The sequence below is a fragment of the Neovison vison genome, chromosome 1 (genome assembly GCF_020171115.1).
Source record: "Neovison vison isolate M4711 chromosome 1, ASM_NN_V1, whole genome shotgun sequence".
NCBI classification, from domain to species: domain Eukaryota; kingdom Metazoa; phylum Chordata; class Mammalia; order Carnivora; family Mustelidae; genus Neogale; species Neogale vison.
The window spans coordinates 50723463-50795551 of NC_058091.1; the positions used below are offsets into that span (position 1 = coordinate 50723463).

A 72089-nucleotide genomic window follows, 5' to 3' on the forward strand; every position below is an offset into this window, starting at 1 on the left:
AAGTGTAAAAAGATAAAAGAAAAAATGAATTTATTTTACGTATTATGGAAATAATGGCTGAGGATGGAGGGATTATGACTTTTCTAGAACATGCATTCACATAGATTATTTGAAATTAGATTAATAAAATTATACAGCTAAATCTATACACTAAAACCATTGAGTACATTTTACCTTCATATTTCTAAAGAAGTAGCTTATTTGATTCAGTCATTGAATTAAGGAACTTTGAGTTTTGGATCTAAATGATTCTTCAATCATCTCTTTGTCAGACAATTTGAATTTTATAGTTGAATATAAAATAGCATTCCTGACAGAGAATCTCTTGTGCAAAGCCTTGCAGCAAGAAGTTCTGAGGTACTTTGGGGAAAAACTTTTAAAGTCCTAATGACAAGAGTCTTTAAGTGCTGTGGAAATGTGATCATAATATACTGTTACATGACAGGTTAAAGTTATGAAACATATGTATAATATTTTTTTTAACACCCATATCTAAGTGACTTAGTATAACAGTGGAAAGTGTAGACTCTAAAGTCATACTGCTTGGGCTTACATCCCTGCTCTGCCACGTATTGGCTCTGTTACCTTGCACAAGTTGCTAAACTAGTATGTACCTGCATTTTCTTTCAAATGGTTATATTAATCATATACCTTTCATAATGCATTTAGGACAATTATATAGGATTATATGATTAAAGTATTCAGAACTGTGCCGCTATAGCACTGAGTGTTCAATAAGTGTTAACTATTATTATATTATTTGTAGGACCTTCTAATAGTAAAGACTATATGTTAATGTTATTTTTATGCATTGCAAAATTAAGAAGTAGATCCTAATTTTATACCCTTACATGTACTTTATAAAATGTCCACCATAAATTGTGTGCTGTAGAGTTCTACTATGAATTCCACCTATGTTTAGAGAATAGATTACTAAAGTAGGTTCTATGTGTTTAAGTAAATTAGTAGACATTAACATTTTATAATTTCAATCTGGGAGAAACATTTGAACTATTCTTTTGTGAGTAACAATATTGCTCTTAGCTGATTAAAATGCAAGTATGAAAATGGTACATTTATTGAATAAAATATGGTCAAAATATTTATGGGTAGATATAATTGATTTTATAATTATAGAGAAGAAATGTTTGTTAAAGAACCCATATGAGAAGTGTTTGTCACTATTTTTTTTTCTAGCAATTTGTTGTTTAATTCTCAGTGAGTCTTTTCTGTGTGTTCATGGGTGAGTGGGCAGTGTAGAGCAAGACTTCAGGTGGGGGTTATAAAACTGAATATTCTATGTGGTACTTCAAAATTTTGTTAAGCTGTGTGACCTTGAGCAAGTCACTTAATATCCCTGTATCACCAGTCCCTCTTGTAAAAACTGAAGAAATATCTGATCTGCTGTTGTGAGGATCACAGCAGTGCTACGTATAAGAAGGACCTTGAAAGTTTTAAGTCACTAGACAGATGGGAACACTGCTCAGCCTTACAAGTTTTTAAAATATAAAACTTTGCTTCTATTGTAAATATAATTGGATATTTCCCAAGGACTTTAATATTAAGATAAAAGAATACAGACTTGAATTCTCCGATAAAAAGTATGCATTCCTTAACTTCAGTGTCCAGCAAAGGCAGATCAGATTTTTCAGGCCCATTGTCCTAATTGGAACAAAGAGAAACTCTGAAAAAAAAATTATATTTAAAACATTCTGCTTGAAAGCATTGGAGAACCGATAATGCAGTGAAGAATTATATGGCTAAGATGATTTAGAAGAAAGAAAGAGAGGGAAGGAAACTTGGCATTTGGGTCTGCTTTCACCCTAGATTGTCTGTTAATTTCAGGGGAGCAGAAAACCACCTTTTTTTCCCCCATGGAAGCTAAGAAGCTAAACAGAGCTTTTGATTATTTTGCAGGTCTAATGGAACAACAACAACAAAAAAGTAAATGAATATCCATAAAGACAAAAATGTAAAGTTTTCATGCTTTGTTCTGAAATCATAATGGGAATAGGAAAAAAGAGTAAAGAGGAAATGAGATGACTCTTAGAAGTGAAAACTTACATTCTCACAAAACCCCTCACACAACTGTTTATAGCTGCTTTACTCATAATTGTTACAGCGTGAAGCAACCAAGATGCCCTTCAATAGGTGAACAGATAAATGAAGTGTGGAGCATCCAGCATCCAGACCTTGGAATATCATTCAGCATTAAAAAGAAATGAGCTATCAAGCCATGAAAATATAGAAGAAAATTGAATGTGCATGACTAAATAAAATATGCCCAATCTGAAGGGCCACTTACTGTATGATTCCAACTATATGATGTTCTGGAAAAGGCAACACTGTGAAGATGGTAAAAAAGTCAGTGATTGCTAGGAATCAGAGGAAGAGAGAAATGAATAAGAGAAGCACAGACAGTTTTTAGAGCAATGGAAATATTCTATGTGATATTATAATGATAGATACACATCATTTTACATTTGTCCAAACCCGTAGAATGTACTACACCAAGAGGAAATGGTTTCTCAGAGTCCATAGTCTCTCATGGCTCATTTCCCCCTCCAATTCCACCCCCCTTCATTTTTCCCTTCCTTCTCCTATGGACTCTGAGAAACAAACAGAGGGTTTTAGAGGGGAGAGCAGTAGGGGGATGTGTTAGCCCAGTGATAGGTACTAAGGAGGGCATGATCATGGAACGCTACATCAAAAACTAATGATGGGGGGTGCCTGGGTGGCTCAGTGGTTTAAGCCTCTGTCTTCAGCTCAGGTCATGATCTCAGGGTCCTGGGATCGAGCCCCACATCGGGCTCTCTGCTCAGCAGGAAGCCTGCTTCCTCCTCTCTCTCTGCCTGCCTCTCTGCCTACTTGTGATCTCTCTCTATCAAATAAATAAATAAAAATCTTAAAAAAAAACTATAACAAATAGCATGGAGGACAAGGGGCGTTAGAGAGGAGTAGGGAATTTGGGTAAATTGGAAGAGGAGGTGAACCATGAGAGACTATGGACTCTGAAAAACAATCTGAGGGGCTTGAAGTGGCGGGGGGGTGGGAGGTTGGGGTACCAGGTGGTGGGTATTATAGAGAGCATGGCTTGCATGGAGCACTGGGTGTGGTGAAAAAATAATGAATAATGTTTTTCTGAAAATAAATAAATTGAAAAAAAAAACTAATGATGTACTACATAGTGACTAACATAACATAATAAAAAAAAGAGGGAATGGTAATGTTAAAATAGGGACCTTGGGTGATGATGATGTGTCAGTGTAGATTCATCAGTGGTAACAAATGAATCACTCTAGTGGGGGATCTTGATAATGGAGAAGTCTATGCACACTTCGGCACAGGGACTATTTGGGTAATCTCTGTACTTTCCTCTCATTTTTGTGGCAAACCCAAAACTGATCCAAAAAAATAGTCTTTTTAAAGAAATGGGTAGCTGCAGGGCACCTCAGTGGGTCAGTCTGTTAAGGTTAAGCAGTTAAGCGTCTGCCTTGGGCTCAGGTCATGATGCCAGGTTCCTGGAATTGAATCCTTCATAGAGCTTCTTGCTCAGCAGGAAGCCTGCTTCTCCCTCTGCTTCTGTCCCTTCCTCTTTTTCTCCTTCTGCTTGTGCCCTTCCTCTGCTTGTGCTCTCTCTAATGCTCTCTCTTCAATGAATAAATTAAAAAAAAGAAAAATTTCTATCCAAGATTATCAAATCGGGAAAAGTTGTAGTAACTGATATTGATGCAAAAAATCATAGAATTTAAGGGTTGAAAGGACCTTAGAGGGAGCCTTGGTGGCTCAATAGGTTAAGCCTCTGCCTTAGGCTCAGAGCATGATCTCAGGGTCCTGGGATCGAAGCCTGTGTCAGGCTCTCTGCTCAGCAGGGAGCCTGCTTCCCCCCCCCCCCGCCTGCCTCTCTGCCTACTTGTAACCCCTCTCTCTCTGTCAAGTAAATAAATAAAATCTTAAAAAAAAAAAAAAAAAAAGGACCTTAGATACCATCCTTCTATCTGAATATTTTCCATCAAATGGTAATTTTTCTTCCTTTTGAGCCCACGGCTTCAGCAATTTTATGGTGACAAGAACCAGGAATTAAAATTTGATGTGTTTTATTCTTGACCACAGAGATTATATACTTTGTTTTTATGAATCTTAAGCTCTTTTTCAAAATTGCTCTACAAAGTGTTCATTTATTGAGTCTTCAAAATGTTAGTAAACACAATAATCTGTAATGTAAACAAATAAAAAATTTCAACTACACAAAATGGTTAATAAGATCAACATCAACAGGTCTGGGAAATAATTGACTCAGTAAGCCAACATCTCATTTATAGAAACAGAAGGGTGTGGGTGTATTACAAATTTGGGGGCTGGTCACAAGCATTCACCGCGTCATGGGCTTTAGTGACTATCATCCACATGCAGTATAGGGAGCAGAACTTATCTTGTAGGTTGCTAAAGAAGTCATTTAACATAATTTCTTTTGTATCACTTTCTCTGTGGCACTTGCTGTTTTGCTCTGAATGCCATCTCACCAAATATCCACTCAAAGTTATAATCTAGTAATATTACAGTGATAAAATCATTCACATTTCTTCATGGATGCTAGTATTTTTTTCAAATGAATATTGCTTGCATTGGCGAGTCACTTGCTACTTTTTCACTGTTGTATCAAAGATAGTGTTTGCATATACAAGATAAGATGATTAAGTGGAACCCAAAACTTGCATATGTTTAGTTATTTTTGAGGACATCAAAATAGATTATACCACACCATTAATAAAGTAACCAGATGAGATTGGGCATGTTCAAGGTGGTATGGCCGTATATATTAATACAGTAACCAAAACATCATTCTGCATCCCTTCAGTTCCAATCATAGGCTACAGAACCTTGGGCTACTCGTTTCTGACACACTGGCATCTAGTCTCTTTCAACTTATTTTCTGTTCATATTCATCTTTGAAAGTTTTGCTTCAGGATCATCTCGTTGAACTGCACAAATTCTGACAGAAGAAGGCAACACACACAGAATTTCAAATGCATCTCCATTCTTTAGCTTGAGATGGCTAGTCCACAGCCATTTACTAGAATCTCCTCTTGGAGAGTTGTGTACTGGATACAGGCAGTGGGAAGGAAAGAGTCTCTGACCTCCAGGAGATCTTACACGTTCGTTTGTGAGGATAAAATACGCTCTAAGAAGCAACCATTTACCAAGACTAAATTTTAAACTAAGCCTTGACTTATTGCTTTTCCTCACTTAACATCCAATTAATCGTAAATTCTCATATTTTAATTTCTCATGCCCACAGATACAAGTTTAGCATCATTCCAATAGTGTTCTCACTTGTTCTGCTGGCTGGGGTTTGTATATCTCCCTCCAATCCACTCTCACTGAGAGAAGTTCCCTCCACTCTTCACCTTACTTTGAACACTTAAAGCAAAATGTGTTGGTGAGCGAATTGTCACATATGGGTAAAATTAAACACAGGTAAAGTGATGACTCTGTCCACATGCACATAACCCATCTGTGGATCAGTCAGTACACTATCCTGCCTCCTTTCTCCATGTTCTTATGGAACATACTTATTCTGCCCTCCATAAGAGACTGAATGCCCAGGGTTGAAATCTGATGATGTCATCTGCATTCTCAGCTTAAAAGCTTTCAGTATGCCCTCAATATTCTTAAAGTCGACACCATCTAATACTGACTCATGATATTTGTGATGTGGTGTTGCCTTGCTCTCTGGGTTTATCTCTAATCATTACTCTCCTCATGTGCTGAAGGCTGCCTTTTTAAACTATTTGTCGTTACCCACACTTTACACCTTCTCTTGCCTCTAGACTTTTGTACCTGCTGCTTCTTTCCTGGAAATAATATCCCTTTCACTTTTCTTATAAATTTCTCTTTTTCTTCCACGGCCCCAGTCTAAGAACTAAGGTTATCTCTCTTAAATGCTCCCATAAAAAACTGTACCTCTTTTATCCTAACCCTAATAGAATTGGATTGTTATTTCCAATTTATCTGTTCAGACTCCCATGGAAACTCAAAGTCCTTGAACACAGATACTATCTGTTTTTGTCCTTTTCTGCCAGCTGGCTAGTACAGTATTTAACATATAACAAATATACAATAATTATTTGTTGAATAGAAATTCATAAAGAAACAATGTATAGTATAGATTAAATGTATTTGTGTCAGATTAAGAAAAAAAAAGTTTTACTCTTTGTTAAATATTTACTCTATGCCAGACATTGGTGATAACATGGTGAACATGATAAAATGCCTTTCACTCTAGAACTCTAGTTTAGTTCCTTTTTCTTCTTTTCTCCATAAATCTTATTTAACTACCCCATTTGTTATTATCACCTTTTAAGAAAATACTTGGGAGAACCCCAAATTTCAATACAATCCTACTCTACAAATAACAGAGTTACAGAAGACTGGAATTTATTATTGAAATGAAATTTCCATGAATCTAGTAGAAGGAAATTGATTGACCTTTCAAAAGAGATACATAGCGTAGGAGGGAATGCAGAAAGACTTATTTCAGAAAAAAAATGATCGAGTAGCTTGGCTGGAGTAAAGGTAATCTGAGGGGTAAGTACAAAATAGGAGGTCTAAGGATTGTAAATGAAATTTGAGTCATGGAAAGGGGTTTGAGGAAATGAAGACCTGAATGATTAAGCTTTTCCTAAGTAGGAGTTACATTATCCTAGTAGATTGACGTACAGCATGGGTGTGGGAGAAGCTAAATGGGTGAAGGGTATTAAGGAAGGCACTTGTGATGAGCACTGGGTGTTATATACAAGTGATGAATCATTAAATTCTACTCCTGAAACCAATATTACACTATATGTTTACTAACTAGAATTTAAATAAAAACTTCTAAAAAAAGATTGACATACAGCAATAATATAATAGGTGATTTACAAGTAAGATAGGTAATGAACATTTTTTAAACATCTGAGTTATATAGAAATATAAAATAAGAAGCTTTAAATTATAGTGAAAATTTGGAAGTACATTAAAACATCTTTGACAATCTCTAATGAAGACAGAACCTTTCAGAGCCTAGAAATTTTAGTCCTTAAAATATTAGATAAATGCCCATGCCAGCATGAATAACTTTGGCCTTTAATAGTTTTTTTTTTAAAAGCTTCAAAAGTTATCACAGTCTAGAACTTTGTGAGATTGTTATATTTTGAACATGAGAAAATTTGAAGATATACATCAGAAGAGATCTCTTTAGAGGCACCTGGGTGGCTCAGTCAGGTTAAGCATCCAACTCTTGATCTCAGCTCAGGTCTTAATCTCAAGGTCCTGAGTTCAAGCCCTGCATGGGGCTCCATGCTGGGTGTGGAGCATACTTTAAAAAAAGTGTGTTGTCTTTATATATTTGAAAGCTATCTGAAGAGGATGATAACCTCCTAATCTATATCTTCAGTGAAAAGAGAATGAAAAGAAATGTGCTTCCCCTGTGTGAAAATGAATAAAAGAAACCTCACTTAAAATGCAGTTAGCATGCCCTAATAGAGGAGCTGTCACACACTTGTTACAGCTTGCATAGTTCAGCACAAAGAAGGAAGATTTCCTCCCAGCCCAGCAACAGCAAGGTGTCCTTGCCTGTAGCCAGTGAGAAGCTGCCCCACTCGGAACTCTCATTTTTCCTCCATTGGACTTCTGAGAAACCTGTCCCAACTCCCCTTTTTCTTTTTTTTTTTTTTCCTTTGTTTTCTAAACTTGCTTATAGTTCACCATAGTTTGCTCATGTTGTTAAGAGTGAGAGACAGTCTGCTTTGTGTGAATGGAGGTCTAGAACCTTGGATTCCCCACCAAAAGATTTATATGAGGATCTGGCCTCAGAATAAAGACAGCCAGAGGGAAAGTAGTAAGCACAAAGCAGTTTATTACAGCGAAAGTACACTCTTCAGGTGGGAGAGAGGGTAGGTGCCCCTTGGTTGTTTTGGGATTGGATATTACTGGGTCTTTGTGGGCTGGAAGGATCTGTGATGTACAGCGGGGTAATCTGTAATGGAGGCTGTTTCCAATCACTTGTGGGACTCCTCCCACAGGTGGGTTGGGGAATTTTGACCTTGCAAGGTTTCTGTCAGAACCCTTATGGCAGCCTTTCTCCATCAGGTATCAGGTGGCTGTTCCTGCAGTACAAATGCACTACAATGAATGTAGGGATTACCTTGGGGGCTGAGGTGGAAAAGGAGAATGCCTGCTCTGCACCTGTGGCTCTTGGTCTGTGAGGACCAAGATCTTAGAGGCCCCAAGGTAAAGATGCTGAGCTCCTGGGTTTCCAAAATGTAGTTCTGTTTTCTTTTGTTTTGTTTTTATCACTGTCCTTGCCTCCAGCTCATGTCTTTCCCATTCCCCTTCAAGGACTTGGAACTCTGCCTTTGGGCGTTCCTCCTGCTGCTCCTGTCTAGCCTCTACATAACATCCTGAACTGCAGTTACTCTGCCATTTTTGAATAAACTCATTTTGCTAACATAATAACTGGTTATTTTATTTTTTAAGGTTGATATCTGAAACAAGAGCTTTGGGATGGATACAAGAAAAGCTCTTACACATGTTAGAGATTGATAAATACTTTTACTTGGACTCTCAAAGAGGAAGTTTTTAAAAAATCAATATAAATGTTCCAACATATAGTTAAAAATGCTACTCCTATTGATACTGGGTCATCGAGCCCAACAGTCAAGAAAGAATTCTTGAGATGCTTTAAGGTGCAAAATGGTGATTTTATTATAGCAGGGGGACAGGACCTGTGGGCAGAAAGAGCTGCACTGGGATTGTGAGAAGTGACAGGTCATATATTTTTTAGTTAGTGGTGGTTAGGGAAGAGCCCAAGTCTCTAAGGAACTTGGAAGCAAGGCTTTCAGGACCTTGAGAGGTTAGCTGCTTATGTTAAGGCTCCTTTCAGTCTTTGAATATTTATTCATTTATTTTATTGAGAGAGCTCGTGTGTGCACCGGAGGAAGCAGGATGGGCAGAGGGAGAGGGAGAGTAAAACTCAAGCAGAGTCTGCACTGAGCATGGAGCCAGATGTGGGTCTCAATCTCACCAGCCTGAGATCATGACTTGAACCAAAAGTCGGACACCCAACCAACTATAATGTCCAGCTGCCCCAGGTTACTTTTAATCTTTAATAAAACATAAACACTGGGGCACCTGGGTGACTCAGTCAGTTAAGCATCTGCCTTTGGCTCAGGTCATGATCTTGGGGTCCTGGGACTGAGCCCTGCATAGAGCTCCCCACTCAGGGGAGAGCCTGCTTCTCCCTCTCCTTGCCACTCCCCTTCTCCTCGCTGCTTGTGCTTTCCCTGTCAAATAAATGAATAAATCTTTAAAAAATAAAACATAAACATTAAGGCACTAAGGCAGCCATGAGTTCCCTAAGGAACGTAACACTCTGAATGTTTCAGGTATCTGTCAGTGGGCTGCAAGCTGTAAGATTTAATTTAAGCTACATTTCTCTTGCCGTTGTTTTCCTCCTCACTATCATTTTCAAGAGAGAATAGTACAAGCAACTATCATTTTGCAGGAAAAATCATTTAATGTTTATTTCATTTGTGAGTTCATGCTAGCTCCCTCCAAGAAAACTGAAAGTTCTTGGAGTTTGATTAGTAAAGAAATAGGTGATTCATTAAAGAGTCATCTTTGAACGTTAGCTGTATCCAGAACAGCACTTTGTTTTTTATTATTTTTTTAAAATTTAAATTCCAGTTAGTTAAAATACAGTGCGATAGTGGTTTCTGGAGTAGAATTGACTACTCCATATGAGGTGACTCATCACTCACATATAACACCCAGTGCTCATCACAAGTGCCCTTGTTAGTACCCATCTATCCCATCCCCCACCCGCCTCCCTCCATCAACCCTGTTTATTCTCAATCATTAAGAGTCTCATGGATTCTTTCCCTCTCTCCTTTTTTCTTTTTCTCTTCCCATATGTTTATCTGTTTTCTTTCTTAAATTTCACATATGAATGAGGTCATATGGTATTTGTCTTTCTCTGACTGACTTGTTTAATGTAGCATAATATACTCTAGCTCTCTCCACGTTGCTTGTTGCAAATGGGAAGATTTCCTTTCTTGATGACTGAGTGATATTGCACTGTGTGTGTACATATACCACGTCTTCTTTATCCATTCTTCAGTTGCTGGATACTTGGGTTCTCTCCATACTTTGGATATTGTTGATAATGCTGCTGTAACCATTGGGGTGCATGGATACCTTTGAATCTGTATTTTTGTATCTTTTGGGTAAATACCTAGTAATGCAATTACTGGGTCATAGGGTAGTTCTATTTTTAACTTTTTTTTTTTAAGATTTTATTTATTTATTTGACAGACAGAAATCACAAGTAGGCAGAGAGGCAGACAGAGAGAGAGGAAGGGAAACAGGCTCTCTGCGCAGCATGTGGGGCTCGATCCCAGGACCCTGGGATCATGACCTGAGCCGAAGGCAGAGGCTTAACCCACTGAGCCACCCAGGCGCCCCTATTTTTAACTTTTTGAGGAACCCCTGTACTGTTCTCCAGAGTGACTGTTCCAGTTTGCATTCCCACCAACAGGGCAAAACCATTCCCCTTTCTCTGCATCCTCGCCAACACATATTGTTTCTTGTGTTGTTAATTTTAGCCATTCTGACAGGTATGAGGTGGTATCTCATCCTGGTTTTGATTTGCATTTCCCTGATGATGAGTGATGTTGAGCATCTTTTCATATGCCTGTTGGCCATCTGTATATCTTCTTTGGATGTCTTCTGCCCATTTCTTAACTGGATTATTTGGGGGTTTTTTGGGTGTTGAGTTTGATAAATTCATGACAGATTTTGGATACTAACCTTTTATCAGATATGTCGTTTGCTCCGTAAGCTGCCTTAGTTTCATTGGTTGTTTCCTTCACTGTGCAGAAGCTTTTTCTCTTAATGAAGTACTGCTAGTTCATTTTTGCTTTTAGTTTTCTTGCATCTGGCGACATATCTAGTAGGAAATAGAGCACCAAAAAGAGTACATACCAGCTTTAAGTAGCTGGTGATAATTTTCTTTTAAGAAGGGTATTTAAAATAAACTGCCAGATTCTTGGAAATTTTTACTTTGAGACATACATTTTAATTATTCAACTGAGAATCTTTCTAAGGAGGATAGGTCAAAGGAAAAAAGAGTAGAAATTGTTGGGTCCCCAATGTTGGGTCCCCCAGTAATGGGTCCATGATTAAAGGAGCGAGACTGATACACAGCGAAGGTCAAGCAAAGCTTTATTTCACACCAGGCATCGAGAATCAAACCGACCCGCCGGGGCCATGCCTCTTACAGAGAGCGTGACCCCTCCCTGCCTTACAGACTAACTTTTATAGAGCCAAGGCCATGTGGTTGAGCCTGGCCACACACACAGGTGGCCAATGAGATTGCAACACACAGAGAAAGCTGCACAGTCATGCTAGGTCTCACATGGGTGGCCAATTGAACTACAATTCACCCCATAGTAGCTATTTGAACTAGCCTATCACCTTAGTCAGAATGGGCACCCAAAAGGCACCCAAAGACAGGGCCCATACTCCTTGGTAGCTAGGAGACAGTATGCACCCCCACTGATTGAATGTGTCCACCTGACCTAACCCACCCTTGTATTTGGGCTTTGTTACCTGGGACTGGTTTCCGGACTTTCTTTTAAGTAAGTTCCCCTGGGGGGTGGGGTGGGGCAGGGTCAATTTAAGTTTTACTGCATAAACAACAAAATGGCAGTTCAGCCGGGGTGGGGCCGCTCTGGCTGAATAGGCCCTTACAAAATGAGAAAGTCAGAGAATGGAGAAGGAAAGAAGAGCATCAGGGAGGGGGTCAAAGTAATAGAGGCAAAAATAAGGTAATACAAATGTGAAGAGACAGAGGATTTGAAGGAAGACAAAATGTATGCTGTGTACCCGTTACCCTGAGACTGGCTAGTGTGACCGACAAGCTATTGTGACTGACAAGAAATCTCAGATTTCTTGGAGAAACCCATGTCTGCATGAGTAGTTTCCAAAAAGATCTCCATAGGAGAAGCATCAGTAGCACCTGGGAGCTTGTTAGACTTGCAGATTCTTGGGTCCCCGCTTAGAATGCCTAAATTAGAATTGGGGGGTGGGGAGTGTGCAGCACAGCAGGCTGTATTTTAACAAGCCCGGGGCGGGGGGGGGGGGCGACACACCCTCAAATTGAATAGTGCTTCTATTTCTTGCTCATGTAACTGTTTCTTGAAGATATGCAGCAGGTGACCCTCAAGAGTTCAAGACTCAGACTTAATAGGATCCTTTGGTTCTACCTGCCTGCACATCTGCACAGTCCTTCCTAATCAGCTCTGATTAGACCCTGATTCTGCTTTTCTGGGAGGCACTCCCTTATCTGGTGCTCTGAGAGCAACTTTCATGTTCTTTCTCCTCCTTGGCCAAATCTCACGTAAGTAATGAGAATTATGCTTTGTCTGTTTCATGGTTTTATAGCTTTAACAGCACAATCTGTTCCTGCCATGTGCGGGGTCCTGAATGTTATTTAAATATCCACATAGCCAAATTTTGTTTGATTGTTTTTATCCAGGCTTATGGTTTCATGGGCAATATAATTCCCTTAAAAATTCCTTACATAGTCGGATTAGATATTTGTAGACTTCTAAACTCTTCTGTGTGCTGTTCTCCCAGGAACTATAAACTATACTCAACATTCATTATTAAGCATAATTCTTAAGACTGGTTACTTTTTTTTTTTTTAACCTTTAACATATGTTTCTCTCTCTCTAGTTAATGGTGGTTACTTCAGGGCTCTATCTGATTCAGTGTGTTTAGGTAGAAAAGCATTTGTCTGAATTTTGCTACATGGCTGATTCTTTATGTGGTTTTGTTGCTAAAACCTTTCTTAGTCTTATTTTATGCTGTCTGAGGTATAAAAACTGTGTGTTTGTTTGTTTAACTCTGTGAGAACTCAGATTTCTGGATTCTTTCTTTTTTTTTAACTTGTAGATTGTTCCCTGTTTGTCCAGGGTTATCTCTTCCTTCTGTATTGCTAACACTAGCTAGTAGAAAAGCATAGTGTGGCTCTCCTGGTTTCCCGCTTCCACAGCCACATGATCACTAAGCTGGTACAACCATAGCGTCTCGGTTCAAGGTACCGATTTGTGCACAAATTAAAGTAATGCGAGTTTATGTAAAAGTAATTCCTATTCTCAGCGGCTTGATATAAAAGATCTCTATTTTGATTATAGTTCAATGCTGGTATCACAGAGTGTTGGAGGACTCAGTCACCTCTCTATGGTTCTGAGTTTGCCCTCCGGCTTGTCCTCTGGGTCCTGTAGTTCAGCCAGTGAGTTTTAAGAGAGCGGACGATGCATGGAGGACAAGGGGCGTTAGAGAGGAGTAGGGAATTTGGGTAGATTGGAAGGGGAGGTGAACCATGAGAGACTATGGACTCTGAAAAACAGTCTGAGGGGTTTGAAGTGGCGGGGGGTGGGAGGTTGGGGTACCAGGTGGTGGGTATTATAGAGGGCACAGCTTGCATGGAGCACTGGGTGTGGTGAAAAAATAATGAATAATGTTTTTCTGAAAATAAATAAATTGGGAAAAAAAAAAAAAGAAGAGCGGACAATGTCATCAGGGCATCTGGGGGTCGGACCTGGAAGGAGTGCCTTTTACCTCTGCATACCTTCCATGTCTGCACCTAACTCCCAGCGGGGCTGAGAGGTGTAGTTGAGTTGTGAGCTCAACGGGAAATGGGAAAGAGTTTTGTTTTCTGGTAGAAGATCTTTCAGGCTCTGCCACATCAAAGAGAAATGACAAGCAATAGTAAAGGAGAGTGTGGAAGAACAATGAGGAGGAAGAAAAGATGTTGACGGATGAATAGAAGACATAAAGGGAAAGAGAACTTTGGAATGAGAATCTGTCATTTCATCTTTAGGATTATGAACTATATGTACTCTATGTCTGTATTTCCTTTCTTTATAGATTAAAACAAAACCAAAACTGAGGTTTCAAGAGCCTGATAACTTACCTAATTTCACACAACCAAGAATCCTTATTCTTAAATTCAGATCCAAAGATGTCCAAAAAGAATGTCATGCTCTTTCCACTTGAAGGAAGATACACACATACATTCACACCCATTAATATCCAATAGAGGGTTATACCCCCTGAAGCCAAATGATGTTTGACTTTATATTCAGAACTTCATTATTCTTCTGGCAGTTTTTCTTTATGAGAGATGTATCAGGCATAGTATGCTTAATAGTTGTTACTAATTTGATTAGTTAAGAAAATCTGGTTAACTAATTTAACCTGAGTATAAATTGGTGACAATACATCACCCAGAAGACTTTCATTAGAAATGTAAAATAATAAAAAAAACCTTTAAAATGAAGAGATTTATCCTTTGAATCTACATGTGTAAATGTTCTTGCATTGCTCATTCAGTAAAACACACAGCATTTTATTTAATTACTATCATTTGTCTCCAAAAGCAAATATTTACAAACTACATGAATTCCTCCAACACTCCATAGCTTTTAATCTGAACTGAGAAAGCCAGCTTCAAACTGATGGTTTTTGTTTAAAAGATCCAAATGTATGAATAAATATAAATGATTAATTTTTATTATTATACTAGAACAGAAATAAATTAATTCTCTTTATGCAAATAACCATTTTTCTCTAAAACCTTTATCTGAGAGCCATGGGAGATATGTCTGTGAAGCAAGCTATTTTTGTTTGGTCCTTTAAAGAACAAAAATGTTTCTAAGCCACCACGTAAAAAAGACTTTTATATCAGTTGTGAATATTATTGTCCTATTTAAAATTGTAAGTCTCTTAATAGGCCATTTATTTTTCCATATAAGCAAAAATACAGACTTACATATTTTTGACATACTCAGGTCTTTGGAGAGAAACTTCTCTCTTGGATGTAGTCCACTCAGACTGCACTCTTTTTGTGGCGGGGGAGCTTAGATCAGTCTTCTCATTCTGGAAAACAGAACCTTATTGTAGTTCTAAGATAGGTCCCACCTCTTTATGTGCATTGTTCTGAAAATAACCGAAAGGTTCCAGTTTAACTTTGAGAGACATTGAAGCATTAAAAGATAAACCAAGGCATATTAAAAATTTAAGTTTATTTGAGCAAACATTGATCCGAATTGGGCAATGACAAACCAGAACTGTTTGGAGCTAGAGGGAAAGACGTATGGAGAATGTTCAAAAGCAAGGAAAGGAAATTATTTGATTGGCTTCAACTTAAAGCCCAATTAGCTGTTGGTGATTGGTTGCCCCTACTGTCTTGATTTTGTAAACTTGAGACATTTATAGGCTTAGATTTTGGTTTGCTTACATAGGCTGTCTGGTATTAGAGCCACCTCAGTCTGATGGCTTCCTTGTTTAAGTGCAATGAAAAATATTTAGTTTATATGTGCTGCCGAAGCGAGCACGAAAAATATTTAGTTGAGGGGCGCCTGGGTTAAGCATCTGATTCTTAACTTTGGCTCAGGTCATGATCTCAGGGTTGAGATTGAGCCCCAGGTCTGGCTCTGTGTGGAGTCTGCTTGTCCCTCTCCCTCTGTTCCTTCCCCTGAATAAATGAATAAAATCTTAAAAAAAAAAAAAAAGTTTAGTTGAGGGACACCTGGGTGGCTTAGTCAGTTAAGAGTCTGCCTTCTGCTGAGGTCATGATCCCAGGGTCCTGGAATCGAATCCTACAGCAGGCTCCTTGCTTAGTGGGGAGCTTGCTTCTCCCTCTTTTTCTGCTCTTTCTTTCTGACAAATAAATAAATAAATAAAATCTTTTTAAAAAAAGTTCAGTTGAGAAGGTTAATGGCATGAATTATTATTATTTATAGATGAATAAGATTAAATGTATATATATATAGTAGACCATGAGTACTATTTATGTAACTATACATGCTGAGTGTGGTCCTGTCAGTTCTCATGCTCCCATAAGATTAAATTACTTATGTGTGAATTCATCATTATAAGACTAGAATCTACATAGCACATAGGCTCCCTGCAGAAACCCACCTAGATTGACCACATTGCAGAAAGACACAGCACAGAAAGAAACACTAGAATTGTTGCTTGTCTTAGTTTTTGTATCCTAAAAGCAGAGAATTCTTATTTGCTCTTTCTGCATATGACCAACCCCCCTGATTCAGAATGAGTCTTCATTATTTTTCTATAGTCTTCCATTTCATTTTCTATTAGCTGTGACACAGACTGTGTAATGTGTGTTTACACAGATTAAAAATCTGTGTAAACAGATTTTTAGATTAAGATTAGCAGATTAAACAGATTAAGATAAACAGATTCTGCTAAAGAAGCAGAAACTTCACTATGATGGTTTGTTTTTCAAATTGCTGCAAAAGTTGCTAGAACCTATCCTTCTATAGGTTCTTCTCCCTTATGATCATGTCAGTGAGAGGATTTATTAAGATTATTTGATGAATGGAAAGACTTCTAGAACTCTTCTTAGTCTTCACCCACTATTCAACAAAATAATACTTTGTATTCATTTTCTGTTACATTGATGTTCTTCTCTGTTGAGACAAATTTTTGCCGTTTAAGACTTTCTTGCTCGGATACCTGGGTGTTGTTTAAAGATAAACTGAGGCATATTAAAAATGTAAGGGTTTCTGCAATTGCACTACTGGGTATTTACCCCAAAGATACAGATGTAGTGAAAAGAAGGGCCATCTGTACCTCAGTGTTCATAGAAGCAATGACCACAGTCACCAAACTGTGGAAAGAGCCAAGATGTTCTTCAACAGAAGATATGGTCCATATATACAATGGAATATTATGCCTCCATCAGAAAGGATGAATACCCAACTTTTGTATCAGCATGGAGGGGACTAGAGGAGATTATGCTGAGTGAAATAGGTCATGCAAAGAGAGTCAATTATCATATGGTTTCACTTACTTGTGGAGCATAAGGAATAACATGGAAGACATTGGATGAAGGAGAGGAGAAGGGAATTGGGGGAAATCGGAGGGGGAGATGAACCATGGAGACTGTGGACTCTGAGAAACAAACTGAGGTTTTGGAGGGGAGGGGTGGGGGTTGGGTGAGCCTGGTGGTGGGTATTATGGAGGGCACGTATTGCATGGAGCACTGGGTGTGGTGCATAAACAATGAATTTTCGAATGCTGAAAAAAAATAAAATTAATTTAAAAAAAAGAAATTAAAAAATTTAAGGGTTTATCTGAGAAAAAATTAATTTGAATTGGACAACACCAAACTAGAAGTAGTTAGGAGTATTCCTTCACAGAGACATTTATAGAGAGAAGATTGATGCAAAGTAAGGAGATTATTAGTTGGCTCAACCTTAAAGTCTAGTTAGCTGTGTATAATTGGTTGTCCTTACAGCACTTTTGTTTCATAACCCTGAGGCAGTTACAGGATTAGATTTTGGTTTGCTTATGTAGTCCACCATGGTGTTAGAGACACATCAGTCTAATGGCCTCATTTAATTAACTTAACAGTGTATTGTTAACCTTAAAAAAAAATAGCCAGTTATTTTATCAGCAAAATGGAGTATTTGGAAATAACAAATACTGGCAAAACTGTAGCAAGTCTGGAGAACAAAGGAGAAGAATATTCTTTTATAGAAGAAAGGGAGGAGTTGGGAGGGGCTGTTACAAAAAAATTCATTGGAGTAAATTGAGGATTCAAAATGTGTAGTGGCTTTTCATTGGCTGAGTTGTAACAGTGTGTCATTGGATGGGCTCTTGCTGGGTGAGGAAGAAATTTTTCTAACTCCTTGCTGGAGCAGTAAAGTTTAGGCTTCTTGTTGGGAATGCAAGGCACCTCTCTTCCTTTAGGGTCTGGGACTGATGATGAATGGTAGTGTGTGAGAGCTCCCACTTCTGGTCTTCTAACTCTTATTTTATTTTTAAAAATTCTTTATTTTTTATTAACATATAATGTATTATTAGACTCAGGGGTACAGGTCTGTGAATCACCAGGTATACACATTTCACAGCACTCATCATAGCACATACCTTCCCCAGTGTCCATAACACATGAGTTTTCCTTTATCCAATTTCACAGTATAGTTAAAGATAACTTAAATTTAAAGGGACCTCAAAGACTTTCTTTTTCTTTTTCTTTTTTTAAAAGATTTTATTTATTTATTTGACAGAGAGAAAGAGATCACAAGTAGGCAGAGAGGCAGGCAGAGAGCGAGGGAGAAGCAGGCTCCTGTCTGGGCAGAGAGCCTGATGTGGGGCTCGGTCCCAGGACTTTGAGATTATAACCTGAGCTGAAGGCAGAGGCTTAACCCACTGAGCCACCCAGGTGCCCCCTCAAAGACTTTCTTGTTCACTATCCTTGTTGTGTAGAGGAAGAAATAAAAATCTCAGAATCGTGGCTTTCCCAAGACTAATCCACTCTTGAAAGTCAAAGGTGGCCCTGGAACAGAGACTTGTGGTTCTAATATCCTAATCTCTACCCCCCCCCCAATAATTCTTACTGACTATCCTCTCTTAGATAGGTAAATGGAGATATTTGAATTTTTTTTCTCCATATGCTTGATTCTACATAAGTGAATTCAAGGTACATATAGGATAATTAAAAGGGAATTTTATAGCTGTCACATTTAAACATAGATACCCAATTCCAAATAGATGGAGGTCCCAAATAGATGGCTAACAATTATTAAATAATCTGTATAACAGTCACATTTCATTTCTGGCAGTGCTAATTCTTGCTAGCTATGATACATCAGGTAAATGTAATATAATTGATAATATAATTTTCAAATATCCGGCTTTGTGGGTACAGTCAGTAGGGTCAATCTGTACAATTCATAGATATATTTGGTAGTTTGTAGGCAGCTTCTGAAAGAAAGATTGGTATTTATGTTACAGGATTCATGACTGAAGAAGGCAGTTGAAACAGGTAAACACAAGCACTAAGTGAATTTACAGCAACACATTATCAGGTACTTAGAATTAGGTTCTTATTTCATTAGAACAAAGAAAATTAGTTGAAAGAGTTAAAAACATATTTTAGAAATACTCTGTTTTAAAAATACAGAATATAACATAACTCAAATGAGATAAAATCTTTATAGTATTTTTAAAAGAAGGTAGCTATAAAGTTTTCCTACCAAAAGGAAAATAAATACATTTTTCTTAAAGATGTTATTTGTGGGGCACCTGGGTGGCTCAGTCGGTTAAACTCAGGTCATGATCCCAGGGTCAAAAAATCAAATAAATAAAATATTTTAAAAGATAAATAAAAAGGAAAAAGAAAAAATGTTTATTTATTTATTTGAGACTGCAAGCAAGAGCAAGAGAGAGAGAGCATGAGTTGGGGGGGGGGCAGAAAGAGAGAGAGAGAGGGAAAAGCAGGCTCCCTGTTGGGCAGGGAGCCAGCCTTGGGGCTCGAGTTCCAAAATGATGATCAGAGCCAAAGGCAGCTACTTAACTGACTGAGCCACCCAGGTGCCCCTAAATACATTTTAAAGTAAGAACAAAAGAATATAATTAGCTTTTCTCCAAGTGTGAGGAAAAATGAGAAAAAATCTTCACTGTAGTATGTTAAATAATAGTTCTCGGAATTAGTCAATAGAAAAGATAGTTTCCTTGAGATTTTTAATGTAACTCGGAACTTTATCGACTCTTTATAGAAAAAAACTGAACTTTTCATTGCCAGTTAATTATTAAAGTACCAGTTTATAAAACAGCAATTTTTCTATTGATTTTGAAAGGAACATGAGTATCAGTATAATGGGTTATTAGTCAATCACTGGTATTAAGAATTAGCTATTAATTGTGAAGTAGATGGTAAACATTTTATTCAAATAATTCTCACAATAGAATTTTCATTTTGGGTTCCCAAATGAGGTAACTTTATGTGAAATTCTCAGTACCAACTTAATTGTTTTTTCTCAGGAAATAATGTCTTCATAAATGTCTATATATCTTAGATTGAATAATACACTTTAGGGAATATTCCAGTGAATATTGCTAACTGTGTTATAATATCAAATTCAGTTCAGTATTCAGTGATTCTTTTTTTAATTCATAATCATCAAAAAACACAAAATCTACGGTAAAAGTAAATTGGAAAGTTAGAAAGGAAATTGGAGGAGAGGTATTTATCACTGTTGAAATATTGGCTAATTATAACCAAATATAGAGTGAGAAGATGAAGTAATTATGGTATGAATTAGAAAATAGATACTTCTGTGAAAAGACAAAACCAGAACTCTTATCAGAAAAGCTGAGTTTCTATGCATAAAATGGTAAAGGGTAAGGAATTTTTACATGCTGGATAAGTAAACAAGATTGAAAACTCTAATTTTTTTTAGTGGTAGAGAAATGTATTTAATTATACAACAACCTGAAGTTACCACTTGTGAGTAAAGCACCAAATAAATATTTCCTTATAATTGTGAGAATGTGCGAAGATAGAAAAAAAGAGGAGGATTTACAAAATATTTCAATGATCTATTCCAGATGTGAATTCACCTAGAGCCTAAAGATGTCAATTAGAATCGATTATTCAGAAGCTGATTATCCCATTAATCTATTTCCACGTGCTTTTTCCTTAACATTTGTCTTTTCTTTTCCATTGTTAGCAAGAAGGAGAGACAAATGACTTTGGAGGCAAAATTAGTTGATTATGTGTAAAAAGCTAACTGGTTCAATGGAATATTACTAGACCAAGAAAGGAATGTCATAGTGATATGTACTACAACATCAATAATTCTGGAAAACTTTATGCTAAGTTAAAAAACAAGTTGCAAACTGCCCATATTGTATGATTCTCTTTATATATTTTTTAAATATTTTATTTATTTATGAGAGAGAATGAGTTGGGGGAGGGAGAGGTAAAGGGAAAGGGAGAAGCAGGCTCCCCACTGAGCAGGGAGCTGGACATGGGACCTGATCCCACCTGAGCAGAAGGCAAATGCTTAACCAACTGAGCCATGAAGGCATCCCTGATTCTCTATTATATTAAATGTTAAGAATAAACAAATTTATACTAACAAAAAGGAGATTAGTGATTAGTGCTTACATGGGGCCAGGGGTGGTGCTAATAGCTAGGGGATTTCTTTCAGGAATAATAAAAATATTCTTACATTGACTGTGGTAATGGTTATATAACATTGTGAATATGCTAACATTGTGAATATGCTAACATAATTGAATTGTATGTTTTAAATGGTCAGGTTTTTGATATGTATATTATATTTTAATAAAGATTTTTTAAAAGAAAAATTACATCTCAATTCAAATCTTACAAGAGTTCCATTTAGAAAAAGGCAATACATTGACCATTACATCTAAAAAGATGAAGGCAACTGGTTACGTTGATAAAACAATTTTATTGGCTGGTAAGGATGAAAGATAAATTGTGATTTTTATGGAGGCTCAATCACACAGGCATGATCAGTTATTAAATCCACTCCTAGTCCCTCTCCCATCTTTGAGGAATGGGATGTGGAACTGAAAATTGCAAGCTTCCAGTCATGGCTTGGTCTTTCTGGTGACCAGTCCCTATCCAAGATCTACGTCTTTAGAACAAAGACACTGCTATTATTACCCAAGAAGTTCCAAAGGATTAAGGATCTCTGTGTCAGGAATTGAAGTAAAAGACTGAATTGTAGAAGAAAATATTCTACCAGCATCCCTATATACAAGGAAACTGCTGTAGCCAAATTCATCATCATATTAGGAAACAAACTTGACAAGGTAGTCAATGAGAGCAATGCCAGCCTCAGCATTGAAAGTGGAAGAGTGAGTGTTACTGTTAAGGTTCAGGAGACAACTTGGTATTCAGGGTAGCCTGAGATGCCCTTGAAGCAGCCCTCTGGTGCCTGCTTCATCACCTTCTAGATGTCATTGTATTTGGCAAGTTTCTCCAGGTAGCAGGTTAGATCCACGACTGACCTGTAGTGTTTGGACAATAAACAATAATTTTAAAAGAATAATATAAATGGTCTGTGTTTCTAATAAATTAAAATTGGGCATGAGGACACAGACGTCCATGCCAGTGAGCTTCCCATTCAGCTGAGGGATGACCTTACATACAGCCTTGGTGGTTCCAATAGAAGCAGGGATGATGTTCTGGGCAGCCTCTCAGCCATCACACCATAGCTACCTAGAAGAATTGTCCATGGTCTTCTGGATGACAGTGATGGCATGAACTGTGTTCATGAATCCCTCTGTGATACCAGAGTTGTCATGGATGACCTTGGCCCAAGGGGCCAAGCAGTTGGTGGTGCAGGAGGCATTGCTGATGATCTTGAGGGAGTTGTCATACATCTCATGGCTCACACCCATCATAGACATGGGTGCATCAACAGAAAGGGCTGAGATGTTGACCCTCTTGGCCCCACCCTTAAAGTGAGCACCAGGCTTCTCCATGCTGGTTTAAGACCTCAGTGGACTCCACAAAATACTCAGCATCAGTATCACCCCATTTGATGTTGGCAGGATCTCCCTCCTGGAAGATGGAGATGGGCTTTCCATTGATGACAAGTTTTCCGTTCTCACCCTTGGCTGTCGACTTTGCCGTGGGTTGGGTCATCGATGGTGACAGTATCCACTTTGCCAGAGTTCAAATAGCCCTGGTGACCAGACACTCAATATGGCCAAATCCATTGACTCCAGCCCTCACCTCCACATCTCAGGGACATGCACCAGAAGATGCAGCTGTCTGTCAAAAGGACAGGAGCAGAGAATCATATTTTAAAATATTTTTATATTGATGGCAAGAGTTTGAGTTTTCCCATCAGTAAGAGATAATTTGAAAGTAATGGAAGAATATAGTGAATATCCACTTTAGTAATTATGAAATAAAAATTCAAAGGATTGATATGAAAAGAGATAACATTTAAATTTTGTCTTTTACTTTATGTAAACTATTTGATGCTTTCATGGTGTATTAATCATTTATTATGCCAGCATATTTGAAGATCAAATGTCTGGGTTAAAAGGTAGAAAAGGTAGATTTCAACTTCTTCATTTCAGTCACTTTTAACCAGTGATGTCCAGAGTGATCTACACAGTCATTTTCAAGTGATTGAAATGAGTTTGTACAAGAAACAGTAATTTTAAAAGAATAAAAATCTTATACATGGTATGCATTTCTAATAAATTAAAATTTCCATTCAGTTTGACAAGCAATCTGAGATTTTAACACTCCCTTTAATACTTTTGCCCATCTGGGAGGTTACTATTTTTACCCAAGTTTTTACTGTAATGTATTTTTTTTTTCTGTATTTAGTGGGTCAGGCTTCTGCACAAAAAGCTATCCAGGCAATCAACCATAGGCATGATGAGCATTTCAAAGAAGAGAAGAGGTGTGTGCCCTTGTGAATTATATGTTCAAATTCATTGCCCATTTTTCAAAAGTATTAACGTCCTCTTATTGGTTTGTAAGATATCTGACCAGACCATCATCCCCTTGATAATATGTAATAACTAGGTACATAGGTCTGAGCCTGATGGTGTAAGCTCAGATTCCAACTCCATCATCTATTTGTTGAAAAACATGGATCAATAAGTCAGCTAACACTTCCTCACTTTTCTCATCTATAAAATGAGGACAGTAATACTAACCATATCTGATTATTGCTAGCAAAGTTAAAGGCTTAATGCATGTAAAACTTTTAGAAACTTTGTTCCTAAATTTCCTCTTGCATGAAAGGAGGCTAATCATTCCATTTTGTAGCACTATCACGAGACTAAACACTTTTATATATGTAGAGTGATCTGAATGGTGCTAGGCATGTGGTCACTGCTATGTAACTACAAGTGCTATTAATATTTTTACTTTATTATTATTCTAATAATGTGCAGTGTACAATAACTCCTTGCTCTTAACTATATAGTGCAAATAATTGGGTTTATGGTGTGTTTTGTAAAGTTTTGAATTTTTTATGCAATGGAAACATTTTATAGGCCAATGGATGTTAGTCGTGCCATCGCATTCTTTACATGGTTGTCTTAATCTGCTTGAGGTGCCATAACAAAATTCCATAGACTTAGTGGCTTAAACAACAGACATTTAGTTCTTATACTTTTGGAGTCTGAAAAGTCCAAGATCAGGGTGCTGGGAGATTCATTTGCTGGCAAGGGACTTCTTCTGACCTTAGATGGCTTTTTTTTTTTTTTTTTTTTTTTGTATTTTCATCACATGGAAGAGAGAGAGCAGGAGAGCTCTGGGCTCTTTTTGGCCAGAGGGTCAAAGCTCTTTTGGCCAGAGCTCTTTTTGTCTTCTTAAAAGAATACTATTCCCATCATTGGGGGCCCCACTCTCAGGACCTCATCTAGACCTAATTACCACCCAAAGGTCCATCCCTCCGAAAATACTACACTGGAGATATATGAATATGAATTTGAGGGATTTGGGAATGTGAATATTCAATACATAACAATAATTGTCTCATTTCAATCTCTGTGTATCTTACAGGTTTGATGCTTTTATTATCCCACTTTTCAAATCAGAAAACTACTCTTTTCCAACATATATTTGAAAAGTTGTTTTAACTTTTTATATTGGACTTGAGATTCATCATTGTTGTTTTATAGGTACATTTATAAAGCTCCAGTTATACATATATTTATATATATATGTATTTTATTTTTATAGTTTGATGGATAAATGATTAAAATAATAAAACAAAGTATGTCATATTTATCATGTTTTATTGTTAAAAAATTTGTAAAATAATAAACAGAAAAACTTAATATAGTTAAGGTTCCTCTTACCATTTTGTCAGAATAAGCACACTTTATTTAGCTGAAACTCTCTAATTTGAGTGCATATGAAATTCCTATGTCAACCTTTGACCATAATTTATTTGATTAATCTTTTTCAGTTACTTTGTTATTGAAATTCAATTTCTATAAAATATTGTTAGTCTATTAGCATCCCAACATTTTATTGACATGTTTCATTATAGGAGAATAGTCTCATATATCATGACATTGGTTTTTTAAAGATATATATCAGCAGTATGTTTTGCTTTATCTCTGATTCTATTGCAAAAAAAGAGGGAGGGGTGTTTGGATCTAACTGGCCATGATTGTGGAACTAAGCACATATAAACACTCCATGGTACCCTCTGGAATTCTAACTCTGTTATTTAAAAGGTTCTGAGGACTGAGCTGTGTGTTTAAAAGGTTCTGAGAACTGAGCTGTGTCTGCAGAATGAAGACTTGTTCTGTTTTGTTTTGGTTTTACTCTCCAGGTACCTGTGACCAGAAAGTGAAGTTTCTTTCTTTCTTTCTTTCTTTTTCTTCACATTGCTAATTTTTATAATTTTTATAATTTCTTCTACTCTATCTTGCCAAAACTTCGCTATTCTTTTGATATTCATGATATTTGACTATTAAATTGGCTCCCCTTTTCTGAATTTTCCTTCATTCAGTAAGGTCTTTAGTTTTTGACTCAAAATCCCTTTCTCCATTCCATTCTTATTGTCAGTGAGTCCCTCCAATGATATTTTATCCCAATTCTCTTCTGCTACTTGCTGAAATGACCTCTCAGCCACTGCTTTTCCTAAAAACTCTGAAAGTGTGATTTCAGACATCTCGCTTTCTGTCTCAACACCCCTGTATCATCCAGTTCCACTGATAGGATTCCTCAATATTGAAGCTGCTAGTCCACTAACCCCATAATTTTCTTACTAACCATCATTCCTCCTCACACCTCGTTCTGCTCTTTGCTCAGTTTATATCTCATGGTCTATTTGGCCTTTGCAAAAGCGCTGCCATCTTTGAGCTCTGATGTTCTCCACCAGCAGTAGTTTAAGTCCTATGGAATCCAGTCATCCAGCTTTTTCTTGTCTGTACCCTAAACAGCTGAATTTTGCACAGAAAAATAACATAATTCAGGGTAGCTAGTTTAGACACTTAGGTAACACTGGCAGGAAATTTTACAATGCATTCCTAGCAAGCTTTGAAGCCTCTCTCTTCCAGATCTGTGCTTCTTAAAGTATTTTCCAGAAACTGGTACTCTTTTATAAGCTATTTATTAGTGGTCCATGAGAGTGAATTTGCAAACTTTTAGAGCAATTTCAAGGGATAAGTTTAATGCTCCTGAATCTAATGTTAGACAAGTCTTGTTTCAGTTTTATCTGACTTTTAAAAAATTTAATATTCCAGTATTTCATTTTTATTTTATGAAAGTATTTGTTCATGGTGGATTGCAAATAAAAATAAATGGTCTATTACCTTGGATTATTTGAGAAACACTATCTTGGGTGATTATTTCATACCTTCTCCTCTCTTCTGGAACCTCTCTTTACCTTCCTTATCTTGCAGAAGATAGAGCTGTCTTCTACTTCAGTGTAAAAGAACATAGAAGCTATTGGAAGGGAGCTCTGTCTCCCTCTTATTTCCACGTTGGGGATCGTACCAGCACCTGCCCTGCCACTGCCCTCCCCTGCTCCTGTGGAAGAGGCCCCTCCCTTCTCTGCACCCTCACCTTTCACCAGTGCTTCGGGGCCCCTTGTCCTTTCTTACCTTGTCAGAGATTTGCTCTGCAGTTTTCCCTTTCTTCACCAGCACCATCTCTTTCTCTGAATAATTCCCACCAATCCTGCAAACATGCTGCAGTATCTCTCCTCTGAAAAAGAAAAGAAAAAAAGGCAAATATGTGAATCTAAGTTCAATATTCCCACAAGGTCCTCCTCCATTTCTCTGCTTGTCCTTCTCATCAAAAGTTCTCAAAAAGAATGTGGGAAAGCTGAGGACTCTCGTCTAGAGGAACTCCGGAGCTCCAGCAATATTGAGGTGGGGGCACCCCAGATTGTAGTTTCTCATTGTAATTGGTTTCCCTGTCCTGGGGTAATATGTGAGTTTTGCACCACACACAGGAGAAATTTGTAATTGTTTATTTGATGGTGCAGACAGATAAGCCTCATCATCCACACTTTTTATTAAGCATATCACTGAGCTATTCATAGACTTCTCAAGACAGTAGACTAGAGCAACCACAGCAGGGCCTTTGCTGGCTGCTCTCTGGTGGCCCCGACTAAGTATGAGTCACAGCAAGGGCTAACTGCTAAGGGGGAGTTCCTCAATTTTAGGCAGAGTAAATTTAGTAAGCCTATTTCTCTGAACACTGCTTGTCTTTACTGATTATTTCATATTCATCCCTCTACCTCCAGTTGGGACAAGCCTTCAGGGATTAAGAACTCAGCGATATTTCTTGATGAATAAAGAAGATGTTCATTAAGTATCTACTATATTCTAAAATTAAATGTTTGCAAATATGCGTAATCAGCAATATTGAATAATGTGGTGTTTGGTGAGAGGACAACCTGGAAAACGCTGATGAAAATTCTCATTTTTCAAGAGAAATAAATCTCTTTCTGGTTAGGTGAAGGAGAAAAATATTATAGTGTTGTACAGATAAATATTCTCTTATAATAGTAATCATTATTAGATATTGTTCAGTGATTCATTATATTAATATTTTAAGATAATAAATTCTAGTTGTCTAGAATGAAAGGATATATTGACCTTAACAGAAAAATAATTTTGAGGTAAATTAAGCATCAATGAAAATTATTATATGAATATTGGTCTTTTGCTGGCTTTTTACTTACATTGGATCATTGTTTTATTGCTCTCCTAAATAGCTATCTATATGAGAGCCCATTTTAACTTAACATTACCTTTCCATCAAAGGATATGAATTCTTTATTAAGCTCAATAGCTTTTTTTTTTTAAGATTTTATTTATTTATTTGACAGACAGAGATCACAGGTAAGCAGAGAGGCAGACAGAGAGAGAGAGAGGGGGAAGCAGGCTCCCTGCCAAGCAGAGAGCTCGATGTGGGGCTCAATCCCAGGACCCTGGGATCATGACCTGACCCTAAGCATAGGCTTTAACCCACTGAGCCACCCAGGCACCCCTCAATATTTTTTTTAATAGAAAAAATTATAAATGATTTTTATTTTATTCATCAGTGACTTTACAACATGAAGACAGAATAGTTAAGAAATGTAGCCATCACACTGTATAGATTTGAGGTGATCTTTCATTCCTGGTTCCTTGAATTACCTAATTATAAAACTGTGCTACTCAATAATTAAGTAATACACTTTTAGAGTACAAAACCAAAGCAAAACTACCATTTTATCCTTTATGTCAATATATAAATGACATTTATTGCTGGTTGCAAGTTTTTGTAAGTTCTAACAGTGACCCTCTATTACTTGTTATGTCAAATAAAGCTCATGCACCCCTATTCCAAGTCTAATGTGTTTGTGAGGGGTGCTGTCATTAACCTACTACCACCATCCCAGTCATCCTTTGGTCAGCAACAAGTGAGTATTTAATCTATGGAATGTCAGTAAGAGGACTTCATTAGAATTTTTCACCTTGGTACCAAAGTGTGCTTCAGCCATATTCTTGTGATAGCAGAGAGAGTGAAGGCAACATAATAGCAAGGAGGAGAGAAGATAATTAAATTAAATTAAATTAAATTAATACCAGTAAATTCTTCCACCTAAGGAATTTGAAATGAGTTTTGATACAACTGACCAATCCCTAACTCTGCCAGGATTCTAATTATATTCCCTAACAATGTATATCTCAGTGAAGAGAAGAGTGTTTACAGGGATTGGTTAAATCTTTTAAATCAAAACGTTGGTGGCTGAGTTGGTGCCAAGCTAACTGTCCTTGAAGAGGGGCTATTCCTTTGAAGTAACCACTGGCAGAAATTTGTTGGGAAGTAATGATGATAAACATAGGAGCTATTTCATAAAATATCTGTGAGAAATAGTAAGTCTTAATGACATTTACTGTGAAATTTGGAACTCAGTACAAACCAAAGAGAAATGTACAAGTGCTACGAAGTTACTGTCAATGGCCTAAATGTAAAAACTAAGTTGTGGCTGAAAATACCCTTTGTACAATAAGAAACTATGAAATTTCAAGTTCTACTCACTGCAGAGAGGGAATAAAAAGGCATGATACTGCATTGATCTGTTTTTTACACTAGACTTACTAGAAAGTGAAAAATCATAAAATTTGAGACCATACTTTTTTTCTCATCAAAGAAGGCATTTAATTAGATACTAAAGACTATTCCATTTCATGGTTAGCAGGACCATTTTTCTGCACAGAAGCCTGAAATGTCATAATTGTATTGATGAGTTTTATGTTCCTATTTTAGAGATCTGTCCTTATTCCTCAAAAAGAGCCACAGTAACATACTGACATAGTCACACTCAGTTTCACTTTTTTGTGTGACTTAATTAGTCTGCCAGATGATATAAACTTAGCACTATACTAACTGTTTTGAAGATTTAAAAAAGACATGTAAAATGCTTTTGCCTTCAAGGATATTTAGTAAGGATTTATAATTAATTCCCAGAGAAATGATAACGTCTGTTAAGTGGTGTTTCTTACAAATATATTTTCTGTACAAGACAGGTCAATTTGAGAATGAAACCTATCACTGGGGATAAGAAGGCTCAATGTTGAGGAAAGTGAGGTTTGGAAGGGATAATAAAGATCACTGTGGTCAGAGAAAATACCTGAAGTTTTCAAGGTATACAAATGGAATGGGCGATTGTATGAGGGAGGCTGTGTGGATATTAACTTGAGTGAATTTGTTGAAGAATAACTCTCTATCTCTCTTGCCACCATGAGAAAATGTCCAAACATATTTCCACTAACTTTGTAGGATCTATATATGAGGGTCTGATTTAAAATAAAACCTCTTTAAGGTATACCCTTTGGAAGTGCTGTGGGAATATGGCAGAAACAACGGTTTGGAGCTAACTCCAAAAGAAAAAGAGAGAAAGGCAACATCCTGGACAGATTCAAAGATTCTCCATATGGAGGTAAAAAAGGAAAGGTAAGCTCTTTCAAAAGCAACTGAGAAAGGCTTGGACACCTCAAGACCCATAGATGTCTTTGAGAGCCACTGACGCTGCTGTTGAGTGAGAGGCCCACGTGGTTACCAGCCATGAGAGAAATACTCTTTCATAATCAGCTAAAAAGATTGTCGAGTGGGAAGAATACTTGGCTCCTAATTGGAAGAAAAACACCAAATGTAGTAAGATGTTATGGAAGAGGAATAAAAAAAAAAAAAAAAAAAAAAAGAACAGTGATCTCAAATATGTAAGCCTCAACTTGATCATTATACAGAATCTAGTATTGGTTTAATGATTAAAATATCTTACTAAATAAAATTCTGAAATGGAAAGATGACTTTAAAACTGTATACTTTTCTAATTGTCAAGCATCACTGGAGAAAATTATTAAAATCCCAGAGATTTTTGAGATGGTTACTAATGCTGCAGTGTTCAGTATTTAGATGTATGAGGCATGTATTTTGAACCACCAAACTTCTGTGCAGTCAAATGACATTACTATTTTTTCTGTACCTTTATTTAACTCAGCTCTTTTCTCAGAGAAAGGAAACCCAACTCTACCAGTGCAACCATTCCTTTGGTTGTCAGCATCCAGCCCTGCTGAAACCTGCTGCCAAGGTCTGCTGGACCCCATTCTCCAGTCATTAGACCCCTGCTGTTTATTCTGTGTTATTCTTTTCATAATTGAAAGGCATCTTTAGCCTACCTTACATCAGTGTGGAGTAGGATAAGCTACCTTAGATGCTCTCCTACACCTTTATAGACCTTTGGTAGTTTGGAGATGAGTGTTATTTCAAACTGTGTGTCTGATTAGAAGTATTTTACCACAATTTCAGCTCCACTGATGGTACTCATTTTAGTACTGAGTGTTCAATAACGTTATATTACCTCTGAGTTCCATACAGGAAGTTGGGCACAAACACTCTCTGCTCTCTGAGCCCTAAATCTATCAGTTTCTCTTGGCCATTCCTATCAAAGTTTCAATATTAAGAATTAACATGGGATGGGCACCTGAGTGGTCCAGTAGGTTAAACATCTGCCTTCAGCTCAGGTCATAGTCCCAGATCCTGGGATCAGACTCTCTGCTCAGTGGGAAGTTTGTTTCTCCCTCTCTCTCTGTTCCTACCCCCTCCCCTACTCATGCCTTCTCTCTCATGCTCTCTCTCTCAAATAAAATCCTAAAAATATAAAAATAAAATAGTTAACAGAGTCAAGTGTTTTGCTTTTCTAGGAAGAAACCACCACTGACTCATTTTGTGGACCTCTTATTTCAAAATTCTTCTAGGGAATAGAACTGTCCCCGGAAAAATGGTCATTCAATAGCACCCCTTTTGTCTAACGAGGGCCATGTGACTAATTCTTGCAGAAAAGGAAATGGAAGACATAATTTTTTTTCCCAGGCCCTTAAGGCAGTTAAGGAACAAGTGTACAATCTTAACACTTTCTTCTCCCTCCTACTGGTCAGACATCAACACCTATGGTGATAGTAAAAGAGCTATGCCTAAAAAAGACAATTCCTCTATCAGCCCAGTAGCCATGAGTGACTACAGGGAGCATAGTTCCACTCATGTCACCTTCAGGTACCAATCAGAAACGCCCTCATTGTTCTTTTGTACATTCAAGAAATAAACTTCTGTGGTCTTAAGCCATATAAATTTGAAGTTTGTTTGTTGTAGCAGCTAGTATTACTGAAACTAGTACATTTATTTTTAGAGAGTTCTACCTAAGTTCTACTGTTTTTGGTATTTTTCTCTTCATATTTAAAATCAAGTTTCAGAAATGTAACAAACAAAATTACTTTTCTGTCTTACGCATCTGGCTTGTACAGACTAAACACAGTTTGTCATTCAAAACTATTTTCTTTGCTGTAACTCTAAAAAGCATATTTTAGAACATTAATCCAATGTGTTTTTTCTGTAACTCTGTCAATCTTCCTAAGGAACAGATGTATGGAAAGGCACTATTGCTTCCTAAATGGTAAAGGAGAAAAATAGTAGGGGAGAAGATATATGGGGGTAGAGTTTGAGAAAGAAGCTTCAGTTAGCCTTCTTGTCCTCAGGTATCATAAAATAACATTGAGTTAGGCCAATACATTTTCTTTTGGGGACTCATGAGCGAGTAGTCTTTCAGTCCCTAACATAGCTGCAGAAGAGTGGCCTTGGGTCCGGAACATTTCCTTGCAGAAAGATAAAAAGCCCTTATAGCATAAGCTGTAAATTTGTCTTTGGTTGGAAGTTATCTTTCCCTGTTCAGGTCTGTTGTATAGTTTTCTGTTCAGCTTAAGTGTGTGTTGATACGGTTGTCCTTTCGGTTTTGTAGGGGAGGGAAACAGCCCTTCACCTGCAGGACAAGAAAGATGCATGCAGACCTTCTTCCCATATCAGCTGTGGGATGAGATCTGCTGACTGTGGGGTACTGATGCTTACTATTAAAGTTGATTTTGCTCTGCCTCTCTTCTGTGTGGGAAAAGTGGTGTTCCACCCATTGCCTGTGTGAGTTGTGTCTTCTTGGTGACCCTAACACTAGCAAACCATGCAGTGGATTGACATCCTGGGACTGTTGTTCCTGGTGGTAAGCACCAGATGTCATTCCCTCAACGTTTTCAAGGGAGAACACGAAAGCACACTCTTTTCTCCCTGTGATACAACTAATTCTCTAGACCTACCTCCCCCCCACCAAATGTTTAGCAAGCACCTGTGTCACCATGATTAATAATAAGTCTCAAGGGCAGATAATGGGACTTCCAGATGCTAATATTCACTGGGTTGTTTCTGAGATGATCAACTCTATAAAGTATGCTCTAGGAATGTGTGAAGAATACGAATAATTTTTTTGAAATGTGTTCTAGTTAGAAAAAAATTGTGAGACATATAAAAACACTTATTTATAGTTCAGAATTGATCCAGTCATTGAAAAGCATTGCCAAGCTGAAATTAATTTGTTCATTGTTTTTACTTTAATTTTCACCTTGTGTTTGGAACTGAAGATAGAATAGAGTTATAAATGTTGTCATAATCTTTTACAAATCTTTTACAAATATCATTAAATAACTACTTTTTATAAACCTTAATTCCAGCATATGCTAGTTGACAAAGTCAGGGAGGTCAATAGATTCTGCTGTGGGTTGAGGAGGAGGGAATAATAAAATCAAAGCAGTGTTTTAGAAATAATGATATATCTTCTTTTAATTTAGCCTGTACCCCTGGACTATCTTATGTATCAGTAACTTAGCTCTTGATTATAGTTCCTGGACATTGCACTGGGATGGGTGTCATTTCGGTGGATATGGCCACATTTCTAGAAAAAGCATAGTAGCACAACATTGTTAGTACTTCAGAAACCTGACTTCATTAAAGAGTTCTCTATTCTCTCTATAGATGTCAATGTGCTCATTTGCAAAATCAAGTCAATACAATTTCCTAGTATCTGTTGTCTCACAGTTTAATTAAGGCTGTAAATTCTATAAAAAGTCAATTCTGTGTGCAAACAGACATAAAGATCTTTCAGATGCTTTGATTTATGACCCTATGCAACTCAACTAGATCCTGATTCACTACAAAAACAAGGATCATAGAGTTTGTGGCCCCTTAACAATTTGCCTATTCAGTGAGTTCATTTATTCATTGAAAAAATAATAATGTTGAGTCCCCATAATGTGCCAAACACTATTCCCGAAGCTGGACAAACAACCATAATAAGACAAGTCAGATGAAGTACTTGTCCCCCTGGAACTCACATTCTAGTAGAGGCACAGAGACAGACAATAAATAATAACAATAGCACTAATTAAGATCATTTCAGATCATTGTAAGAGCTATGAAGAAAACAAAGGTTATGCAAAAAAAGAATGACTGTGCTTCTGGGTGGGGTGGGTGATGGGAGAGAGCTGTCTGAGTAGATTACATTTGAAATCAGAGTTTAATAACAAAGGAACAGCTGTGAGAAAATCTTCAGAGCATTTTTGGTAGAAGGAAGAACAAGAATTAAGAAACCAAAACAGGATTGAGGTTGGGTATGTCTAAGGAAATAAAAGACAATAAAGATAACTATCAGGTGAGTAAGAAGTATGGTGGCAAGGAGGGACATCCACAGAAGAGTCAGGATTTAAATGATAAAAGGCCTTGTGAGACATATTAAAGGATTTGGATCTTTTACTATATACAAAAGGAAACCGTTGGAGGTTTAAGCATGATATGGGTTTATGTTTTATGAAATCATTTAGGTTATTCTGTCGATAATAGATTATAGGGAGGGAGACAGAAGTTTCGAGAAGATCACAGTAGTTCAATAAAGAGATTCTGATGGCAAAACTGGGGTATTAGCGCTGAAAATGAAAAAAAGTAGACGGATTCAAGAGAGATTTTAGATGTAGAATTATAGAATTCTGTAGATTGGATGAATGATATGAGGAAAACTTAAAAATCAAGGACTTTTTTTTGGAGAAAGAGTGAGCATGTGAATGGAGGGGAGCAGGAGGGAGGGATAAGCAGACTATGTACTGAGTGTGTAGTCCTATGTGGGGCTTGATCCCATGACCTGGAGATCATGACCTGAGCTGAAATCAAGAGTTAGATGCTTAACCAACTGAGCCACTTAGGCACCCCAGGGAGAACCTTTTAGTTCTTGGTTTAAGCCAACAATGAGTGGTTTTCCATTTACTAAGATACAGCTGACTGGATAGGAATGAATCTAGGAGATCAATAATTCTAATGTGACCATGTTTTCCATGACTATTGAATATCTGTGTGGAGAGGTCAAGTATGCAACTGGTTTTAGTAGTCTGGAGCTCAACAAGGGGGTCACGATACACATGTAGAATAGCAGGAATAAAAATGAAATGTAAGGCTATGGGGCCAGATGAGAGGAAAGTTAGAGATGAATGGAGATACACTCTAACATTTGAAGCTCAAAGGAGACACAGCAAAGTGACTACAGTAAGCATTGAGTAGGACAAAGAAGCAAAAGTGGGAGTGTTTCAATAAAGAGGGCATGAGAAACTGGTCAACTATGTTGCAAGCTGTTAAGAGATGGGATAAGAACACAGTAGAACTAGATGCCCTGGGACTGGTGTTACCTTTTTAGATAATATGCCAAAAAGCAAGATCATGAAAGAAAGAACTGATAAGCTGGATTTAATTAAAATAAACTTTTGCTCTTTGAGAAATGGTCAAGAGGATAAAATGGCAAGCTGCAGCCTGGGAGAAAATATTTGCAAAAGCCATCTGATAAAGGACTATTATTCAAAATATACCACATCTTCAAACATGTATATATAATGGAATATTACTTAGCCATCACTCATCTGTGAGGAGGCTTCAAAACAGATGAACAGAGGGGAAGGGAAGGAAAAAAAATAAGGTAAAAACAGAGAGGGAGGCAAACCATAAGAGACCCTTAACAACAGAGAACAAACAGGGTTGCTGGAGAGGAGGTAAGTGGAAGGATGGGGTAAAGGGGGAGGCATTAAGGAGGGCACTTACTGGGATGAGCATGGGGTGTTATATGCAAGGGATGGATCACTAAATTCTACCTCTGAAATTAATACTACCCTATATGGTAATCAACTAGAATTTTTTTATAAGATTTATTTATTTGAGAGAGATAGAGTATGTATGAATGGGAGGTAGTGGTGCAGAGAGAAAGCAGCCTCCCTGGAACTCCATCTCAGGACCCTGAGATTATACCTTAGCTGAAATAAAGAGTCAGAGTCAACCGACTCAGTCACCCATGTGCCCCACTAACTAGAATTTAAATAAATCTTGGAAAAAAAAAAAAGATCATCATACAAAATGCATAAAAAGCTTTTAAAACCCAGCAATAAGAAAATAATCTGTTTTTTTTAAAAAATGGTCCAAAGACCTTAACAGACATCTCACCAAAGAAGAGATAAAGATGGCAAATAAGCACATGAAAAGATATTCAATGTCATTTCTCATGAAGGAAATGGAAGTTAAACAACAATGAGATGCCATTCAAACATATTAGAATGGCCAGACCTGGAATGAGGACAATAGGGGAAATGCTGGTGCTAAAAAGAAAAGAATTATCAAGCCATGAATACACATTGAGAATCTTGAATGCATATTATTTAGTGAAAGGGGCCAATTTGAAAAGTCTACATACTGTATGATTTCAACATACAGTTTTTGATATTCTGGAAAAGGCAAAACTATGGAGACAATAAAGAGATTAGTGATGCCAGGGTTTGGGAGGAGAGGGATGACTAGAGATACCTCAGAAGATTTTTAGCCCAGTGAAAAATGCACTCTGTGTTAGGGTAGATGCGTCATTATACATTTGTCCAGACCCATAGGATATACAACATCGAGAGTGAATCATAATGTAAACTATGGCCTTTCAGTGATTATGATGTGTCAGGTTCACCAATCATAAATATACCATTCTGGTGGGAACATGTTGATAACAGAGGAGGTTATACACTTGAGGGAATAGGATGTATACGGGAAATGTCTGCATGTTCCCCTCAATTTTGCTATGAACCTAACATTGTCTAAAAAAAGTAAAGCCTAGGGATGCCTGGGTGGCTAAGTTGGTTAAGCATCTGTCTTTGGCTCAGGTCATGATCCCAGGGTCATGGGATCAAGTCCCACTTTGGATTCCTTGCTCAGTGGGGAGCCTGCTTCTCCCTCTGCCTGCCTCTCCCCCTGCTTGTGCTCTGTATCTTCTCTTTCTATCTGATAAGTAAATTCACTTGCATCTGTGGAATGGTGGGGATAAAAGGTTGATTAAAGGGATTGGGTGCATGACAGGAGAGAAAGAGGAGCTGGTGAATATGAACACCTGAATGGGGTATAAAGAATGCAGCAGGAACACAAAAGCGCATAGTGTTCAATGAGGTTCATTTCCATTTATAAATCATGAATGGGGTAAATTTATAAAACTAGAATTAAAACTAGGAATCAGAATGGGGGGAGAATGACAACATGGAAGAAAAAGAAATTAGCTTACATTTGAAATCTTTTTGTTAAATAAGATAATTTTTAGTTTGTTAAGCCTTTTTTATTTAAAGCCCAATTTGGTCTATAGTACTTTAAAAATCTTAATATTTCTGAAATTTTCAAAAGCTCTGTTTTTTAAATCTTTATTTTAGTTACTTTAGCTGGAAGTTATAATAAGATGTAACCTTACTCTCTGAAAATCCAGTTTTAGAGTATTTTCATAAAGATCTGTATAAAACCCTTTTTATGTATTTTCACCATATTTTGTCCATCCCTAATCTACCATTTAACAGCAGGGTAACAAAAGTAATAGAGTATGAGAGAAATATGAAGGCAAGAAAAAAATAAACATTTTTAGCTGTGATTTATGACTACACATGGAACTAATGGAGTTGAAAGATAACAGAAATCTGTTAAGTGAAGGATATAGCAGAGAAAAGGCACACTCATGTTTATTGAGAGTTTGTGATGGGTGTAAATGAACCTGAGATATGTTGTGGCCTGGGATGACACCTCATGTTTACATGGGAGGTGAGAGATCATTGAAATTATTAGAAATTAATGATGGAGTCAGGACTGGCCAGATAATGGGATTTCCAGATGCTAATATTCACTGGGTTGTTTCTGAGATGATCAACTCTATAAAGTATGCTCTAGGAATGTGTAAAGAATACGAATAATTTTTTTGAAATGTGTTCTAGTTAGAAAAAAAATTGTCACCAAAAGTCACCAAATCTGACTTTCTTAACACTTGCTTATCCAGGATGATAGAATTTATCCTATTGTGTTACTGGAAAGCCACTTAATAGATTAGTCAGTCTCAGATTCATATTTGGACAAAGTTTATAATTTATCTACTTGATTTGACTGAATTATTCTTGCTAGAGTAACAACGTTTCCAATTTATATTCAGAAAATATTATATTTAGGGGATTTAAGTTGTGGCTTTCCCTCCCATTTAGTTATTGAATAATCAATGACTGATTGACTCCTGTAAATAACTTTGGACATACTGGTAATTGAAGATCAAAGTCCTCTTTATGATGCAAATACCCTGAAGGAACACACCTGGGAGTTTCAATCTGAAACCTAGCACAGTATAGATGGATGGATGGACGGATGGATGGAAGAAGATAAGTTCCATAAATGTGTACTATACAACTCAAAACCACATCCAGGAGGCTTACTGTAAACACTGGTCCCACGTTTTAGTGCCATTCTACTCATTTGCTTGTGAGGTCTCAGTGAAGTCATTTAGTGTCCCTGTTTTTGTTTTATCTATAAATTTGTGTCACCCTCGGCCCGCAAGAACGACAACCAGCCTGGTATGGTGTTAATGCTTCGTCTCTTTATTTCGACAACTTCCTTAGCTTATATGTGTCAGGGTGACCAATAAGGGGCCAAACAATGGGGAGAGCCAATGAGAGTCCTGTTACTATGCTGATTAAATCTGAAACAGCCAATGATTATGTCCTCCTTTAGGCAGGCTTCACCAGAAAGTTCGTTGTTCACTTGCAGCGTATTTTGCTGGCAGTGAGCCAAGCGCCATCTTGTAATGGCGGGGACTTTCCCGGCCAGAGGCAGTACCCAACATCTCCCCCTTTTTTGTTTTATGGCAGAGATCGTGCCTGTCTTAGGTCGTCAGTAGCAGAAAACATCCTTACCCGTCATCAGACACAAGATATCGATGATCTCTGTCCTGCCTTAGGTTGGTATGTTTCTTTACTGATCTTACCCGTCTTTGACTACCGATCTAGCATGCTTAACCACATCTGGGGAGATGTCCCAGCCTCTATTGACATAAGGGCTTGTACTATAGCTCGGCTCTGCTCTTGCTGCTATGTTCTCCATTAGCGAACTTTTCTGAATAGAAGCAGAATGCCAATAAGAAGGAGGACATTGTGCCAGCCCATTGTTTGGTAAACTGGAACATATTGCTGAATGTTTGAAATAGCTCTGGGAGGGAAGCTGGTTGCACACGCGTACTCGTGTGAAATTTTGAAAATCGTCAGACCAAGCACCCTGCAAATACTGGGAGAGCTGTCGGGAGACATTCTGTAAGTCACTCATATTAGTATAGGCTATGGGAGTTACACAAATTGCTGGGAAGGGTGCTATACACCCCAGTCCCAATAGGGACCCCAATATGTCCACTTGTTCTTGAACCAAATCCACTCTCTGGTTGACTATCAGGATTGCTGCTTGCATATGTGCATTGATCTGAGTCTGTGTTTGAAGGGCAGCCGCCATTCCTTCTGCAAGGGTGTTCACAGCTTCTGCAGTGGGTCTAGTTGCAGCTGCTGTAGATATAGCCAATGCTTCACAACGGCGGCTGTGTTACCAAAATCTCTCTTCTTTCTGGATAGCACCACCAGTAACTTGTCCTCTGGAATGGAAACTGGGATAGGAACATGGGAAGGGATACACATAATCACAGCCAGCTTGAAGGCCGTGACATTCCAGCACTGGGAAAGATAGCAGTTCTTAGTGCAATTCAACGTATCATTCAGCTCGCTAGCATTTGTTACGAGGAAAAGGAACGGTGGCGAGACCCATATTGGAGTGGGCTGATAAATAATATTATTGGGACAAGACACATTAACTGTTGTCTCAAAGGTACTAGAGTCATTTTGTTTATAAGAACAGTTGAGGGATTTGCCACCATTTAACATGGACATTGCTGAGATATCAGTACATGCTCCTAACAAGTTACAGACCTGCCATGCATCAAAGGGAGAGGAGGGAATATGAGAGAAGAGTTAGTCACTGGTAAAGGATATAGCCATGCTTTAACCACTGCTCACAGCTCTCTGGCTTGAGTCTGCCGCAGGAGGTGTAGCATCTCCAGAGTTATCATCAGCATCTTCAGCATCATGACTGGTGTTCGGAGGCAAGGCTGCACGCACCAGCCGCTCTGGGATCCAAATTGGAGCCTCCTTTTCCTGTGGAAGAACACATACAGACCCCCTACTCCATACTAACACTGGATCTGGTCCATTCCACTTTTCTGTGAGGATGTCCTTCCAAAGTACTAAAGGCTTAGGGGGAGCAGCAGCAGCACTTGCATGTCTGTCTGCAGCTGATTTACCTGTTTTGTCCAACGTTAAAAAATTCAAAATAAAGAGAATGGTGTTGAGCTTATCTTTAGGGGACCTGAAGGTGTCCCCTATTCCCCCTTTTTGTTTATAAAGCGCATTTTTTTATTTTAAGAAGTGCGCGCTCCACAACACTCTGTCCTTGTGGGTTATAGGGTATTCCATGTATCAAGTGAATGTCAAGTTGTTGTAGGAAGGCTTTAAAGGGTTGTGAGGTGTAGGCTGGACCATTATCTGTCTTTAACTGGCGTGGCTTTCCCCATGCCGTGAAAGCCTGTAGGCAATGGGCAATACATCTCTGGATTTTTCTCCCGTATGCACTGAGGCAAAAATTATTCCAGAGCAGGTATCTACAGAGACATGAACATATCTTAACTTTCCAAATTCTGAAACATGTGTGACATCCATTTGCCATATATGATTAGGTAACAGACCCTTAGGATTAACCCCCAAGGATGGTGCAGGTAGTAAAGTCACACAATTTCTGCAGGAGACTACTATGTCCAGTGCCTGTGCTTTGTTATGTTAAATTTGAGGCGAAGAGTTAAAGCATTCACATGGAACAGCTTATGATAATGTCTTGCCTGTTGCACCGGGTCCTCAATGGCAAAGACAAATTCTCCTCTGGTTAAGGAGTCTGCTAACCGATTACCTTGTGTCAGGGGGCCTGGTAAGGTTGTATGAGCTCGTATGTGGCCAACATAAAATGGAGCCTTCCTGTCCCAAACTAATGTTTGGATTTCTTGTAATGCCTTAGAGATAGTAGACCTAGCATTAATAGAACCCACATTTTCAATGATAGAGACAACTTGCACCACATATCTACTATCTGATAAAAGATTGAAGGGTTCTTGATGAAACATTTGAAATGCTTTTATCACTGTGAGCAGCTCAGTTTCTTGGGGAGAGGAGCTTTGAAATAGGAAGGTCCAACTCCCTTCTTTGGTAACTATAGCTCCTACTCCTTGCTTAGATCCATCAGTGAATATAAGCCTTACATTACTGAGGGGTTTATGGTGAGTGATCCTAGGGTATATGATTGGATTGGATAAACTGAACTGTAGCCATGGATGTGATGGGTAGTGGTTATCAAATTGAGCACACGTTATAGTTATCAAAATGGCCCAGTCGTCATCACAGGCTGCTAGGGACTTTATTTGTTCCTGCATATATGGTGTTATTATAGTATCTGGTTGTTTACCAAATGCTGCTATACTAAGTTTAATCCCTTTAAGTATAATTTGTGCAACGGCGCTTGGGTACTAAGGCAAGACCTTCCCTGGAGAGTGGGCCAAACTAACCCATGATATGGGGCCAGATTGCCAAAAAACTGCAGTGGGAGCTCGTTTTTTGGCAAGGACACAAAATAGCAAAGGTTTGGAATAGTCAGTTCTGTCTATCTGAGCAGCTTCTAGCCTTTTCTGGATCAGATTGATGGCTGCTTTTGCCCCCTCAGTCAACTGACGAGGAGAGGTGAGGTTAGGGTCTCCAACAAAGATACTGTAAAGGCTGTCTGAGGGCCATACTGCATGACTGCTTCCTTTAATTGCTTAACTAGTTTAAAATCAAGAGGCTGATGATACCGCTGGTTGTTTTGGTCCTCTAAAACCGGAAAGGCAGAGGCCAGGTCATGATCTCTCCAGCTCGAAACCCTGCCACTACCACATGTGGTGCAGCAGCTACAAGCTCCTTGGCACGCCATAGGATTATACGGCGGAGGGGCAGAAGGCATCGCTGGAGTCGACAGTTTCAACTGTTCAAACTTGGAGTGCATTTTATGGTCTAACTCCTCCCCTGACATTTCTTCTTCCTCTTCACTAGAACTACCCCCCTCTGAGGCACAAGAAGACCGCTCCTCTTTCACTTCCTCCAATGCCTCTGCTCCCTCTTGTAAAGCTGATTCACATTTGGGTTTAGAACCCACCAGGCATCCCTGGACTAAGGTCCATATTGCCAGGGTCCCCGGTGGCAAAGGCGCTTTATTGTCCTGTCTCTTCAAATCCTCCCCTAAGTGGTCCCATTGAGGTATGTTTAGCAAGCCTTCATCTAGGAACCATGGAGCCACCTTTTCCACTGTATTCAAAAAGGCCTGAGCAGTTTTTGCTTTTAGTGGAGTTCCATTGGCTTTCAGCAGGTTTTTTAAAGACCCTTCCAACCGCACTTCAGATACTTCAGATCCCATTATGAACACACAGACAACAGACGCGGGCATTAAAGACACTAACTAACACATTAACTTTTTACACGCATATACTTCAGTCGACCTTTACTCCCCGCTTTACCACGGAAGAAAATCCCGGCTCTATGGCCGCCTCGCTTCTTGTTGCGGTCTTGTACAAGATTCCCACCACTTTGATCGTGGTCCCTTCCCCACTTACCTGTGGTTTTTCTCCTTGCAAAGTTTACTGACTCGTTAACGATTCCCGGGTCTCGGCACCATTTGTCACCCTCGGCCCGCAAGAACAACAACCAGCCTGGTATGGTGTTAATGCTTCGTCTCTTTATTTCGACAACTTCCTTAGCTTATATGTGTCAGGGTGACCAATAAGGGGCCAAACAATGGGGAGAGCCAATGAGAGTCCTGTTACTATGCTGATTAAATTTGAAACAGCCAATGACTATGTCCTCCTTTAGGCGGGCTTCACCAGAAAGTTCGTTGTTCACTTGCAGCGTATTTTGCTGGCAGTGAGCCAAGCGCCATCTTGTAATGGCGGGGACTTTCCTGGCCAGAGGCGGTCCCTGACAAATTTGGGATGATGCTACCTATGGAATAAAACAGAAAAGGCTTTGAGAAGAGCAGAATGCTAAATATTTATGTTTATCTGCCTGGCTGTATGATGTGGCCTTCTATTCTTCTACTTCTGTATCACTTAAGTAAGAGGACTAGGCTAGTTTTTGTTCTTCCATCTCCCTCAACTCTTAGACCAGTTTCTCCTTCTAATGACAACCATTGGTCTTTTCCTAGCTTCTGAATTGGAGACAAGATTATTTGACCTTGTTTCTCCCCTCTGTGCTGTTTCTTAGCAGTGACTGCCGAAGCACACATCCACTTTGTTCTGTTTATTTATACTCTCTAGAACAAAATGACATTTCCTCAACTCTGCACTGGTTTTTCAGCTGTGGCAGGTAAGCAAAATCGACCAGATTTTCTCTCCCCTGAGAGATAGCTTCTGAAGTCTGGTTTTATTTATATATATTACTATTGAAAAGCCATTAATATTTAAAGGAAAGGCCATATGTGGCAATTAAGTGAAATTTATAATTTTAAGAGAATTTTAAAAGCCAATTAATATATCAGTAGTTTCCAAAGAGTTTAGAACTCAGTCCCAGGGAGATTATTATGAAGACTTAGTAAAAATGGAAAAAACTCCTCTAAACATTTTATATGCTATATAAGAAAAAATATTTTACCAATAAATGAAAAAGAGAGGTGTTACAGTTTAATGTCACTACTACTGTTAGAAGATTTTTTATTTTTTTTACTTTTGTCAGTAATGAAAACATATTTTTTGGTTTGAAAAACATGTATTTATTTGTTTGTCTTTCTTTTGACTTACTAAAAGATGCAGAAAATGCCTTATTCTTGTGTGTTTGAAATGAGTTTTAAAACACAAAGTTGACAACACTTAAGATGAGTGAATTCGTGGGCTTTTCTGTGAATAGTACATTCCGAGAATCATCAGTCCTGTCTCCTTGAGTGATATAATAGAAGTTAAGTGTTCTGACAGGATGATCATTTGATGTTTTTGTGTGAATTTTGAAGCTTTCTTTTCACTGAAATTTACTGATAATATTGTGTGTTGTGTTTTGATTTTTATGAAACTTTTTCCTCTTTAATAGTCCTTTTTTCCCCTTTCCTTTCCTTTCCTCTCTCTCTCTCTCTCTCTCTTTCCTTTCCAACATAAAAACAACTTTGGACTTTAAGAGAACTGTCTTGTACAATTGACTATTGGAAGCAGTGATATAACATGACTCAAGAGAGAGCTAGATGTCTCCTGTATGACATGTATTTTAGAAGGATCACCTTCAACATCACCTTGGAAAAATGTCCTTTATGTTGAAAATGAAGTACATTGCACTTTGAGTAGACAGACACCATACAAGAGAACAGAGAGAACAGAAGAGTTAGACTCTAGTAAATCTTGGTTATCTGTAACAGGCTGCCAAGTTGTGCCTCCTGGTACTGATTCTTTAAGAATCTCCAAGCCTTTTTCTCTAAACAGGCAAACAGACTCTGGAAATGTGTTTTTGAGAATATAGATAGATTACAAATAGGCAGACAGGAGCATTCCTCCCTTCATTCTTCTTCCTCAGGATATTTTCTGCTTGAGCTGAGTATGACTTTTTTTGTTTCTGTTTCCCTCTAACAAATGTGCAGAGATGTGCAGAAAGAGTTTAGGGTGTGTGTCAGGGAGATCTGTATTTAAATTCCTGGCTTTAAATTTATATTCAGTATAAACTCTTTGATCTTTCATTCTGTCCTATATAAAAGGAAAGAATGGTAGCACTTTCCTCATAGGGCTGCTGCTTGGAGGAAACAAGGTATCAAACAGGAAGGACTTAGCATTTCGGAGGCCCGTCCTTACCTGGTTCTGGATGGAAAAAGATAAATATTTTAAAGCATAAATTCAGGCTTGTGACTGAGCCCTCAGAGTTATGCTTCTTTTTCCCCCTGTCTAAAATCTCCTCATCAGCTTCTCCCCATCATCCCCCCATAGAAAAGCTGAAGCTTACCCATTATTGAGGCCTTGGCTTAAATACCTCTTACGTTTTGTTTGACTAAGGTTAGGTTTCCTATTATGGGTTCCCATAATGATCTATACTTCTTTTTATGCTCATTACAGTGATAATTAATTGGCAATTATTCCCCTCTACTCTATCAGCTCCTTGGGGACAGGAAACAATCTTTCTAGTTGACCAGTGTATGAGCCATGCCTAACATATTATGAGTTTGCAATAGGTATTTATTGAGCCAAAGTCTTGAAAAGGACAGTGTCAAGGCCTCTGTTTTTCCATTGGTCCATGCAAGGGTTATAGATGGTATCCTGTTAGTATAAGGGTATGTATTCCACTAACATCTCTACCCCCTACATCATTTTTTGTTTTTTAAAGATTTTATTTATCTAAGAGAAAGACAGTGAGAGCATGAGCGAGGAGAAGGTCAGAGGGAGAAGCAGACTCCCCATGGAGCTGGGAGCCCGATGTGGGACTTGATCCCGGGACTCCGGAGTCATGACCTGAGCCAAAGGCAGTCGTCCAACCAAGTGGACCACCCAGGTGTCCCCCCTTACATCATTTCTTCCACCAACTGTAGAGATTCCTCTTTATATCATCTGGGATAAGTAGATGGGTCTCCAACCCAATAATGCTTCTATTCTCACTATGGAGAGGGCTTCCTAAAGCCTGCTCACCAGCAATTTATCAAAGTCTGCCTATCCTGGCATCTTTCATCTTACCATTTCTCCCTAAAGTTCATGCCAAGGCCTCATTTTTCTGGGGAAGAATGCTGCTGTCTACCTATTTATAACCCCATCCATACCCTCAAAAACACATTGCCACAGTCTGTTTGCCTGTTTAGAGAAAAATGTGGGAGGATTCTTAAAAAATCATATTGCCAGTATAGTAGAAAATGTTGGGGAATACAAAATACTGGGAAAAACAACATGGAGCTAGTGGTCAAAATTCTCTCCATTTCCTCCATTTCTGACTCTTAAAAGTGGAAAGGAGCTGACTATGCCTCTGTGATCAGTTCTTCCCAACTGTAAAGCACATGTGGGCCTCACACCCTCTCTGGGTAGACAAAGCCTGGGTTGTTGGACAAGTCTGTTCAACTCATGTATACAAATAAATTCAGAGTCACCATGGTTTGTAATCATGTGCACATCATTGATCCAGAAAATTATTTTCTAGATTCTAGATACTTTCTTAGGAACATTTTTTTTTTTTATTCTCAGAATATGCAACTCTTTTCCTCTAGAAGCAGAAAAATTTAGAAGTGGTTGGGTGGCAAAGAGGGTGGTAACTTTTAACCACATGTTAAAATTGGTTGTTAAGATTGGTTAATGCTTTTAACTTAAAAGATTGGCTAATGTTTTCATAAGGTATCATCCTTTTTGCAGATTACATACTCACTTCTTTATCTTTGCTCTGTTCAAAACCCTCAGCTCTCTCATACCCAGGAAAACCTTAGTACCATAGACAATCTCAGGCTTTTCACTGAGGTTGAGGGAGGAACTAAGGTTCAGTCACTTCCTGAACTTGGTCACTTTCAGTAGAGCTGTTCATTTATAATGTCTTACCACCAGGCAGTGAGGAGACTACATTTTAGAAACTATATATATATTTCCTTTATATATTCTTTATTTATATTTCTCAGCGGAATTTTGCCACTCTGGGGTAAGGGAAGAATGGAGGACTGGCTAAACTGGGAAGTACTCAGGGCAAGACCATTTCTTCTATCTCAGCTTTACCAGTTTTTAGCTGTGTGAACTTTAGCTGTGTGAACTACTTTTCTGCACCTGTTCTGTAAAGTGGACATAACAGTGGTACCTATTTCATAGGGTTATTCTGACAATTAGAATTAATAATTAATATTTAAAATGGTGCCTAGTAAATGCCCAGTAAATACTAGCTATCATAATTAATGTCACTGAATAATGAATATGTTTTCTTCCACAAGGATTTGAGTAGCTGTGTGATTATTTGGTATTTTCAGGCAAGTGATCACACAACTGCAAGGGGATTTCATGGCAGTGTTCTAATATACTCCAGTCCCAGACTAACTATTTTTTTTTAAAGACTTTATTTATTTATTTGACAGAGATCACAAGTAGCCAGAGAGGCAGGTGGAGAGAGAAGGGGAAGCAGGCTGCCCGAGGAGCAGAGACCCCGACGCGGGACTTGATCCCAGGACCCTGAGATCATGACCTGAGCTGAAGGCAGTGGCTTTAACCCACTGAGCCATCCAGGTGCCCCAAGACTGACTGTTCTTTTATTCCACTACAATTTGCACTAGCAATCTTAAAGCTACCTTATCAAAATGTTAAGTGATATCAGTAATCTTACTGGTTTTCAGAGTAACAGAATTTATTTTAGCCAGTACATTTATGGTGCTTACAGTGTGTCAAGCACTGTTATATGTGCTTTGAAATAGCAACTCATTTAATTCTTGCAATGACACTGTGAGAGAGGCACTGTTATTAGCCCCATTTTCCATGTGAGGAAGCTATGTGTTGGAGAAATTAAGTAGCTTTCCAAGGTCATCCAATTAGTGGCAGAGTTAGTCTACCTGGAAAATATTGAGAAGGCAGCATGGCAGAATTGTCGAGACTCAAGTCCCATGACCTGGGTTTGCAATCCTACCTTTGCCATTGATGTGGAAAGGTCACTTACTCACTTTAAATGAGGGCAATGAACTGTATGATATCAACAGTTCTGGGTTTTTACTTTCTTGAAATAATTATTCTTTCAAAAAGTAATCCTAATTTAAAGAGGAGACCAGAGTAAAGTAGCTAGGGAAAATTGAGTATATGTGCATAACTTTAATTTTGATAAATCATCTTTGAAAGAACCACAGCAGCCATGAAGGTACCATATATTAGAAATACTCAGCATCTCTGCTGTTACCAATAGCTGGTGAATGACATCACACAATGCATGCTGCCTGCTTACAAAAGCGAGAATCTATGGTTAGCGCAAATGAACACGTTCTCTTGCTTGAATCCTATATATTTTACTAATTGAAGACTATATTCAAGACATACTATCTATCAAGAGAACTCAAGCAGTATAAAAATAAAAGAGAGCCATAAATTCTGAAAATATTGGTGGAAGAAAGTTGATTCTGTAATATGGGGATTCTGCCTGTTGAATAACAGTCTTGAATTTTTAGGCACAATATTCATCATTGCAAGTGGGTATCTCTGATTAGTGTATGAAAACAGACTTTTAATTGAAATTCACTTGTAAAAGTGATATAGATTTCAAGGGAAATATTCAAAGTGTATTGCAAATAGTATTTTAAATTGGTATGTGATGCTATCTAGCCTATTTGGTTTTACGGTAGGGACAAATAGGAATAAGATAAAAAGTGGAAAATTGAATTTTGAGTTCTATGATGAAAACACAGATACAGACTACAGTGGGGTTTCTGACTTTTTTGTGAGGGAAAGCCTTCTCGGTGTTCTGAGTAGAGAAGTGGGAGAGTAACCAATAGCTGCAATTTGATCTCCCCTTCCTGATGAAAAACCTGTAGCAAAAGCAGCAAGAGGGTGGTCATCAGCTTGGAGTGGAAAAGGTAAGGCTTACACATATTCTTCGGAATCCTTGGAACAAACCTAACAAACTTTTAATTAAGTGTCTAAGGTAGTAGTGATGACAGCTACTCTCTTTTGACTAAATCCTTGCTCTATGTTGGGAAGTTTGTTAAATATGCACCTAATACCATTATCTCCTTAAATCTGCACAAAAACCATATGACTCCTACACATCTCTGCAGGAAGAGACCTGTAGCCTTTGTCACCAAATCTGACAATTCATAGCATAGGATGACAGATTTGCAGGCTGGAGAATCTGCTCTTTTACCACCTTCTCTATTTTTGCCAAAAGCATAAGCCCTCTATGCCGCTCTTTAAAGTCATGTTTTCTTTAAATGACTCCATTTTTCCTTTAAGAAATATATTTTCAAAGGACATTTTTTTTTTATCACCATTTATGGCAAAAACTGCTGGTGCTCACCCTTTTCAGTCTTTCTCCATTTCCAGACACCTCCTGCCCCCTCCACACACACCACCTTCAGTTGAGGGGAGGAGCCTTGTGATGGTCTAACCAATGGATTATAGAGGTAGTGGTATGTGTTCATTAAAAAAACACAAAACAGAAAACAAGAACAAAAACAAAAAAGTCTCCATTTTGAAGATGAGGAAACTACACTTAGAATTTAAAAACTATTAATCATAGCTGTTTTAAGTTTATTGCCTGATAATTCCAATGCTGGGGTCTTTCTGAGTTGGATTTGATTTGATTGCTTTATCTTCGTGAATTCTTCTTTCCTTATTTTTATTGATTCTGGACATCAAGGCAGCACAATACAGATTGAGGTAAATAGCTATTTTTGCATAGAAGTGTGTGTATCTCTTCTGTCAGACTGTTAATGCGGAGACTTGTGTCAATCTGTCATGGGTTTAGGTGGGATTATGTTGTTGCTATGGTTATCATCAGTGTATCACCACTTCCACATTCTTCTAGAAATACCTTAGGGTAACCTGGATGTCATAGTGTTTTTCCTTAAATTTTTTTTTTTTAATTTGAGTGTATTTGACACACAATGCTACGTTATTTTTAGGTGTACAACTTAGTGATTTGACAAATTTGTACATTATGCTGTGTTTACTGCAAGCGGAGCTACCATCTTGTCCTGTTACATTGCTGTTACAATATTATTGACTATATTCTTTATGCAGTGGCTTTTATTCCCATGACTTACTCATCCCATAAGTGGAAACCTGTTTCTTCCACACTGCTTCATCCATTTTGCCCAATGTCCATAATGTGTGTGTGTGTGTGTGTGTGTGTATACATATATCTACATATGTGTGTGTGTGTATGTAAATTGTTTTTGTTTTCTTTGGGTAAATACCCAGTAGTAGAGTTATTGAATCATATGGTATTTCTATTTTTAATTTTTTGAGGAACCTCCATATTATTTTCCACAGTGGCTGTACCAATTTGTATTCCCACCAACAGTGCACCAGGGTTCCTTTTGCTCAGATCCTTGCCAACACTTGTTATTTATTAGCATTTTGATTTCAGCTATCTAGCAGGTGTAAATTGATCTTATTGTGGTTTTGATTTGCATTTTCCTGATAATTAGTGATGTTGAGCTCTTTTCACGTGTCTGTCGGCTATCTACATGTCATTTTGGAAAAAACGTTTTTTCAGTTCCTCTGCCCATATTAAATTGGATTATTTGTGGGTTTTTGGATGTTGAATTGAATAAGTTCTTTATATATTTTGAATATGAACCTCTAATTGGGTATATTATTTACAAATACTTTCTCCCATTCGGTAAGTTGCCTTTTTGTTTTGTTGATGGTTTCTTTGCTGTGCAGAAGCTTTTTGTTTTGATGTAGCTCCAATAGTTTAAATTTGTTTTTTTTTCCTTTGCCTTAGGAGACATATCTAGAAAAATGCTGCAATAGCCAATCTCAGAGAAATCACTCCTTGTCTCCTCTTTTAGGATTTTCGTGGTTCCAGGTCTCACAGTTTTAGGTCTTTAATCCATTTTGAGTTTATTTTTGTGTATGGCATTAGAAAGTGGCTCAGTTTTGTTCTTTTGCATGTAGCTGTCCAGTTTTCCCAGCACCATTTATTGAAGAGACTGTCTTTTCTCCATTGTATATTCTTGCCCCTTTTGTCACAGATTAATTGGCCATATAATTGTGGTTTTATTTCTGGGCTCTCTATTCTATTCCATTGATCTATGTCTCTCTTTTTGTGCCAGCACCATACTGTTCTGTTTACTACAGCTTTGTAGTCTATCTTGAAATCTGGGATTGTGATACCTCCAGCTTTGTTCTTTCTCAGAACTACTTTGGCTGTTTGGAATCTTCTGTGATTCCATAAAATTTTAGTGGATAAGGAGAATTAAGAAAAACACCACTCTGGTTCACCAGAGTGAACCAGAACTCTGGTGAACCAGAGTGGTGTTTTTCTTAATTCTCCTTATCCATCCTCAGGTTTTAGCCTTCTTTTGCTCTTGCACCTGATACGAGGTCTTCCCACGTCCTTGTTCTCTCCAGTGGTAGATTGCCAGTATTTATTACTTTGTGTTGTTATCCTGATTTATGGGGCAGGGGAATTTTCTCTTGTTTTGGTCCAGTCTAAAACTTCGGTGAGCTTGGTCTCGAGTTTAGGATTTCCTTAGTAAACTTGCTTTGCTACCCATGTAAACCAAACTCTGCTATGGATCATTAGTAGGTCTCGTATGAGAGATTCCTGTCCCTCCCCTAGTAGTAGGAGACCTTTAATGGTCTGGTCTCAAGACAGTTTCCTATTTCTACTCCAGAACATTTCCCCAGCATCATCTTTTTTTTTTTTTTTAAGATTTTATTTATTTATTGACAGACAGAGATCACAAGTAGGCAGAGAGACAGGCAGAGAGAGAGAGGGGGAAACAGGCTCCCTGTCAAGCAGAGAGCCCAATGTGGGGCTTGTTCCCAGGACCCTGGGATCCTGACCTGAGCTGAAGGCAGAGGCTTAACCCACTGAGCCACCCAGGTGCCCCCCAGCTTCATCTTTAAGAGTGCCTGGAGTAGTGATTTGTGCTACAGCTTTCCATCAACTTAAGTCTTTTGTTCTGTAGAGAAGGTTTTAAATAGGAATTTATGCCTTTCTGCTAGTGTTGGATACTCTCCTTACCAAAATCTGCACAATCATGAGAGAGTATCTCTTATTCCCAACCTGCCCTATTTCTTCTTTGAGCCCTTTGAGCAGAGTTCTGTGGAAGACAGCCTGTAAGTAGTATGAATGCCCCTGTGTCTGTGCCTCCCAGGGGTTCTATACTCTTACGCTAGCCCATACTCAGATTTTATAAATTCATTTAAAAAATAGATCAGTTATTTTTAGCCACTTATATGGCACTGGGTGTCTCTTTTTCTCATATCTCTCTGCCATGTGTGTTTCAGTCCCTATGCCCTGTCTGCGTGGAGACATCTTTCCTGGGATTCCAAGATAATTGGTTGCTCTGAGATCTCTGACAGGTTCAAGAAAAGTCATGATTTTATAGTTTATCTAGCATTTTCATCTTATTAGTGTGGTAACAATACTTTTTCCAACTTTCCACATCATAGGCATAAGTGAATCTCCAGTTACTTCTTAAACTAATACTATATAGTTGTCCTAGGTTAGGTTCCTGCAGATGTGGAGAATGAGCCAAAGATTCAAATACAGGTGATTTACTAAGTACCCCCAGAAAGAATAAGCAGGAATATGGAGGAAACAGGAAAAGGAAGAAGCCCAGAAAGGACATTTGGTGAACTCTGTAGCATAAATTGTAGTTCAGTGGGCATACTGACTTATGGCAAAGGATCTGAGTTTTTAATAGTCCAATAACAGTTGAGCACTAGTTGAAGTCTTCCTTGGGGTAGAACATATACCACCAACCACTTCTGATTCTCTGTAAAAGTTAATTGCTACAGTGCTCAGAGGCAAGCCACTAAGGAAGGTAGATGTGACTGATTTGCAGCAAAGCACAAAGAGGTTGAAAATGAATGGCTGCTACATATTCTACTACTTTACTGATACTAATGATTTTTTAAATGCTATTTTATTAATTTTTGTTTTGGTTACCTATAGATATCATACTTTCTATTTTTTTTTTATTTTCAACTTTCATATGTACTTGTTTTAGTTATTTTTCTTGTAACAAACATCAGACTGTTGTTCATTTCCTCTAATTTTATAATCTTGATCATATAGTAGATGAGTTTCAAATATTTTCATTAATTATGGTAATTGATATATTTTAATTCTACTCCCTGAATTTAATGTTTCTCTTTACTATCATTTTTTTTTGCATTTCCCCTTCCTTTTCTGCCTTTTATTGAACTCTGTAGGTTTTATTTCTATTTTTAGTAGAATTTTTAATTATTTAAATGTATAGCTGTTTTCTCTGTTAAATCTAGATTTTGAATAGTTTTATCCTCTTCAAGGATATCCTCTTTTCTATTGAAGTTTAGTTAACACATATGTTGTATTAGTTTCAAATGTACAACATAGTGATTTGAGAAGTTCATACATTTTGCTCACCACTGATAGAGCCACCATCACCATACACTGCTATCATAATACCATTGACTATATTCCCTATGCTGTACCTTTTATTGCCATGACTAAAGACCTATAGTCCTTATTTAATAAATACTTATTGAACCTTACTATGTTACAAACACTAAAGCTTACATCCCAGAGATAAACAAAATCATCATAGGACTTGCATTCTCATAGAAATGGCAAAGTTCAGCTATCTTATTTTTACTTAGTGGTTATTTAAATTAAATAATTTATTTCTGTACACCATGATAGTCTTATATTTTATGTCTTTCCTCCGCATTAACTTTACATAAAAATTAAATATACGCTTTACTTGTTTGGTGATATTCTAGGAGTTGTAAACTCTTTTAACATTTGTGTTTCTGAAGCATTTCTTGATTTTGCTTTAATTCTTAAAAATAATTTAGGTGGATATAAAATCCTACACTGAAATTATTTTTCTTGAATATTTTGATGATACTACTTCATTATTTTTTGGTACCTATTGTGGTAGTTAAAAGAGTTTTTTGTTGTTTTGATGTTCTTCTATAGGTAATGTGTTTTTTCTTTCTAACATTTAAAAATGCATTCTCTTTAAAACTTATGTGCCATAGTCTCACTGTAATGTGCTCAAAGTTTGGGTTTGTTTATATATCCCCCTGGTACACAGAGTGTAGTCTCAAAACTTGGTTCTCAAAAGTTATCTCTTTCTATATTTCTGCAGGGCCATTCCTTTCATTATCTTCTTCTGGAACCCCTGTTAGTCAATTGGATGCCTCTCTCCAACTGATTTACACGTCTTATACTTCTTTCATATTAAAAGCAATTACCTCTCTCTTTGTGATTTGTATTGAGTGAGTGTCCTGCATTGTGTTTCCATTCACTAATTCTCTTTGGATGTTGGCTAGATTTTAGTTTATCTAATAATTTTAGGAAGGATTTGTCCATTGCTTTGTCCCCCAAATAAACTTCATGATGAAAACCATCACTTACTTCTTCATGATTCTTCAGTTTGGCCTGTACTTCACAGGTGATTCTTCCACTAATCTTACCTGGACTCATTCTTGCAGGTTCAGTTGGCCCAGCTGGGAAGTGGGCTCCAGTGGTCTCATTGATCTTTCTGGTAGGTGATGACTGTGGTTGGGTGCCCTGTTCTTCAGCTATGTAGCTTCTCATCTTCTACTAGGTTATGTTTGGCTTTCCCTTATATGTAAGAATCAGTTGAAAAGGTCAAAAGCAGAAGTTGCAAGGTCTCTTAAGGCCTAGACTTCAAATTTATACAATTTCCCCCACAGTTTATTAGTTCAGAAAGAACAGGGCCAGCCCAGAATCAGGGTGGTGGAAAACTAGATTCCACCTGTAAATGGGAGAAGTTACAAAGATATTTCAGAAGAGTGTGGAGAGAGAGACAAGTGTCATTTGGAAACAGTCTCTTGTAGTACCTATCAATTAGACCAAATAGCTCATATTTTCCCACATGCAAAATATGCTTAGTCTCTCTCTATTATCTCACAATATTATCTGGTCATGACATTTTCATCTGCAACAAGTTAGGTGATAACTGAGATTCCTCATATACAGCTCTTCAGGTAGAGCCACTTATGATCCAGAGACTTATAAAGAAAAAAGACTAGTTCCTCATACACTATACACTGAACATAAAATATTAAGACAAGGACAGAATAATTACAATAGCCATATCGAATCAAAAAAGGGAAAAATGGGACGGGGCATATAGCAATCACTAGTCAACAACAATCCTGAAATCGAGCCAAACATGTGTTGTCAGAGTCTCCTTTTCCAGAGTAAGGACATGGGTCCAGTTATTCTCTGAAAGGCATTCTTGGCCCATTTCCTGACTATAGAAATTTGAGATCCCAGAGGGTTCTTTTTATTTTGAACTCTCTCTATTCCCCATAGTTGGGCCTGTTACAACGTCCTTAAAAATATTTTGGACTGTTTATAAATCTAATTGAGATGTCCTCAATGTGCCAAAAGCCACATCCATAATTCTTTAGAGACAGACCTCTGTTTACTTTGAGCTATATGGGAGGTTGTTTTTAGACAGTACTCTTAAGATTCTTAGAAAGTCCTTGTCTTCCTATAAAGGTTTACTGGGCACTCCCGTAAATCTCTCTGTGCTCTTAACTAAAGATCTTAACAGCCACACACTTGATTTGATCATTACTCTAAGACCAGAGCTGAAAAGTATAGAAATATGAAATGGTTTTATTTGTATCCAGCATGTCTAAATTCTTTATATTTCCTTTAAGTTCTGCTTGCCAGATGAATTATTCTCTCTTTAGCTCACTCTCATCCCATATTTATCATAGATGGACACAGAAAGCCAGTTGTCAATTTCAACATTTTGCCTGCATATTTCTTTGGCCAGGCCTGTTAGTTCACTGGGGACACTTTCTATCTTCCCAGTTATTGACGGCTTATGTTTTTCAATGGTTGTGAGTCATTGATCCCCATCTTTCTAGACACAATGAATAGTTTCTCATTGTTTTTCTATTTAATACTTATCGTTCCTTCACTGTATTAGAGCCGCCATCCACACCTATAATTTGACTTCATGTACATTGAATTTTGTTCCAGCTGTGGATTTTTATTTGCTTTTTTACTGATGTGTGTATCTTTCTTCCAACAGTTTAGAATTTTGGTCTGTAGGTTCATTTTGTTTGTTTTAAAGATTTTATTTATTTATTTGACAGAGAGATTCACAGTGAGAGAGGGAACACAGGTAGGGGGATTGGGAGAGGGAGAAAAGGCTTTTCATGGAGCAGGGACCCGGATGTGGGGCTCCATCCCAGGACCCTGGGATCATGACCTAAGCTGAAGGCAGACATTTAACTGATGAGCCACCCAGGTGCCCCTGTAGGTTCATTTTGATTGGAAAGGATTCTCTCTCTCTCTCTCTCTCTCTCTACTTCCCTCCCTCCCTTCGTCCTACTATGTGATTTTTCTCTAATGCCATGTTTCATAAGAATCAGCATCTAGAATCAGGTTTATCATTTTTTTTTTATCTTGTTGATATTGTGAATCCAGCTTGTTACAGAGCCAGACCTGGTTTATTTCTTATTTATGAAATGGAGTTTGTATCCTCCTGTTGCTTCAGCCTATATGTTTCTTTGAGCCCTAGCCATGGGTGGCCATCAGCAGCAGTTGATCTTAGCTTCTTTCTTAAGTGAGACCTCAGGAATAGGAAAGGCTCTTCTGGTCCCTGTTAACACCCTGGAAGTACATTTCAGTCTACTACTACCTTCATCTCAATTTGAGATTCAGCAACACTTTGGCTTCATTCTCCTCACTGCTTTGTACTTATAATTCATTTCCAATTTACAAAAAAGTTTACCTTTTACTAGAGTATAGTTTGTTCTTTTGCTTTTCCCTTTCATGTTTTATTCATTGCTACTATGCATATATAATTAAAAGGATACAAAAAAAGTGTGGATATATTGCACCAATTTTGCTCCATTTGTTCTTAATATCTCCCCAAATTTAGAAAAAAGAAAATACATGTTGCACAATTGTAAACTATTATTTAAATCCTGAGCTAGGCACCTGGGTTGCTCAGTCAGTTGAGTGCCTGACTCTTGATTTTTAGCTCAGGTCATGATCTCAAGACATGTGAGGTCAAGACCTGTATAGGGCTTTGCACTGAGCATGGAGCCTGCTTGATATTCTTTCTCCCTCTGCTCCTTTCTGCCCCTGCACCCACCCTGCTCCCCCGACTGCTTGCATACTCGTGCACACCATGTGCACACATACTCTCTTTCTCAAAACAAAACAAAACAAAAAACTGAACTGATATTTTAATATAGAATCAAATTTTCTATTCAGTGATGTATCAAAATAGCATGCAACCAGTGCCTAATGGACAAAACTTATGGTCATATAGGAGTCTTCTAAAAATGTTCCAAATAGGATTGAATAATATTGGATTTATCCTTCTCAGGGATAATTTTATTTTACATGAAATGTTCTATAGTATCTATTTTAACACTGTACCTGGTGAGGGAAGTCCTTAGAGGCACACACAACCACAGTGTCTAGGGCTTGAGAGATAAAACTGTGGCTGTTAAGACTATTAAAGAAAATCCATTCTTTCCAAACAGATTCTCCTCTCAAACACTTAAGGTTTGGAATCAATCCAGGCTAGAGACTGTATTGTATTTATGAAAAAGGACTGTTAAGTGTCAATATGATTATATGGTTGAAATCCTCTATCTGCCTTTTTATAATGAAACAACTCTATGACATCACTAGCAGCTGACTGGGGAGATCACAAAATGGAACTGAACAGAGAAGATTATGCACTCAGACACACAATAGCAGAGCAATGAGCTATGTAATAGTTGCTTATATTAGGCGTCTAATTTCCTTTTGCAGTTTACCATTAGTATTATGTTCTTGTAAGTAAATTGACCTTTGGTAGTATCATTAGAGTAAGAGAGAAAGTAGGTGTTTTTCTTTTTTTTTTTTTTTCATGTTGTCAGAATGGACTGTAGAAGAAAGGTTAGTTTTCTCTAAAATGTGTCCAAAAAAGTCTGATTTCTATCTGACTGAAATTCATGAGGTGGCAAAGAAGTTGGAGGAATATAAATTTCCTATTCTCCTATCCACATTTTAAGAAAGACTGAGTTAGGAATATTTAGCAACATGATAATATTAACAAGTTTGTTGATTTGTGGTTAGACACATGTTACTAAAAAGTTATATTAAAAAGTTGTTGTGAAGATATTTGGAAGCTTTCACAAAAATTCCAAGAAATTAGTGCCTTCTGAACAATCTGACATTTTCTATCCACCTGTATCTCAGATCTTCTTTTTTTAGTAATTAACATAATACTTTATTGCAATCATGCCAACCCCTAATGAACCAAAAAGGACTGCCTGGGAGAGCCAATGGTCAGGCCTTGCATTGAGATTTTAAAATATGCAGTAATCGCCTGTCCTTGATCTTCCCATTGGAACATTTTCAGTGCAAACTTTGGTAAGAGAACATTCTCTACATTGGCTTCCTGAAATTTCTCAAATTACTAGTAACTCCTTGTTATGTATATGCAGGATTTCCTCCTTTCCTCAGACTTGCTCTTGCTTGAGACATTGTTACATGTGCTGTTTGATTTCCTCATTATGTATTTCTCTAGGGGAGGGATACAATAGGTTTATAGATCTAACATTCAGGGTGCTAAATTCTATTCCTTTAACACTATAGTTTTTTAAAAATGTATTCTCTAGGGTTATACATCTAATTGTGCAATGGAATTTATTCATTTTCTGTTTGTAATTTTAGAAGTGTGATGCTATATCTTCCTTCTGGCTATCTGGTAAATTTCAGAGTGTATTGGAGACACTCTTGGGATTAGAAATCTTATTCTTACATATTCTTACATTAAAAAACTTAAGTCTTGATTCTCTGCTGTCTCCTTATAATGCAAACTCAGTTTATAATATGATGAGTTTGTACCAGAAGTATGACAATGAAATAAACGATTCTAGATCAAGTAAAAATAGTTTTAAAACTTAATTTTTTCTATATTTTAAAAGGACTTTTAACATAATCATTGAGAGATGCAACATAAAGAATTATAAATTTCAAGTATAAGATATAACCTATATAAAATAGATTTATGGAATTTATCCATAAAAACTACTTTTTTTTTTCTACTTTTACATTTAACTATCTCAGTATACCAGGTACTCATACTATATTTGGAAACTCCTCAAAAGATCTTCAGTAGGAATTTGTACTTCTACTCGGGATGTAAAAATCTGCAAGGAATGTTACTCCCACCTTAATAAGAAGAAAAGGCTAATCTTCAAAATTAAAACAGTTATTAAAAATTATCAGAGCTGAGGTCTCAAAGTAAGTTGGCAGACTAAATTCCAGAGTGGTAGGCCCTTCTGAGGAATGATGACACAAATAAATTATTTCCTCTTTGGCAGGACATGAGATGAAGAGATAGCTACTGTCAAATCAAGTAAAGAGAAAACAGTCACAGTTTAATATACTGTTAAAGGCTAGGTTGGGGTTGACATGAAAGTTTAGAACCTCTGGGAACTCCAGACCCAATGGGGGTGTGCATTCACTTTCATCGCTTTTTCATAGGCTTCCACTGGATACTTGAGAAAGATTAGGGTCAAGGCAGGAAAGGGCTACCCTCAGTAGTACCTGGGCACAAAATCTTGCCCATGTCTTGAGCCTTTCCATTATATGAAGCTAAAGCTTCAAGCAACTTGAGACCTGAACCCAGGAAATATTTGTTATTCATAGGGGAAAGTTAGAAGCAAGTCATTCTGTTTTCTAGGAGGAATAGAAACAAAACCTGTTTCCTCTTGAGAGATGTAAAGAAAGTCCACAAGCCAAAACCTGTTTCCTCTTGAGAGTTGTAAAGAAAGTCCACAAGCCATCCAGTGAATAGGAAGAAACAGTAATCAACAGTTGGGGAAAGACTAAGAAATCCTTCTGAACAGGGTCTCAGGCAAAGGTTCATTGCCACCAAGGGAACAGTAAAAGCTATCTCACCCAAAGGACAGAGTTTGGACCAAGAATGTTGCACTGATAATAACCAGTTCTTCTATGACTGAGAAAGATAGAAAATTTTGTCTCAAAACCATACAAGGAAGCATTTGGATGAAGTAAGGAAAACAACAAGGTTTTTACGACCCAGTACACAGCATGTGACCAAGACCAAGACTGGGCCAGGAGAACAAACAACTGTCATCCTCTGCTCCCACCAGAAGTTTACCAGATGAGATGTCACAGTAGTCAACCAATGAGGAAGCAAAAAAGTTGTGGAGAGAATCTCTGTGTTTCAGGTATGCAAGTTCCCACTGAAAACCGAGGGCGTAACAAGAACAATGAGAGACATCTTTGGCAATAGGTGTAGCACTAAGCACAGGACACCAGCAGCTAGGTGCTGGGAAAACTGGGAGTTTGTGGTGTTCCGAAGCAAGTTCTAGCAACATTAAGTTTTGAAACCAATTCAACTAATGATTATGTTGACTCCATCCCCATACTAATGGCTGACATAATTAGATACACAAAAGAGCAAGAATAAGTACCCCATTGTTAGCAGATAAAGAGGCAACAGAACTAGATACAGAGATCTGTGAATTTAAAATGACTATGACTACTAAGCAGAAAGATAATAGTAGAAAGGATGTAAAATATGCATATAGATTTCAGCAAATAGAACTATAAGAAAAAGTCCAATAGAAATGCTACAAATTAAAAAAATGGTATCAGAGGTGAACAATTCTTTTTATAGACTTATCAGTATACTAGCTATAAAAGAATAAAGAGCTACTAAACTTAAAAGAAAGATTAATAGAAATAATTCAAACAGAAACCAGAAGAACAAAAAGTGCTAAAAACCAGGGGTGCCTGGGTGGTTCGGTTGGTTAAATGTCTGTCTTTGGGTTGGGTCATGATCTCAGGGTCCTGAAATCAAGCCCCAATTTGTGCTATCTGCTTGGCTGGGAGTCTGCTTTTCTCTCTGACTTTCTCCCTTCTTGTGCTCTTTCTCTCTCACTCTCTTTCAAGTAAATAAGTAAAATCTTAAAAAAAAAAAAAAAAGTGCTAAAAACCAAATCAAAACAAACACCAGAATTTCTACAACATGGGGGACAATATTATATGGTTTAATAGAAGTGTCAGTGGAATCTCAGATGGAGAAATAATAAGGAAAGGAGACAAAGAAATAGTAAGGAAGGAAAAAAAGTATTTGATAGGAAAATATAGCATTTACAAAATTAATGAAAGATAACAAGCCTCAGATGCAAGAAACTCAGAAAAAAAAAAAAAGAGAGAATCCAATCAAATATATACACACACACACTCCTAGATACTTCTTGGTAAAACTGCTTAAAAAAAAAAGATAAAAAGGAAATTATGATAGAAGAATAAAAAAAAGAAATATACACAGAAACAAAGATAAGAATTGCAACACATTTCTTGGCTTAAGCTATGTAAGAATTCAATGGAGTCACATCTTTCAAAGTCAGAAAAGAATTTAAAATTCTGTTAACCAGAAACTTTTTATTGAGTAAAAATTATTTCAAAAAATTAAGCTAAAATGAAGAGTTTTTGGGAAAAGAGGAAGGAGCTGAGGGAAATCTTACCAATAGACTTACCAGAAAAAATGTTTGAAAACATCCTTTCAGTCAGAGGTATGAGAATTGAGGGATACTTAAGACCTAGCATATAAATAATGAGTGCCAGAGATGGTACAAGTAAAGGCATTTCTTCTTATATTTAACCTCTTTTAAAATTAATTGACTGTCTAAAATCCAAGTAATAAAATAAGTTGTTGGATTTATAGCATTTAAATAAGTAATGTGTGAAGAATAACACATGGATAACCTGGTGTAAATTTTCACATATGTTTTGTGGTATGATATTATTTTTAAAGGAGGATGTAACAAGTTAATGACATGTCTTTAAAATTTTAGAGAAACTGAGAACTTTTTAAGGATGTGGAGCTACAAAGCCAATAATTAGAAATTAGATTAAAAAAATACTCAAAGAATTCAGGAAAGGGGTAGGAGGAGAAAAAAATAGAAAAAAATATATAGAAAAAATTGTATTCTTAAATCCAACAATATCAATAATTATATTGGAAGCAAATGATCCAAATTAATGAATTAAAAATAGTTTGTCAGATTTACAAGCAAGATCCAAAGACATGCTGCCTATAAAAAACCCTACATTACACATAAAGACACAAGTGGGTCTAAGGCAAAAGGACAAAAAAGATGAACTAAAAAATTTTGAGAAAACCAAAGCTGGAGATGCCACATTAATATCAGACAGTTAGACCTCAGAACAAGGAAGGGATGGGGGGGCATTTTATAATGATTAGTGTGTCAATTCAAGAATACATAACAATCTGAAATTCATCTGTATCTATCAACACAGCCTCGTCTTACTGAAACCAAAAATTGAGAGAATTGAAAGTCAAAACAAAATTAACAATTATAAACTGAGACTTCAACACATCTCTCCGTTACTGATGAAATTAGTAAGCTCAAGGAAATAATGATATAGAATACCTGAATAACATTATAAACCAACTTGAACTAAATAATATTTATAGGTGGGGTGCCTGGGTGGCTCAGTGGGTTAAGCCCCTGCCTTCGGCTCAGGTCATGATCTCAGGGTCCTGGGATCAAGTCCCACATCAGGCTCTCTGCTCAGCAGGGGGCCTTCTTCCCTTCCTCTCTCTATGCCTGCCTCTCTGCCTATTGTGATCTCTCTCTGTCAAATAAATAAATAAAATCTTTAAAAAAATTATATTTATAGGTAACTGAATATGCATTCTTTTAAAAGTATGTATAGAGAATAACCAATATGGATCATGTACTACACCATAAAAACAGTCTCAATAAATTAAAAATATTTAAATACTCTGTGAGTGCAATAAAATTAAATGAGAATCAGTAGCAGAAAGATATCTGGAAATATCCCAAATTTTTGGAAATTAAAAAAATATATTTTCAAGCAATCAAAAGAAAAATTAGATCTCACCTTCTTTATGACTGTGTAATATTTCTTTGTGTGTGTGTGTGTGTGTGTGTGTGTGTGTATAATATATATAACATCTTCCTTATCCATTTATCTATAAATAGACACTGGGTAGCTTTCTTATCTTCGCTATTGTAAATAATGCTGCAATATACATAGGGTATATAAGTATTTTTGAATTAGTGTTTTGTTTTCTTTCAGTAAATGCCCTTTGGTGAAATTACTGAATCATATGATATTTCTATTTGTAATTTTTTGAGGAACCTTCATACTGTTTGCCATAGTGACTGCACCAATTTACATTCCCAGCAATAGTGCATGAGAGTTTTTCTTCATATCCTCACCAATACTTGTAGAATATAAAAGATAACAGTAATAGCATTGTATGGTGACTGATGGTAGCTACACTTGTGAGCATAAAATAATGTAAGAGTTGTTGAATCACTATGTTGTACACCTGAAACTAATGTAACATTGCATGTCAACTATATTCACATACAAAATTTTAAAAGGGGAGCACCTGGATGGCTCAGCTGATTAAGCATTCAACTCTTGGTTTTGGCTCAGGTCATGATCTCAGGGTCATGGGAACAGGGCCTGTGTTAGGCTCCTTGCTGCTTCTCTACTCCCTCTGCACCCCCCATGCACGCGCTCTCTCTCTCTCAAATAAATATATAAATCTTTTTAAAAAATTAAAGGGAAGTTATAATATATTTGAATTAATAAAAACAGAAAAAATTTTTAGGGTGAAACTAAAGCTTAGAGGAAACTATATATGCATTCAGTTCTTTTTTCCCCCACTTTATTGAGGTATAATTGACAATATTATAAGATATTTAAAGTGCAAAATCTGATGATTTGATATATGTATACATTGTAAAATGATTCCCACAATTCAGTTAAATAACATAGCTGTCACCTCACATACTAACCTTTTTATTGTCTTAAATTATACCTCAATAATACTTGATTTAAAATAATTTTCAAACTAGGTAGATTCCCACTAGAGAAACAAGAATTCTGTAATACAATTAGTGTCCATTCTCTGTTCAATTCTGTGCCAGATTCTGTAGTAATCTAGTAAGGATTACTACCCTGGAAGTTTTTATAATATACCTTAAATAATTAATAAATTCATTAATAAATACCTTTTATATCCTAGCACTGTTCTAGGTGGTGGCTTATTAAAATCAAGACCAATAATAACCACCAGTTCTTACTAGTTATAGATATACTTATACATGTGTATATATATTTATATGTATGTATATATCATTCATTTGCTAGGGTTGCTATACAAAATACCACAGACTGGGTGGCATAGACAACAGAAATTATTTTCTCACAGTTCTGGAGAGTGGAAGTCCAAGATCAAGTTGCTGAAAATGAAGGATTTGTTCTAGCACTCTCTCCTTGGCTTGCTACCTCTTCTCATTGTTGTCCCTCTGGGCACTCAGGCCTCTGTATCTCTCCTTGTGTCTAAATTTCCTCTTCTGATAAGTACACGAGTCAGATTGGATTAGGACCACCCTAACATACTCGTTTTAATTTAATTACATCTTTAAAGATCCTATCTCCAAATATAGTCACCTTCTGAGATACTGAGGGTTGGGCCTTCAACAAAGAACTCTGAAGGGAGATAATTCAGTCAATAAAAATTATTATAAAACTGTTACTCCTTTTACTATTAAAATGAGATGAATATTATTATAATCATTTCACAGATGAGGAAACAGGGGCTTTGAGATAGTAGAAAAAACTCACTAATGAATAATTCTTATAATTACATTTTCAAAAAATATGTATTTTATTTTCACTGATGCTTAGTTTTATCTTCCTTTTGTCACCTTTATCTGTAAGTACAACAGCTAGTCTGAAAAATTATTTTTCAATTATACATATTTTTAACCAAAGTAGATTTTAGATTCGGAAAAGAATGTGAGGGTTAAGGTAATAGGCCATTAAACTAAATAATAAAAAAAAAGAAACTAATAGTGTAGACTGGTTGTTATTTTATGTGTATTAAGAAGCAGTCCTTCATTTTTTTTTTAAGTTTTATTTTTTTAAAATTTATTTTAGAGAGAGAGACTACACAAGCAGAGGGGAGGGGCAGAGGGAAAAGGAGAAGCAGGCTCTGCACTGAGCAGGGAGCCTAATGCAGGGCTGGATCCCAGGACCCTGGCATCATGACCTGAATCGAAGACAGCCGCTTATCTGACTGAGCCACCGAGGTGCCCATAAGAAGCAGTTCTTTAAAAACAAAGTGTTTCACACAAAATATATCTTGATGTTATAAAGGATAATTTTTAAATGTGTTCAAACCAGTGGCCTAAAAACCTAATGTTTGCATGGGAGAATTCTACAGGGAATTCTGCTTTATTAACTCAAATTAATTAAACATGTATCTTGACATTTGAGGAAAATAAAAATTCAAATATGCTGTCATTAGCCTCTTTGGCTTTGGAGTCAGTCTCAATTAGCATCAAAGCTCTGTCTGCTACAAGCTGTTTTGGACAAATCTGTTAACATCTCTAAAGCTTAGTTTCTTAATTTTAGAATGTGGTATGCTATTAGTTACTGCCTGGATTGACTGAGGAGATTAAATAAGCTAATTTATGAAAGCATTTAATTCACTGTATGGCAATTAACATGTGAAAATGTATTAGCTGGCATCATTGCCACCAGGTCATCACTATTACTGTTGCCATCTTCATGATCACCGTGGATAAAAGAAATATTTTGTGTACTGTCTATGTTTAAGTTTGTATGAGTATTACATAAGCTACAATGGTATTCACTTAAAAGTTAGATAACAGTGTGAAATGTAAAGGGTTACATCTAAAATGAGAATTTATTGATAATGTGAAACTATAATGTAAATTATAAAGTTTTATATCATCTATAAAAATGTAAAGTTACTGAGAGATTGAGAACACCAGCTCATTAATTGCTAAAAAGAGGTATTATAGAAATTTGTACTAAGTGGGGTACCTGAGTGGCTCAGTCAGCTGAGTGCAGACTCTTGGTTTCAGCTCAGGTTATAATCTATGGGTTCTGAGATCAAGTCCCAAGTCGTCTATCTGTTATGGGCTCAGTAGGGAATCTGCTTGAGATTCTTTCCCTCTGACCCTCCCTCCACTCGGGTACACTCCCTCTCTAAAATAAATAAAATCTTTAAAAACAAAGAAATTTTTACAAAATATGTCCCACTGGTATTTTATTTTCCATCTGAACAACTCCGGAGATTTATAACCTTGGGGAATTTATTGTCAATAATGCCAAAGGGAGCCACATTTCTACTCTACTTTACTGTGGACCTTCAAGGGAGAGAATTCTCAGATTTGTAAGAAGCTCCATGAAAGATAAAACTAGGCTAAAGGGGAACTTCATAAAGCCCTTGTTGTATATTCATAAATAACATGAATTTTTATGTTGTTACTGAAATGTAACAGACTCGTCAGGGGCAACTATGATAATGATGACATATTTATGTGTGAATTTCCAAGGGTGCCTTTTGTGCCTCATAACTCACAAAATATGACTCAGTTACTTCCCTGAGGGATTTCCATGTGAGTTAAGATAAAATAAAATAATTGAGATATAAAAACACATAACTAGAGAGTTCTCAAATAATACCTCCTAAGGTCATCACAAGATCATTTTTCCAGGAAAATGACTCTGAATGTCCATGAAATCTTTTCTAATGTTACCTTATTTCTAAAGCTAGAGGCACTGGAAGAGCTATAAATAGCAATATAAATTCATAGCAAATGCATATAGGGGTTTTATTTTAGAAGCAAATAACTAGTAAGACATATTTCTTGTTTTTTATTACTAAAGACTAAGTTATTGATATTATCTATTGATTCCACTTGAAATAATCCTACAAATACTTCCTAAAAACCAACTAGGTGATTGGCATTGAGTAAGACGCTTGGGAAATAAAAAGATAATTGAAAATTGGCCCTTCCTTCTCTGGGTTACAGTTTAGACCAGGAGATAGACATAAACACAAAAACATTGCATAGGGGTCAATGCTTACAGAGAATTAAACTGTTGGGTACCCCAATAATGGGTCCGTGATTAAAGGAGCGAGACTGATACAAAGTGAAGGTCAAGCAAAGCTTTATTTCATGCCAAGCATCAGGAATCAGACCGACCGTCAAACAAACCGATCGGGGCCACCCCTACAGAGAGGACAACATCTCCCTGCTTCCCAAATTAACTTTTATAGAGCAAAGGCCATGTGGTTGGGCCTGGCCACACACAGATGGCCAGTACACACACAGGAAACTCCACAGTGATGCTAGGTGACCAATTGAATTACAATTTACCCTAGCAGACATTTGAACCACCCTATCACCTAGTTCAGAATTGGTGCCCAAAAGGTGCCCAAAGGGTGGGGCCCATACTCCTTGGTAGCTAGGAGACAGTATGCACCCCCACTGATTGAATACCTCCACCTGGCCTGACCCACCCTTGTATTTGGACTTTGTTACCTAGGACTGGTTTCCCGGACTTGCTTTTAAGTCAATTTAGGTCAATTTAGTCAATTTAGGTCAATTTAAGTTTTACAACAAAATGGCAGTTCAACCAGGGTGGGGCCGCTCTGGCTGAATAAGCCCTTACAAAATGTGCTTCATATTTAGACAGTATAAAAAAATCTCAGTTCTGCCTACTGAGAGCTAGGTAGGCTACATCTATTAGGCAATTTTTAGTAGAGGACATTCAAGGCAAAATGAATGTTTTCCAACAGACAGAAGAGCATCAGAGTATGTTCTGACAATGCTGAGAACACTAAGCCCTGAAGGGAGACCTCTAAGAAATAAAGTTGGAACTAAAGGTAGAATTTAGGATGGGTTGGAATACAAAGGGTCGTAAATGTCAAATTTTAGCAATCCATCTGAAACAATTATATAGAGGGCTAACATTGATGAGACGTTCAAAAAAGTCTCCAGTGAAGCTGAGAAAGGATTAGGCGGCAATTTTAATAGTCTAAATTAACATTCCTCACATGCAATGTATATTCATATAAAAAAGACACTCTCCCTCCATTTACCAGTACATATATATGATAGTGTGGCACGGAAATCCTCCGAGTCTTGTTAGAAATAAAATAGCTTGTATTAGAATTGTATTTGAAGACAGATGGGAGTAAAGAGGTTTCTAGCTGGATGGCATCTCCAACAATATTTAAGTGTTACAGTATGAGATTAAATACCCATGATCTTAGCTCTTCTCTTGAGCAAACAAACTTGGTCAGATCCAGATTGGAAGCTAGAGGTTTTTCTTTTGTTTATGCAAAAAGGCAAGATTTGTGTAAGAACTGTGCTTAATAGTACGTACATCAAAATGTATCATTTCATTGAATACCTGGTGGGCAGGAGAAAATAGTCTTTTTTCTCCCTAACCAAGATTACTCTATAGGTTGCTTCTTTGAATATGAATGGCTATTCAGTTAGCAGGAATGGGCAACATGCCAGAGCAATGGGAAACTTCTTTTATTTTGTCACAGGTATAACTCGATGAATGGTCTGTGGAAGGATATATTGAAATAGCATGTTATCCAAAGAATCAAAGAGAAATTGATCAAAGTTAAAAATTATTTTGAAAAAGTCATTCCTTATAGTTAAACAGAATAGAGAACAAGAGTGAGTTCAATAAAGTAAAGGTACACTTTTCCAAATTAATGTTCTCTTTCATATTCCTTCAGCCATTTTCCTTACCCACCTTTTATGTGACTTCTCTGTGTGACCAGTTAGCATCAGTAAGATTGATCAATATGCCTCAAATGTCCAGCATCTTCCTCTTAAAACAATTCATGCAACCTAAGGCACACCAAAAAGATGAACATACCTGAAACTGATTTTAGGACTTTGATGCTGTTCTCTTCTTGGCCTGTGTGCAAACTCCTTACCAACCCACGTAATTGGCTTGCTATTTCAGTTTCACATGGTGAATCAAGAAATTTTCAGTCCAAATGTTTTTCAAAGATGTTTCTCATTATTGGAAGAAACATTAGGTGCTAAATTTACCAGTTCACTGTTTATTTCTAAGAACTCTCATATGCTTAGACCAGAATAAACAAAGTATGTTTATAAAAATACATAAATATTTTTAAAATCTTAACTAGGAAATCCTTACTTGGCAAAGTCAGACACTGAAAGCCACATCCTAAGATCAGAGGGATTAGAAGGTAAATATACCCAAGGAAGAGGAGCAGAAAATATCAGATAGGAAACCATCAGTTGTAAAATCTGACTTTGTTCACTGAATGTAGTAACTAAATATAAAAGTGTAAAATATAAAGGAGGAGGACCAGAGGTGCCTGGAAGGCTCAGTCCGTTAAGCATCTAACTCTTGATTTCAGCTCAGCTCATGAGATTGTGAGATCTCATGAGATCAAGGTTGTGAGATCAAGCCCAGTGTCAGGCTCCATGCTCAGCATGGATTTTGATTGTCGCTCTCCCTGTACTCCTACTCCTGCTCTCTCTCTCTCCCTCTATCTCTCAAGTAAATAAATAAATAAAATCTTAAAAGAAAAAAGAAGAGGACCAAAGAGTTACTCTTAATTCAGTGAAGGTCGAACAGTCTAATTAGACTGTTCTATTTAGACTGTAATTTCCAGTTAGACTGTAATTTCAAGAACATCAACACAGAAATCTCCTTAATGTCATCCTTTCTCTGTGTTTTTCCAGAACTTTTGTTCTGATCACTTATAGCTGTGGTACTTACCGTCTGCCAATCATGGGAGTTGAAAGAAGTGGGACTTTCTTAGTGAGGAAACAATGACTATTGAAGCAAATGGACCATGGAGTAAAGAACTATAGAATTTATCTCATGACTTAAAAATTGCTGCCTAACCTCTAGTCCATAGTGAAACAATGGGGTGCAAGTACGTATACAAGAAGTGTCTCTGTGCATGTGTGTTATTGGGCTCAAAGAAATAGAATGAGTTCAGAGTGGGAGATCATAGAGGGCTTTGTTTTAAGTAAAAAAGGAGCCCTTTGAAAGAAGTAGTCTACAAAAGCCCATGTTTCAAGAAGAGTATTTTGAGAAATTCGGTAATGACTGGGCTAAATATAGAACTATTAATTTCAGTGGCAATGGGAACATATCAAATGTATAATATGAAAAGCTGCACTTTGCAGTTTTAGGAGACGAGCAAAAGAACTCTATCCATAAAATAAATACTCAAAAATGCAATAATAGAGCCATATAAACATTTTTTCCTCAATTTCCACTAAAACAGTTTTCCTTTTTGAGTGATGCAGAAATAATATGAATTTTTAAATGTTATTATAAATATTGTATTTAAAGTATTTTAAAAAAACAAGATAAATGAAAGGAGAATTTGGCTTAAATTTTTACTCTCTTCAAAGATGTAGCCCCAAAACTTACTACTCTCAAAGCAGTGATGAAAAAAAGGAGGAAATTGTACACTGTAAAATTTTGAATCAATGGAATATGCCATTCCTCTGCTTCCTATGTTCCCTTTCTAGCTACTCATTCTCAAGCCCTTTCAATGCTTTCAAAAATCTCAACCAAACTTAATACCTTAAATAACAGTGTTCCTCAAGGTTCCACACAGAACTCTGTTTAAATTTTATACTTGGTTTATATCCTCTATATTTATGAACTGCCATCCATGCTGACTTGGGTATCTCACAGGGATCTCAAAATCACTGTGATCATTGATGAAAGCTATTACCATCCATCCTGTAATCCAAGCCAGAAAACTGTGCCATTCTATAACCTCCTCCCCCTTATTTTAGTGTCATATACTATCAAATACCAAATGATACCAATATTATCTTCTACACATTTCACAAATGCTTCTTTTTCTCCTTCTTCTATTTTTCTCCTACTATCACCATTATGCTCAATAAAGCTATCATTATCACTAGCTTGAACAATTGCTGCATAACTTTATCTCTGTTCAGTAGATTCAAACCAATCTATTATCAATTTGGTAGAAAGAGTGAGCTCATAAAAAATGCTCTTATAGGGACATATGGGGGGAGTCATAATAGAATGGTTAGAATCAGAATTGCTCTCGTGCTATTAATATCTATAAAATTATTCAGTATATAAGAAAAAACTAATTAAAGAGATTAAATAAACCCAATAAATGGCTCAGAAACTTGAGGTAGGGGAAGCACGCAAGTATTCTTCCTGCAGGTGGTTGAACAGAGTATTGATCTCAGTGGATAAAAGAAATAGAATCTGAGGGGTAGAAAGTTGAGGCTTCTAACGGTTGCTGAAATTGGCAGGTCAGGCCATGGGAAGCAGAGAGATGAAGAGAAAGAGCTCTACAAGTCTTGGGAATTTTACTCCTGTCATTGTCCAGATATTCTATGGAACACACTTTGGGAAAATCCTTTGTGTAATTTTTTGTCATCGTCAACTACTGGTTTCCATAGAGAACCTCCGAGAGGTAAAGTAGCTTGCCTGATATTAAGTGAGTAGTGAGTGATGGGTACAGCTGTAGATCCAGGTACCCATGATGCCTTTGGAGTCAGAAGTCTCAGATACAGATCCAGGACAAATGCAGTACAGGATCTCAATCTGAAAGAGTCACATCTCTTGGCACCCTAGCTACTGGTGCATGTGACTCTCAAGACTGTGCTTTCATTATTTAAAAGTCGTTGTCTTCGTGAGTATATTCTTCTTCCTTGCTTATATTGCATTATTGATTGGTTTCACATTTAAATGGAAACACCAGACAATTGCTTTTGTTAACAAGAGAAAATGCCTTTTAGAGATCCAATTTAGCTTTGACTAGCTTATAGGATACTGTAAGGCAAAGTAAAATACAACAGAGGATATCTTTGTTTTTCCACCCTCTCTATTATATCATTAGGCTTCATTAAATTATTGCAGAATGATACAAAATGAGAGTTAGATGTGTTTCTAGTACTGAGAAAGTAGTATTTTTCAAATAAAATATTAATATTAACCATAAATGATTACTTCTTCAACTTGCTGTGGACTTCAGTAGGAGATTCTTAAAAACAATTTTTTTTTTTTTTTTTTGGTCAAAATGAGAGTTTCAGATTCATCCTTCTTTTTTTTTTCCCCTCTGAAAAATGAACAATATTCTTTCTTGAATGAAACTTCCTTGTATACCATGGTTTATATAAGATGAAAGTTACAGATATGTAATGTTTTATGCACTTGAGATATGTAGATTAAATTTCATTCTATATTGCTTTCTTCAGGGAGCTGTTTTAAAGTTCTATTTAAAATATGATTTGGGGTAAATATTTGCTGTGTCCTCATAGTTAATGATACATTAACTAGCTCAAATTTTACATTATTTAACTTATTTTCAAAATTCTCTTTAGGTAATATGTAGACTGTAAGATTATAAGGAACACACACAGAGGTGCCTGAATGGCCCATTTGGTTAAGGCTGAGTGTCTGCCTTCTGCTCAGGTCATGGTCCCAGGGTCCTGGGATTGAACTCTGCTGTGGGCTCCCTGCTCAGGGGGAAGTCTGCTTCTCCCTCCCCTTCTGCCCCTGCCCCCCTGCTCATGTGCACTCTCTCTAATAAATAAATAAAATCTTAAAAGAAAAAAAAAAGAACCACACACATATACATATGCACAAACAGGGAGTTTGAAATCAATTATTGCAATAATGGTTTGAGACTCCCAAACTAATGCTAATCTGTGTGGTATCTTTGGATTAAAAAAGATGTCCTTCCCCAAAGATAGTTACCTCCCTATCTCTTAGGAAAATTGCAATAAAATTACACATCTATGATACGTACTTTGTACACACAGTCTAAGTGCTTACTATAACCGAGGACTGTAGAATCTGTACAA

At 37.2% G+C, this 72089-nt stretch overlaps 1 pseudogene; it reads right to left on the reverse strand.

Moving 5' to 3' along the window:
• Positions 1–20636: 20636 nt before the first annotated feature.
• LOC122895825 lies at positions 20637–53901 on the reverse strand (annotated as a pseudogene).
• Between the last annotated feature and the right edge of the window lie 18188 nt (positions 53902–72089).